At 41.8% G+C, this 60,948-nt stretch overlaps 5 long non-coding RNA genes across 9 annotated transcripts in view; 3 read left to right on the top strand and 2 right to left on the bottom strand.

Annotated features, from left to right (window-relative positions):
* Nucleotides 1-817: 817 nt before the first annotated feature.
* Nucleotides 818-7,008, bottom strand: LOC145423739 (uncharacterized). Of its 3 annotated transcripts, none has more exons than XR_013904778.1 (3): nucleotides 6,830-7,008; nucleotides 1,087-2,590; nucleotides 818-993 (listed from the first exon to the last, which is right to left on the bottom strand). It is a non-coding gene; the product is annotated as an uncharacterized LOC145423739 (long non-coding RNA). The 3 variants fall into 3 exon arrangements; XR_013904777.1 differs by lacking the exon at nucleotides 6,830-7,008 and adding an exon at nucleotides 4,548-5,912; XR_013904776.1 differs by lacking the exon at nucleotides 6,830-7,008 and having other exon boundaries at nucleotides 1,087-5,891.
* A 128-nt stretch (nucleotides 7,009-7,136) lies between these two features.
* Nucleotides 7,137-13,247, top strand: LOC145423741 (uncharacterized). Of its 2 annotated transcripts, XR_013904782.1 has the most exons (3): nucleotides 7,137-7,286; nucleotides 9,924-11,425; nucleotides 11,519-13,247. It is a non-coding gene; the product is annotated as an uncharacterized LOC145423741 (long non-coding RNA). The 2 variants fall into 2 exon arrangements; XR_013904781.1 differs by lacking the exon at nucleotides 7,137-7,286 and having other exon boundaries at nucleotides 8,613-11,425.
* On the bottom strand, nucleotides 8,302-9,431 carry LOC145423742 (uncharacterized). Its single transcript, XR_013904783.1, has 2 exons — nucleotides 9,305-9,431; nucleotides 8,302-8,657 (listed from the first exon to the last, which is right to left on the bottom strand). It is a non-coding gene; the product is annotated as an uncharacterized LOC145423742 (long non-coding RNA).
* A 16,976-nt stretch (nucleotides 13,248-30,223) lies between the features above and the next one.
* Nucleotides 30,224-30,632, top strand: LOC145423738 (uncharacterized). The gene is made up of 2 exons (XR_013904775.1): nucleotides 30,224-30,363; nucleotides 30,457-30,632. It is a non-coding gene; the product is annotated as an uncharacterized LOC145423738 (long non-coding RNA).
* A 28,637-nt stretch (nucleotides 30,633-59,269) lies between these two features.
* LOC145423737 (uncharacterized) overlaps nucleotides 59,270-60,948 on the top strand; it is a 3,872-nt gene continuing 2,193 nt past the window's right edge. The window contains exon 1 of one of the 2 annotated variants that reach the window (XR_013904774.1): nucleotides 59,270-59,411. This is a non-coding gene — a long non-coding RNA (uncharacterized LOC145423737). Of the gene's footprint in view, nucleotides 59,412-59,477 lie in introns of those variants that run through there. The other variant, XR_013904773.1, reaches the window with a different exon arrangement.

Genomic DNA, 60,948 nt, shown 5'->3' with positions numbered 1-60,948 from the left:
TCTGTCCTTTTTTCCGGATCCTTGTAGTACTTTGGTAGTAGTATTGTGGTCTTAGGAGCTGATGTGTCAGTGGAAATGAAAACAGCTAAACTGTGACAGCAAAATGTTAAGAATGCATATTCTCATCCAAGGTGGCATGCTGTGGCTTTTACAGAAATGCAAGCGGAGATGACCACCTCAATTTTTAGAAGCACTCCTTTAATAAAAGTAGCAATGAAACCACCTTACTACACATGAATCTGTATTATTGGCAAATTGCTCTTAAAGTATCAAGAGTATTCTGCAGAACACATTGTTCCCCATCGGTGTTATACGGTTATAAGGTTGGTCTGAATTTAAATGCTTCATATGCTGTTTGAGCTACAGCAGGGGTCCCCAATCCCAGTCCGCGAGGGCTGGTTTCCTGCAGGTTTTAGATGTGTCCTTGATCCACCACAGCTGATTTAAATGGATAAATTACCTTCTCAACACGTCTTGAAGTTCTCCAGAGGCCTGGTAACAAACTAATCATGTGATTCAGGTGTGTTGACCCAGGGTGAGATCTGAAACCTGCAGGGACACCGGCCCTCGCGGACTGGGATTGGGGACCCCTGATCTACAGTAATGTATTATATTCTAAAATGATGCTAAATGATAAAAATGAAGGTGTTGGCAAAACAGCTGGTTAAACTATCTTCAGCTAGAAACCTTCTGCTAAAGTAGACAGTGAATAATTTCTGTTCCATTTCTGTATTAAAGAGCTGTAAACCATATCACTGTCACGGTTTGGCATGGCAAACCGTGGGGGGTGTGGGGAAGGAGGACCCAGGCGCGGTGCTCTATGTACAAGCAGTACGTTTATTTACAGTGTGTGGAAATAACAACAATAAATCCCCGTGGTTTCCCCTGACTCCCGTGTCGTGTCTCTCCGTGACCAGTCCGTGTCTCAGTGCTCTCCGCTCCCGTGTCTCAGCACTCCTCGTGCTGGCTGCTGTCTGGCGCTCCACACTTCTCCTGGGGACACAATAGACGCAGCCGTCAGGACACATAACCGCGGGCATACATACACTAACTCAGTTCAAATGGATGACTAACGTGGAGACTCACGCAATGATCCCACGTCGGTGGGAGCTCCAAGACTCTCCTAAGTAGCACCCCCGACGAGGCCTGACCAGCAGCAGGTGTGTGGCTTCGGGTGTGGCCAGACCATCAGCAGGGCCACACCCACCAGGCCTGAAGGCACCCACTGAAACACATATACACACACACGCAAACAGGGAGAAGGACAGCAACACCAAATATACATACAATAATAATAATAATATAATTCATAACTGCTCAGGGACCCTGACAATCACTGATGAATATCACATTATCAACTTTGATCTTTTTAAGTCTAGGCCAGAGTTTTATGAACAGCCGTTGGGTGATGGCATCAACTTTTTCAGTAGAGGAAGGTGAACTGGCATTTTTATTGACACGTGTCACCACCTTCTTGATGCAGGCTTCCACAGATAACCTGTAATTTTCAGCCTCTTCAGCATCACACAGGGCTGGATTCTGCATAGTGTCGATCAGGTGATTTTTAATGATATCGACCGTCAGTTTTCTCAACACTGGGTCCTCGTTGTTCAGTAACATCAGTAAATGTTTTTCTTTACAGAATGTTTTCTGACGTAGCTCTTGGTAAATGGCCCGGTCGAGATCTTTCAGTTTATATACATGTATATGCAGATCTTTGATCCTGTTGTCAGACAACATGTGTTTTTTTGTGTGTCCCGTTTGGATCTTTAGCCATAAGAATTGTTGTCTTAAGGCCAAGAAAGATGCCAAGCGGATTTATTTTACCAAGTGGATCATCATGGCCTTGCCATATTGGTCCATTTGATTGACCTTTATTATAATTACAACACGTGTTTTAACAGGTACCTGTGGAGTTTTTTAGAAGGTCTGTAGTGCGAATTATTTTCAACACGTGTGAGCACAGCATCAATGAGTGCGCTCACATGTTCCTCTTCATCATCATCATAATCGCTGACACTAATGCCAGATGATGATTTTTTCCTCCACTATTGGAAATATATTACTTTTAAATTCTTCTAAACGTGTTTCAGACATGGCTTTAGTTTCTTTGTCCTCGTCATCCTCGGCTCTAACGCACCACGAGAAGAACCTTGCCAGCAGGTTTTTAACGGAAGTGGTGATCTTCAAATATGGAAATGATCACCTCTAGGTACGGCTGACCTACGGCTAGCGCAATGATCACGAGATCAGGGCTAATGTCCAGCCGCTTTGTTATGTCTTTAAAAATCACCTTTTCAAGTTTTTTAATCCCCCTGTGTGTGATTTTGAGAGGCTTTTGCTCAACTTGTGCCCACAGAGCTGTGAAGAGGCGCTGCTGAATCATGTCAGATGGCGACACCTTTGCGTCTTTGGAGGCACGTGAAAAATCTTAATTGCCCATTGTTTTTGGAAAAATCTAAATTGCCCATAGGTATGAGTGAATGTGAGTACGAATGTTTAGCCCTGTGACAGACTAGCGACCTGTCCAGGGCGTACCCTGCCTCTCGCCCTGAGATAGCTGCCATAGGCTCCAGCACCCCCTGCGACCCTGAAAAGGAAAAGCGGAAGTTAGGGGTGGGCAACTCCAGGCCTCGAGGGCCGGTGTCCCTGCAGGTTTTAGATGTGTCCTTGAACCAACACAGCTGATATAAATGGCTAAATTAGCTCCTGAAAATGTCCTGAAGTTCTCCAGAGGCCTGGTAACGAACTAATCATGCAATTCAGGTGTGTTGACCCAAGGCGAGATCTAAAACCTGCAGGACACCGGCCCTCGGGGCCTGGATTTGCCCACCCCTGGCGTAAGTGAATCGATGGATAGATACATACACATATACACTGTGCTAACAATTCAAGAAACATTTGGAATATTTTATATCCCTCCCCTCTTTGTCCCTTTTCCCTATGTCCTTGTAGTACTTCTATTTTGTGCCCACAGAGCTGTGAAGAGGCGCTGCTTAATCTGCAACAGCATCCTGCCATGCGATTGAATTCGTCCCTAACCTTTGGGAACCCTCACATAAATTTTATCGAATGGAAAAAGGTTAGCTTTCATCCTCCAGCTTCACTGTGTTTATGTTATGCTAACATAGCTGTATCGCTAGTGATCTCGTAGTACATCATTATGTACCAGCTAGTCCAACCTCAGTAACCCTAAAAAAAAAAAAAAAAAAAGTCACTGCTGTTTAGTTTTCTGTCTTCATTTATGTTGGAAGTGATAGCAGAGCTGTACGTTTAAATTTTTTCAAAACGTCTCTCAGTCAGAACATTATATATTATGTTTAGGTGGCCCTTTCGAGATTTTTTTCCATTGATGTGCAGATCTTTGATTGTGTCGTCAGACAACAGGTGTTTCGTCAAAGATACCTGTGGAGTTTTTTTTTTAGAAGGTTTGTAGTGCGATTTCTTTGTAGCCCGTGTGAGCACAGCATCAACACTGTAAAATTAATAAATACAAAAATAAAAAATTGTTGCGAAAACTTAAACTCAAGGCAACCCACTGCATTTAGATTTTTAGGTTCTGATGGATAACTTAGTTGAAGCAACTTTTCTCCTAAACTTGAAACCTAACATTTTGTTTTAAAAACGCATTTAGTGTTGCTAAAAAAAATTTTTTTTATATCAATTTGGGAACTTCAGGTTCATGCACAAGTTTTGCAAACAAAGTTATATGGTACTATTTACCTAAAAATGCAGCCAAGGCCTCAGGCATTTTTTATATAACCATCTAAATCTATTTACAGAACAATCAGGTGTTCTGCAGCAAATAAGAAGGCACACAAATTATTTGTGCCGGTCCAAAAAAAAAAAAGAAAAAAAAAGAAAAAAAAGTTTGTGTTCAGTATAAGACAGAAGAGAACAGCACAGGCCTAAACCCTGCAGGTCTGACAACAGGAGGTGTATCAGTCCTGTTTTCCCTGTGGGAACAGCGTTTACACTAGAATCTGCTTTTGATGGCTTTTTTGGAGCAAATGTGACATTCAGCAGTATAACTGACACAATACAAAACAATAACTACACTACACACTAACTCTAGCCTCCAAAAACGCTAAACATCACTAATGTCTCACATATGAAAACTTGCGTTCTCTTTCTTTTGCTCGCCGCTTTCCGTCGCGGGTGTCACTCCTAAAACTGCACCTTCTCCCTAAACAACCAAGTGCCGCATGTTGCCATATCATTTTTTTGATTGGCTGACATGGTAAATTCTAACACCAATCCGGTTGTTCAGTCTGACGTCACTAGCCGTGTCTGGACCTAAACTTCATACATAAGGCGCACCGGATTATAAGGCGCACTGTCAGTTTTTGAGAAAATTAAAGGATTTTGAGTGCGCCTTATGGTCTGAAAATTACAGTACAAATATCCTGTCACATTTGATCTCTGTGAGGTCAGAGGTCAAATTTACAAATTAGTACCTCTTATCTGTGACCTACTCCTACATGAAGTTTGTGTAATCAGAGTAAAACGCCTGTGCAATGTTTTTGTTGACTAACGTGGAGACTCACGAAATGATCCCGCGTCGGTGGGAGCTCCAAGACTCTCCCAAGTAGCTCCCCCGACGAGGCCTGACCAGCAGCAAGTGTGTGGCTTCGGGTGTGGCCAGACCATCAGCAGGGCCACACCCACCAGGCCTGAAGGCACCCACTGAAACACATATACACACACACACACACACACACACACACACACACACACACGCAAACAGGGAGAAGGACAGCAACACCAAATATACATACAATAATAATAATATAATTCATAACTGCTCAGGGACCCTGACAATCACCGATGAACATCACATTATCAACTTTGATCTTTTTAAGTCTAGGCCAGAGTTTTATGAACAGCCGTTGGGTGATGGCATCAACTTTTTCAGTAGAGGAAGGTGAACTGGCATTTTTATTGACACGTGTCACCACCTTCTTGATACAGGCTTCCACAGATAACCTGTAATTTTCAGCCTCTTCAGCATCACACAGGGCTGGATTCTGCATAGTGTCGATCAGGTGATTTTTAATGATATCGACCGTCAGTTTTCTCAACACTGGGTCCTCGTTGTTCAGTAACATCAGTAAATGTTTTTCTTTACAGAATGTTTTCTGACGTAGCTCTTTGTAAATGGCCCGGTCCAGATCTTTCAGGTTTTTTTTATGTATATGCAAATCTTTGATACTGTTGTCAGACAACACGTGTTTTGTTTTTGTTTTTTTCTTGTGTCCCGTTTGGATCTTTAGCCATCAGAATTGTTGTCTTAAGGCCAAGAAAGATGCCAAACGGATTTATTTTACCAAGTGGATCATCATGGCCTTGCCATATTGGTCCATTTGATTGACCTTTATTATAATTACTTAAATAAATTGAAACTGAAAATCCTGCGTCCAGATAAACAAAATCTACTTTTAGGGACTTACACAACAGTAACCAAGTATTTTCTGCCTGCGATCCATACAGCATGAAGAAAGAAGCTTGTGATGAAATGTTCACTTTCCAATACAGTGATGGCATGCTCCTTGAAAACCTTTACAATTACATCATCTGCATATTCATGGTCTAATTCCATGAATATGTATGACATCTGGCTCTTTCCATTTCTGTATTAAGGAGCTATAAACCATATCACATTATCAACTTTGATCTTTTTAAGTCTAGGCCAGAGTTTTATGAACAGCCGTTGGGTGATGGCATCAACTTTTTCCGTAGAGGAAGGTGAACTGGCATTTTTAATGACAAGTGTCACCACCTTCTTGATGCAGGCTTCCACAGATAACCTGTAATTTTCAGCCTCTTCAGCTTCACACAGGGCTGGATTCTGGGTCCTCCTCGTTCAATCCGGTTGTTCAGTCTGACGTCACTAGCCGTGTCTGGACCTAAACTCCGCTGCAGGTTCACATGTCAAACGATCACTATGGCATTACTGAGAGTTGAAAAACTGTCTAAAGTCTTTCATCTTTAATAAAATGATCAGCGTTCTGTTCTACCAGGTGTAACAATTGAGTTTAACATCCAGGCACCCATGAAAACGAAATTTATGACATTTAACGGAGTTAGAAGTTAGCAGGGAGTTAGCTCGCTAGCTTCTATCTAAATACAATATAGCATGTCCTGACTGCGGGGTTTTGGAAACAAATTAAACCCTACAGCTGTTATCACTTCCAGCATAAATGAAGACAGGAAACTAAACAGCAGTGACGTTTGTAGGGTTACTGAAGTTGGGCTAGCTGGTATATAATGATGTGCTACGTGACCGCTAGCGACACAGCTATGTTAGCATAATATAAACAAGCTAACTTTTTTTCCCCCACTCGATAAAGTTAACGTGAGTGTTCTCGGTGGAGGACTCCACCACCCCGTTCACACAGAAACTAAACCACATTTTTTTGGCTAAATATGATTTGAACAAATTAAACAACATGGCAGCGGGGGCCCCCGAAATTATTTATTTATTTTAAAAAGCGGTGGGGGGTTTGCCATGAGCGAGCTAGCTTATTTTGTCGGGTTTCTTTCGTTCGGTGGTATGGCGAACACCCCCTACATGAAATACACGTAGGGGGTGTCGTGGAGGCTTGTCAGACATGAGCGCGCCTGTTTGGAAGGGATGCTTGTCGGATTTACATTATTTTGTGACATGGCGATTTTTATACGAAAACTTTAAAGCACTATTTCATGATGGAAAACATTAAAGTTGCTCACGAGGGCATTCAAGCAGCACGATTGAGTAAAACAGTCTAGGGGGGATCTTAAATGAGGTAGTAAACACATATAAATGCACATTAAAAGAAACAGTACTTGCCTTCAGAAAGTTGAGATGAACACCTTAGCTGCATCCAGCTCCTGGCGTAAAAAGCCTCGTGTTCGCATTAAGGCAGACGGCCAGGTGGCTTTCAGTCCTTGCAAAAGTGCATCGTAGACCCCGTAGTATCCAAAAATATGACATGCGCATGCGTGCTCAGGCACAGAAAGGCGCCAACAGCTTCAACTCATATAAAACTTGAATGGACTACTTGCACTAACACTTCCGCGTTCTATGCTGGCAAAATGAATGAATTCAAGTTTTACATGAGTTGAAGCTGTTGGCGCCTTTCTGTGCCTGAGCACGCATGCGCATGTCATATTTTTGGATACTACGGGGTCTACGATGCACTTTTGCAAGGACTGAAAGCCACCTGGCCGTCTGCCTTAATGCGAACACGAGGCTTTTTACGCCAGGAGCTGGATGCAGCTAAGGTGTTCATCTCAACTTTCTGAAGGCAAGTACTGTTTCTTTTAATGTGCATTTATATGTGTTTACTACCTCATTTAAGATCCCCCCTAGACTGTTTTACTCAATCGTGCTGCTTGAATGCCCTCGTGAGCAACTTTAATGTTTTCCATCATGAAATAGTGCTTTAAAGTTTTCGTATAAAAATCGCCATGTCACAAAATAATGTAAATCCGACAAGCATCCCTTCCAAACAGGCGCGTTCATGTCTGACAAGCCTCCACGACACCCCCTACGTGTATTTCATGTAGGGGGTGTTCGCCATACCACCGAACGAAAGAAACCCGACAAAATAAGCTAGCTCGCTCATGGCAAACCCCCCACCGCTTTTTAAAATAAATAAATAATTTCGGGGGCCCCCGCTGCCATGTTGTTTAATTTGTTCAAATCATATTTAGCCAAAAAAATGTGGTTTAGTTTCTGTGTGAACGGGGTGGTGGAGTCCTCCACCGAGAACACTCACGTTAACTTTATCGAGTGGGGGGAAAAAAGTTAGCTTGTTTATATTATGCTAACATAGCTGTGTCGCTAGCGGTCACGTAGCACATCATTATATACCAGCTAGCCCAACTTCAGTAACCCTACAAACGTCACTGCTTTTTAGTTTCCTGTCTTCATTTATGCTGGAAGTGATAACAGAGCTGTAGGTTTTAATTTGTTTCCAAAACCCCGCAGTCAGGACATGCTATATTGTATTTAGATAGAAGTTAGCAGGGAGTTAGCTCGCTAGCTTCTAACTCCGTTAAATGTCATAAATTCCGTTTTCATGGGTGCCTGGATGTTAAACTCAATTGTTACACCTGGTAGAACAGAACGCTGATCATTTTATTAAAGATGAAAGACTTTAGACAGTTTTTCAACTCTCAGTAATGCCATAGTGATCGTTTGATATGTGAACCTGCAGCGGAGTTTAGGTCCAGACACGGCTAGTGACGTCAGACTGAACAACCGGATTGGTGTTAGAATTTACCATGTCAGCCAATCAAAAAAATGATATGGCAACATGCGGCACTTGGTTGTTTAGGGAGAAGGTGCAGTTTTAGGAGTGACACCCGCGACGGAAAGCGGCGAGCAAAAGAAAGAGAGCGCAAGTTTTCATATGTGAGACATTAGTGATGTTTAGCGTTTTTGGAGGCTAGAGTTGGTGTGTAGTGTAGTTATTGTTTTGTATTGTGTCAGTTATACTGCTGAATGTCACATTTGCTCCAAAAAAGCCATCAAAAGCAGATTCTAGTGTAAACGCTGTTCCCACAGGGAAAACAGGACTGATACACCTCCTGTTGTCAGACCTGCAGGGTTTAGGCCTGTGCTGTTCTCTTCTGTCTTATACTGAACACAAACTTTTTTTTTTCTTTTTTTTCTTTCTTTTTTTTTTTTTGGACCGGCACAAATAATTTGTGTGCCTTCTTATTTGCTGCAGAACACCTGATTGTTCTGTAAATAGATTTAGATGGTTATATAAAAAATGCCTGAGGCCTTGGCTGCATTTTTAGGTAAATAGTACCATATAACTTTGTTTGCAAAACTTGTGCATGAACCTGAAGTTCCCAAATTGATATAAAAATAATTTTTTTTTTAGCAACAACACTAAATGCGTTTTTAAAACAAAATGTTAGGTTTCAAGTTTAGGAGAAAAGTTGCTTCAACTAAGTTATCCATCAGAACCTAAAAATCTAAATGCAGTGGGTTGCCTTGAGTTTAAGTTTTCGCAACAATTTTTTATTTTTGTATTTATTAATTTTACAGTGTTGATGCTGTGCTCACACGGGCTACAAAGAAATCGCACTACAAACCTTCTAAAAAAAACTCCACAGGTATCTTTGAAGAAACACCTGTTGTCTGACGACACAATCAAAGATCTGCACATCAATGGAAAAAAAATCTCGAAAGGGCCACCTAAACATAATATATAATGTTCTGACTGAGAGACGTTTTGAAAAAATTTAAACGTACAGCTCTGCTATCACTTCCAACATAAATGAAGACAGAAAACTAAACAGCAGTGACTTTTTTTTTTTTTTTAGGGTTACTGAGGTTGGACTAGCTGGTACATAATGATGTACTACGAGATCACTAGCGATACAGCTATGTTAGCATAACATAAACACAGTGAAGCTGGAGGATGAAAGCTAACCTTTTTCCATTCGATAAAATTTATGTGAGGGTTCCCAAAGGTTAGGGACGAATTCAATCGCATGGCAGGATGCTGTTGCAGATTAAACAGCGCCTCTTCACAGCTCTGTGGGCACAAAATAGAAGTACTACAGGGACATAGGGAAAAGGGACAAAGAGGGGAGGGATATAAAATATTCCAAATGTTTCTTGAATTGTTAGCACAGTGTATATGTGTATGTATCTATCCATCGATTCACTTACGCCAGGGGTGGGCAAATCCAGGCCCCGAGGGCCGGTGTCCTGCAGGTTTTAGATCTCGCCTTGGGTCAACACACCTGAATCGCATGATTAGTTCGTTACCAGGCCTCTGGAGAACTTCAGGACATTTTCAGGAGCTAATTTAGCCATTTATATCAGCTGTGTTGGTTCAAGGACACATCTAAAACCTGCAGGGACACCGGCCCTCGAGGCCTGGAGTTGCCCACCCCTAACTTCCGCTTTTCCTTTTCAGGGTCGCAGGGGGTGCTGGAGCCTATGGCAGCTATCTCAGGGCGAGAGGCAGGGTACGCCCTGGACAGGTCGCTAGTCTGTCACAGGGCTAAACATTCGTACTCACATTCACTCATACCTATGGGCAATTTAGATTTTTCCAAAAACAATGGGCAATTAAGATTTTTCACGTGCCTCCAAAGACGCAAAGGTGTCGCCATCTGACATGATTCAGCAGCGCCTCTTCACAGCTCTGTGGGCACAAGTTGAGCAAAAACCTCTCAAAATCACACACAGGGGGATTAAAAAACTTGAAAAGGTGATTTTTAAAGACATCAAAGCGGCTGGACATTAGCCCTGATCTCGTGATCATTGCGCTAGCCGTAGGTCAGCCGTACCTAGAGGTGATCATTTCCATATTTGAAGATCACCACTTCGGTAAAAACCTGCTGGCAAGGTTCTTCTCGTGGTGCGTTAGAGCCGAGGATGACGAGGACAAAGAAACTAAAGCCATGTCTGAAACACGTTTAGAAGAATTTAAAAGTAATATATTTCGGATACTGGAGAAAAAATCATCATCTGGCATTAGTGTCAGCGATTATGATGATGATGGAGAGGAACATGTGAGCGCACTCATTGATGCTGTGCTCACACGTGTTGAAAATAATTCGCACTACAGACCTTCTAAAAAAAACTCCACAGGTACCTGTTAAAACACGTGTTGTAATTATAATAAAGGTCAATCAAATGGACCAATATGGCAAGGCCATGATGATCCACTTGGTAAAATAAATCCGCTTGGCATCTTTCTTGGCCTTAAGACAACAATTCTTATGGCTAAAGATCCAAACGGGACACACAAAAAAACACATGTTGTCTGACAACAGGATCAAAGATCTGCATATACATGAAAAAAAACTGAAAGATCTGGACAGGGCCATTTACCAAGAGCTACGTCAGAAAACATTCTGTAAAGAAAAACATTTACTGATGTTACTGAACGACGAGGACCCAGTGTTGAGAAAACTGACGGTCGATATCATTAAAAATCACCTGATCGACACTATGCAGAATCCAGCCCTGTGTGATGCTGAAGAGGCTGAAAATTACAGGTTATCTGTGGAAGCCTGTATCAAGAAGGTGGTGACACGTGTCAATAAAAATGCCAGTTCACCTTCCTCTACTGAAAAAGTTGATGCCATCACCCAACGGCTGTTCATAAAACTCTGGCCTAGACTTAAAAAGATCAAAGTTGATAATGTGATATTCATCAGTGATTGTCAGGGTCCCTGAGCAGTTATGAATTATATTATTATTATTATTGTATGTATATTTGGTGTTGCTTTCCTTCTCCCTGTTTGCGTGTGTGTGTATATGTGTTTCAGTGGGCGCCTTCAGGCCTGGTGGGTGTGGCCCTGCTGATGGTCTGGCCACACCCGAAGCCACACACCTGCTGCTGGTCAGGCCTCGTCGGGGGTGCTACTTAGGAGAGTCTTGGAGCTCCCACCGACGCGGGATCATTGCGTGAGTCTCCACGTTAGTCATCCATTTGAACTGAGTTAGTGTATGTATGCCCGCGGTTATGTGTCCTGACGGCTGCGTCTATTGTGTCCCCAGGAGAAGTGTGGAGCGCCAGACAGCAGCCAGCACGAGGAGTGCTGAGACACGGGAGCGGAGAGCACTGAGACACGGACTGGTCACGGAGAGACACGACACGGGAGTCAGGGGAAACCACGGGGATTTATTGTTGTTATTTCCACACACTGTAAATAAACGTACTGCTTGTACATAGAGCACCGCGCCTGGGTCCTCCTTCCCCACACCCCCCACGGTTTGCCATGCCAAACCGTGACAGTGATATGGTTTACAGCTCTTTAATACAGAAATGGAACAGAAATTATTCACTGTCTACTTTAGCAGAAGGTTTTTAGCTGAAGATAGTTTAACCAGCTGTACCTATCCGCTGGAACGTTAAAGACAATACAATTACACTGCAAAGCAAGACAAGTAGGCAAAGTTCTTCATGTTACTCGTGCACGGGAGAGACCGGACAGAGCGCCGTTCCTTCGTCTGACCCCAGTTGCTCTCGTCTGTCCTCCCGTACCACTGTCCTTTTATTGAGGTTACATGAATATGCATAGGTTCATTAACATACGACGTCTACATACAAACAAAGAGTACCTTGCCTGTGTGTGTGTGGTGTGTGTGTTGCTGATCAAAGGGTCAAACATCCTTGGTCAGGAAGAGGGTAGACTAGACCCCCCCCCGGTGAGGAAGTCCAGAAGTTCATCTAAACAGAAAAGCACTTAGACTAGAACAGACGTAGCTACGTTAATCCTACCATAAAACAATTAAGACAAGATGCAACCTCTTCCCATGCTCCCAGGATGTAGGTGTGGAATACACACCAAGCCTTTTGTAGCCTGCTAGAGATCACACCTCCTGTCACTACACAATTGATTATACACCTCTAAGAATATATGGTTAAATATTTCTAAGCATAAATGACAATCAACAATACAAACTCTAACACCTTCATTTTTATCATTTAGCATCATTTTAGAATATAATACATTACTGTAGATCAGGGGTCCCCAATCCCAGTCCGCGAGGGCCGGTGTCCCTGCAGGTTTCAGATCTCACCCTGGGTCAACACACCTGAATCACATGATTAGTTTGTTACCAGGCCTCTGGAGAACTTCAAGACGTGTTGAGAAGGTAATTTATCCATTTAAATCAGCTGTGGTGGATCAAGGACACATCTAAAACCTGCAGGAAACCAGCCCTCGCGGACTGGGATTGGGGACCCCTGCTGTAGCTCAAACAGCATATGAAGCATTTAAATTCAGACCAACCTTGTAACCGTATAACACCGATGGGGAACAATGTGTTCTGCAGAATACTCTTGATACTTTAAGAGCAATTTGCCAATAATACAGATTCATGTGTAGTAAGGTGGTTTCATTGCTACTTTTATTAAAGGAGTGCTTCTAAAAATTGAGGTGGTCATCTCCGCTTGCATTTCTGTAAAAGCCACAGCATGCCACCTTGGATGAGAATATGCATTCTTAACATTTTGCTGTCACAGTTTAGCTGTTTTCATTTCCACTGACACATCAGCTCCTAAGACCACAATACTACTACCAAAGTACTACAAGGATCCGGAAACAAGGACAGAGGGGGGATATAAAATATACCAAATGTTTCTTGAATTGTTAGCACAAGTGTATATGTGTATGTATCTAGTCGAGTTTATATGCAGTAGTGCTCACTTGTTTTCTTTCATTTTATTACTTAACTGTATTTCATGTAAGTCATTGATATTAAATATTGATTTTACAGAGGGGTGGTAAGAGTTTGGTTTGAGATTTTCCTGTTAATATTTGGATATTTTTCTTGCATTAACAATTTTTTGATTAGAAAAGCAGAATAAAATGTGCAAATTAGCTTCATTTATAGTTTGTTATACTCCTTCCCTCTAATACAAATATTTCATTTCTAACTCTGAGTGTAAGTGCATAATTTAATAATAAGTGTTTCTGCTCACAAATGTCCACGAGCACAGACATGCACGCAAAAACTGCGTGACTCCTCGCTGGCTGTAACTCACCGCGCGTGTTCACCTGGAACGTCCTCTAAGAAGACGTGTGACCATTCTGATAGCCGTCTGTGTCTGCAGGTGAATGAGTGAAGCTACATAAACAGTTAAATTAGCATAGCTTACCAGCCGTAAACCCGACAACAACACAGTGGGTGAGGGTCGGAGGGGGGGTCGCTTGACATTCTAACTTTAAAGGAAGGATTTTAACAGTATTTGCTGTGGGTTAAAGCAGTGGACCAGCAGGCTACATGTTTGAATCCAAACAAGTTTCACTCAATCCCAACAACTGAGGATCGCCATTGTATAGCGGTCGCTAGGGTAACGTCACGTCGCCGTCATATCGGATGTGGGCGGGGCTTAGCGCTAGAATCCCTTTGATCCTTTCATGTCTTGTGTGACATCACCTTGGTAAAAGTCTATAAATAGAACCATTTGCACAGGGTTAGTCACAAGGTAAGTTTAGTAAGAGGGAGTAAGAGGCATTAATGTCTGAGACACAAACTCAGCAACTTACACAAAATTCAGAATCAAGTCCAGATTGTAAAAAAGTTATATCATTTGAAAATATGAATTCTGCCATTGAAACAACCGATGCGATTCAAAGCTGCGCCACTGAAGACGACTCTGAATGTAGTGTCGTCCCTGGCGTAAACATTTTACGGAGCGACGAGGGGAAATCGAAGCACTGTGTGTGCTACCCTCAGTCATGCAACCAGCAACAGAATCCGGGGGATCCAGAGTCAGTTGATCTCCAGGAACCTCCGGTGTCAGAAGAACAGCTGCTCGTTAAAGAGCTAATAAATGCTGTTATTACACGTGCCTCCAAAGAGGCAAAGGTGTCGCCATCGGAAATGATTCAGCAGCGCCTCTTCACAGCTCTGTGGGCACAAGTTGAGCAAAAGCCTCTCAAAATCACACACAGGGGGATTAAAAAACTTGAAAAGGTGATTTTTAAAGACATAACAAAGCGGCTGGACATTAGCCCTGATCTCGTGATCATTGCGCTAGCCGTAGGTCAGCCGTACCTAGAGGTGATCATTTCCATATTTGAAGATCACCTCTTCCGTAAAAGCCTGCTGGCAAGGTTCTTCTCGTGGTGCGTTAGAGCCGAGGATGACGAGGACGAACAAACTAAAGCCATGTCTGAAACACGTTTAGAAGAATTTAGAAGTAATATATTTCGGATACTGGAGAAAAAATCATCATCTGGCATTAGTGTCAGCGATTATGATGATGATGAAGAAGAACATGTGAGCGCACTCATTGATGCTGTGCTCACACGAGCTGCAAATAAATCGCACTACAGACCTTCTAAAAAACTCCACAGGTATCTGTTAAAACACGTGTTGTCTGACAACAGGATCAAAGATCTGCATATACATGAAAAAAAACTGAAAGATCTGGACAGGGCCATTTACAAAGAGCTACGTCAGAAAACATTCTGTAAAGAAAAACATTTACTGATGTTACTGAACGACGAGGACCCAGTGTTGAGAAAACTGACGGTCGATATCATTAAAAATCACCTGATCGACACTATGCAGAATCCAGCCCTGTGTGATGCTGAAGAGGCTGAAAATTACAGGTTATCTGTAGAAGCCTGCATCAAGAAGGTGGTGACACGTGTCAATAAAAATGCCAGTTCACCTTCCTCTACTGAAAAAGTTGATGCCATCACCCAACGGCTGTTCATAAAACTCTGGCCTAGACTTAAAAAGATCAAAGTTGATAATGTGATGTTCATCAGTGATATGGTTTACAGCTCTTTAATACAGAAATGGAAAGAGCCAGATGTCATACTGACATTCATGGAATTAGACCATGAATATGCAGATGATATAATTATAAAGGTTTTCAAGGAGCATGCCATCACTGTATTGGAAAGTGAACATTTCATGACAAGCTTCTTTCTCTGTGCGGGTCATGCTGTATGGATCGCAGGCAGAAAATACTTGGTTACTGTTATGTAAGATCCTAAAAGTAGATTCTGTTCATCTGGACGTAGCATTTTCAGTTTCAATTTATTTAACATCTAATCGAGTCATTTTAAAAACCCTTGACCGGTCGAGGCAGATGGCCGTTCCTCACTGAGCCTGGTTCTGCCGGAGTTTTCTCCCTGTTAAAAGGAAGTTTTTACTCCCCACCGTCGCCTAGTGCTTGCTCAGAGGGAATTGTCAAATTATTGGGGTTTTGTTTTGTGCCATCTAATACACAACTTATCGTATTGGGCACTCTAAATGTATTTTTAATCAATAAAAAGATCCAAAAAAGATTATATTGTGAATTCTGCGTGTTTTCATTGTCACACAAATGTATACATTTTCAGCTTAGACTGAACGTGTTTGTTTGTCATTCCTTTCAAATCAAAGATTTTAGTAGCAATTATTGTATTAAAACATTGCACAGGCGTTTTACTCTGATTACACAAACCTTATGTAGGAGTAGGTCACAGATAAGAGGTACTAATTTGTAAATTTGACCTCTGACCTCACAGAGATCAAATGTGACAGGATATTTGTGCTGTAATTTTCAGACTGTAAGGATTATTTGTATGTAAACTATAATTTCATATTAAGAATCCACATCAACACATTCTCACTCTCAAAGTGTAAAATGTTACACTATAGGTGACAAATCGTCAGTATGTTACGCTTTTGGCCACCCAACATGTCCCTGTGTTACTTGTTCGGAAAAATGAGGAAACATGAGAACCATTTCGAATCAATCTACACGTGTATGTTTATTTTACTGTAATTGCTTTGGAAAACACTATCTAACACGATTAGGTTATGATACGGGTTAGGATTAAGGTTAGGGTTATGGCTGGAATACACAGCTGGAACGTGTATTACACCGGGAGCGTCATTCTATTGGATGTCATCCACAATCCGGCGCGTATCAAATAGATGCGGAAGGTTACCTTTCACGTGTCTATGGGACACCTCGGAGCGCGACTAATGGTCGGTATGTTACACGTCGGGAATGAGAACGGGCTGTCCACATATATTGGTATGTCATCTACTAAATTTTGCCAATACAAACAATGGCAGTAATGAATTAATTCATCAATATAATAATTAATATATATAAATATAAAAACACATTTACAAAAAAAAATTATTCACTGTCTACTTTAGCAGAAGGTTTCTAGCTGAAGATAGTTTAACCAGCTGTTTTGCCAACACCTTCATTTTTATCATTTAGCATCATTTTAGAATATAATACATTACTGTAGATCAGGGGTCCCCAATCCCAGTCCGCGAGGGCCGGTGTCCCTGCAGGTTTCAGATCTCACCCTGGGTCAACACACCTGAATCACATGATTAGTTTGTTACCAGGCCTCTGGAGAACTTCAAGACGTGTTGAGAAGGTAATTTATCCATTTAAATCAGCTGTGGTGGATCAAGGACACATCTAAAACCTGCAGGAAACCAGCCCTCGCGGACTGGGATTGGGGACCCCTGCTGTAGCTCAAACAGCATATGAAGCATTTAAATTCAGACCAACCTTGTAACCGTATAACACCGATGGGGAACAATGTGTTCTGCAGAATACTCTTGATACTTTAAGAGCAATTTGCCAATAATACAGATTCATGTGTAGTAAGGTGGTTTCATTGCTACTTTTATTAAAGGAGTGCTTCTAAAAATTGAGGTGGTCATCTCCGCTTGCATTTCTGTAAAAGCCACAGCATGCCACCTTGGATGAGAATATGCATTCTTAACATTTTGCTGTCACAGTTTAGCTGTTTTCATTTCCACTGACACATCAGCTCCTAAGACCACAATACTACTACCAAAGTACTACAAGGATCCGGAAAAAAGGACAGAGGGGGGATATAAAATATACCAAATGTTTCTTGAATTGTTAGCACAAGTGTATATGTGTATGTATCTAGTCGAGTTTATATGCAGTAGTGCTCACTTGTTTTCTTTCATTTTATTACTTAACTGTATTTCATGTAAGTCATTGATATTAAATATTGATTTTACAGAGGGGTGGTAAGAGTTTGGTTTGAGATTTTCCTGTTAATATTTGGATATTTTTCTTGCATTAACAATTTTTTGATTAGAAAAGCAGAATAAAATGTGCAAATTAGCTTCATTTATAGTTTGTTATACTCCTTCCCTCTAATACAAATATTTCATTTCTAACTCTGAGTGTAAGTGCATAATTTAATAATAAGTGTTTCTGCTCACAAATGTCCACGAGCACAGACATGCACGCAAAAACTGCGTGACTCCTCGCTGGCTGTAACTCACCGCGCGTGTTCACCTGGAACGTCCTCTAAGAAGACGTGTGACCATTCTGATAGCCGTCTGTGTCTGCAGGTGAATGAGTGAAGCTACATAAACAGTTAAATTAGCATAGCTTACCAGCCGTAAACCCGACAACAACACAGTGGGTGAGGGTCGGAGGGGGGGTCGCTTGACATTCTAACTTTAAAGGAAGGATTTTAACAGTATTTGCTGTGGGTTAAAGCAGTGGACCAGCAGGCTACATGTTTGAATCCAAACAAGTTTCACTCAATCCCAACAACTGAGGATCGCCATTGTATAGCGGTCGCTAGGGTAACGTCACGTCGCCGTCATATCGGATGTGGGCGGGGCTTAGCGCTAGAATCCCTTTGATCCTTTCATGTCTTGTGTGACATCACCTTGGTAAAAGTCTATAAATAGAACCATTTGCACAGGGTTAGTCACAAGGTAAGTTTAGTAAGAGGGAGTAAGAGGCATTAATGTCTGAGACACAAACTCAGCAACTTACACAAAATTCAGAATCAAGTCCAGATTGTAAAAAAGTTATATCATTTGAAAATATGAATTCTGCCATTGAAACAACCGATGCGATTCAAAGCTGCGCCACTGAAGACGACTCTGAATGTAGTGTCGTCCCTGGCGTAAACATTTTACGGAGCGACGAGGGGAAATCGAAGCACTGTGTGTGCTACCCTCAGTCATGCAACCAGCAACAGAATCCGGGGGATCCAGAGTCAGTTGATCTCCAGGAACCTCCGGTGTCAGAAGAACAGCTGCTCGTTAAAGAGCTAATAAATGCTGTTATTACACGTGCCTCCAAAGAGGCAAAGGTGTCGCCATCGGAAATGATTCAGCAGCGCCTCTTCACAGCTCTGTGGGCACAAGTTGAGCAAAAGCCTCTCAAAATCACACACAGGGGGATTAAAAAACTTGAAAAGGTGATTTTTAAAGACATAACAAAGCGGCTGGACATTAGCCCTGATCTCGTGATCATTGCGCTAGCCGTAGGTCAGCCGTACCTAGAGGTGATCATTTCCATATTTGAAGATCACCTCTTCCGTAAAAGCCTGCTGGCAAGGTTCTTCTCGTGGTGCGTTAGAGCCGAGGATGACGAGGACGAACAAACTAAAGCCATGTCTGAAACACGTTTAGAAGAATTTAGAAGTAATATATTTCGGATACTGGAGAAAAAATCATCATCTGGCATTAGTGTCAGCGATTATGATGATGATGAAGAAGAACATGTGAGCGCACTCATTGATGCTGTGCTCACACGAGCTGCAAATAAATCGCACTACAGACCTTCTAAAAAACTCCACAGGTATCTGTTAAAACACGTGTTGTCTGACAACAGGATCAAAGATCTGCATATACATGAAAAAAAACTGAAAGATCTGGACAGGGCCATTTACCAAGAGCTACGTCAGAAAACATTCTGTAAAGAAAAACATTTACTGATGTTACTGAACGACAAGGACCCAGTGTTGAGAAAACTGACGGTCGATATCATTAAAAATCACCTGATCGACACTATGCAGAATCCAGCCCTGTGTGATGCTGAAGAGGCTGAAAATTACAGGTTATCTGTAGAAGCCTGCATCAAGAAGGTGGTGACACGTGTCAATAAAAATGCCAGTTCACCTTCCTCTACTGAAAAAGTTGATGCCATCACCCAACGGCTGTTCATAAAACTCTGGCCTAGACTTAAAAAGATCAAAGTTGATAATGTGATGTTCATCAGTGATATGGTTTACAGCTCTTTAATACAGAAATGGAAAGAGCCAGATGTCATACTGACATTCATGGAATTAGACCATGAATATGCAGATGATATAATTATAAAGGTTTTCAAGGAGCATGCCATCACTGTATTGGAAAGTGAACATTTCATGACAAGCTTCTTTCTCTGTGCGGGTCATGCTGTATGGATCGCAGGCAGAAAATACTTGGTTACTGTTATGTAAGATCCTAAAAGTAGATTCTGTTCATCTGGACGTAGCATTTTCAGTTTCAATTTATTTAACATCTAATCGAGTCATTTTAAAAACCCTTGACCGGTCGAGGCAGATGGCCGTTCCTCACTGAGCCTGGTTCTGCCGGAGTTTTCTCCCTGTTAAAAGGAAGTTTTTACTCCCCACCGTCGCCCAGTGCTTGCTCAGAGGGAATTGTCAAATTATTGGGGTTTTGTTTTGTGCCATCTAATACACAACTTATCGTATTGGGCACTCTAAATGTATTTTTAATCAATAAAAAGATCCAAAAAAGATTATATTGTGAATTCTGCGTGTTTTCATTGTCACACAAATGTATACATTTTCAGCTTAGACTGAACGTGTTTGTTTGTCATTCCTTTCAAATCAAAGATTTTAGTAGCAATTATTGTATTAAAACATTGCACAGGCGTTTTACTCTGATTACACAAACCTTATGTAGGAGTAGGTCACAGATAAGAGGTACTAATTTGTAAATTTGACCTCTGACCTCACAGAGATCAAATGTGACAGGATATTTGTGCTGTAATTTTCAGACTGTAAGGATTATTTGTATGTAAACTATAATTTCATATTAAGAATCCACATCAACACATTCTCACTCTCAAAGTGTAAAATGTTACACTATAGGTGACAAATCGTCAGTATGTTACGCTTTTGGCCACCCAACATGTCCCTGTGTTACTTGTTCGGAAAAATGAGGAAACATGAGAACCATTTCGAATCAATCTACACGTGTATGTTTATTTTACTGTAATTGCTTTGGAAAACACTATCTAACACGATTAGGTTATGATACGGGTTAGGATTAAGGTTAGGGTTATGGCTGGAATACACAGCTGGAACGTGTATTACACCGGGAGCGTCATTCTATTGGATGTCATCCACAATCCGGCGTGTATCAAATAGATGCGGAAGGTTACCTTTCACGTGTCTATGGGACACCTCGGAGCGCGACTAATGGTCGGTATGTTACACGTCGGGAATGAGAACGGGCTGTCCACATATATTGGTATGTCATCTACTAAATTTTGCCAATACAAACAATGGCAGTAATGAATTAATTCATCAATATAATAATTAATATATATAAATATAAAAACACATTTACAAAAAAAAATTATTCACTGTCTACTTTAGCAGAAGGTTTCTAGCTGAAGATAGTTTAACCAGCTGTTTTGCCAACACCTTCATTTTTATCATTTAGCATCATTTTAGAATATAATACATTACTGTAGATCAGGGGTCCCCAATCCCAGTCCGCGAGGGCCGGTGTCCCTGCAGGTTTCAGATCTCACCCTGGGTCAACACACCTGAATCACATGATTAGTTTGTTACCAGGCCTCTGGAGAACTTCAAGACGTGTTGAGAAGGTAATTTATCCATTTAAATCAGCTGTGGTGGATCAAGGACACATCTAAAACCTGCAGGAAACCAGCCCTCGCGGACTGGGATTGGGGACCCCTGCTGTAGCTCAAACAGCATATGAAGCATTTAAATTCAGACCAACCTTGTAACCGTATAACACCGATGGGGAACAATGTGTTCTGCAGAATACTCTTGATACTTTAAGAGCAATTTGCCAATAATACAGATTCATGTGTAGTAAGGTGGTTTCATTGCTACTTTTATTAAAGGAGTGCTTCTAAAAATTGAGGTGGTCATCTCCGCTTGCATTTCTGTAAAAGCCACAGCATGCCACCTTGGATGAGAATATGCATTCTTAACATTTTGCTGTCACAGTTTAGCTGTTTTCATTTCCACTGACACATCAGCTCCTAAGACCACAATACTACTACCAAAGTACTACAAGGATCCGGAAAAAAGGACAGAGGGGGGATATAAAATATACCAAATGTTTCTTGAATTGTTAGCACAAGTGTATATGTGTATGTATCTAGTCGAGTTTATATGCAGTAGTGCTCACTTGTTTTCTTTCATTTTATTACTTAACTGTATTTCATGTAAGTCATTGATATTAAATATTGATTTTACAGAGGGGTGGTAAGAGTTTGGTTTGAGATTTTCCTGTTAATATTTGGATATTTTTCTTGCATTAACAATTTTTTGATTAGAAAAGCAGAATAAAATGTGCAAATTAGCTTCATTTATAGTTTGTTATACTCCTTCCCTCTAATACAAATATTTCATTTCTAACTCTGAGTGTAAGTGCATAATTTAATAATAAGTGTTTCTGCTCACAAATGTCCACGAGCACAGACATGCACGCAAAAACTGCGTGACTCCTCGCTGGCTGTAACTCACCGCGCGTGTTCACCTGGAACGTCCTCTAAGAAGACGTGTGACCATTCTGATAGCCGTCTGTGTCTGCAGGTGAATGAGTGAAGCTACATAAACAGTTAAATTAGCATAGCTTACCAGCCGTAAACCCGACAACAACACAGTGGGTGAGGGTCGGAGGGGGGGTCGCTTGACATTCTAACTTTAAAGGAAGGATTTTAACAGTATTTGCTGTGGGTTAAAGCAGTGGACCAGCAGGCTACATGTTTGAATCCAAACAAGTTTCACTCAATCCCAACAACTGAGGATCGCCATTGTATAGCGGTCGCTAGGGTAACGTCACGTCGCCGTCATATCGGATGTGGGCGGGGCTTAGCGCTAGAATCCCTTTGATCCTTTCATGTCTTGTGTGACATCACCTTGGTAAAAGTCTATAAATAGAACCATTTGCACAGGGTTAGTCACAAGGTAAGTTTAGTAAGAGGGAGTAAGAGGCATTAATGTCTGAGACACAAACTCAGCAACTTACACAAAATTCAGAATCAAGTCCAGATTGTAAAAAAGTTATATCATTTGAAAATATGAATTCTGCCATTGAAACAACCGATGCGATTCAAAGCTGCGCCACTGAAGACGACTCTGAATGTAGTGTCGTCCCTGGCGTAAACATTTTACGGAGCGACGAGGGGAAATCGAAGCACTGTGTGTGCTACCCTCAGTCATGCAACCAGCAACAGAATCCGGGGGATCCAGAGTCAGTTGATCTCCAGGAACCTCCGGTGTCAGAAGAACAGCTGCTCGTTAAAGAGCTAATAAATGCTGTTATTACACGTGCCTCCAAAGAGGCAAAGGTGTCGCCATCGGAAATGATTCAGCAGCGCCTCTTCACAGCTCTGTGGGCACAAGTTGAGCAAAAGCCTCTCAAAATCACACACAGGGGGATTAAAAAACTTGAAAAGGTGATTTTTAAAGACATAACAAAGCGGCTGGACATTAGCCCTGATCTCGTGATCATTGCGCTAGCCGTAGGTCAGCCGTACCTAGAGGTGATCATTTCCATATTTGAAGATCACCTCTTCCGTAAAAGCCTGCTGGCAAGGTTCTTCTCGTGGTGCGTTAGAGCCGAGGATGACGAGGACGAACAAACTAAAGCCATGTCTGAAACACGTTTAGAAGAATTTAGAAGTAATATATTTCGGATACTGGAGAAAAAATCATCATCTGGCATTAGTGTCAGCGATTATGATGATGATGAAGAAGAACATGTGAGCGCACTCATTGATGCTGTGCTCACACGAGCTGCAAATAAATCGCACTACAGACCTTCTAAAAAACTCCACAGGTATCTGTTAAAACACGTGTTGTCTGACAACAGGATCAAAGATCTGCATATACATGAAAAAAAACTGAAAGATCTGGACAGGGCCATTTACCAAGAGCTACGTCAGAAAACATTCTGTAAAGAAAAACATTTACTGATGTTACTGAACGACGAGGACCCAGTGTTGAGAAAACTGACGGTCGATATCATTAAAAATCACCTGATCGACACTATGCAGAATCCAGCCCTGTGTGATGCTGAAGAGGCTGAAAATTACAGGTTATCTGTAGAAGCCTGCATCAAGAAGGTGGTGACACGTGTCAATAAAAATGCCAGTTCACCTTCCTCTACTGAAAAAGTTGATGCCATCACCCAACGGCTGTTCATAAAACTCTGGCCTAGACTTAAAAAGATCAAAGTTGATAATGTGATGTTCATCAGTGATATGGTTTACAGCTCTTTAATACAGAAATGGAAAGAGCCAGATGTCATACTGACATTCATGGAATTAGACCATGAATATGCAGATGATATAATTATAAAGGTTTTCAAGGAGCATGCCATCACTGTATTGGAAAGTGAACATTTCATGACAAGCTTCTTTCTCTGTGCGGGTCATGCTGTATGGATCGCAGGCAGAAAATACTTGGTTACTGTTATGTAAGATCCTAAAAGTAGATTCTGTTCATCTGGACGTAGCATTTTCAGTTTCAATTTATTTAACATCTAATCGAGTCATTTTAAAAACCCTTGACCGGTCGAGGCAGATGGCCGTTCCTCACTGAGCCTGGTTCTGCCGGAGTTTTCTCCCTGTTAAAAGGAAGTTTTTACTCCCCACCGTCGCCCAGTGCTTGCTCAGAGGGAATTGTCAAATTATTGGGGTTTTGTTTTGTGCCATCTAATACACAACTTATCGTATTGGGCACTCTAAATGTATTTTTAATCAATAAAAAGATCCAAAAAAGATTATATTGTGAATTCTGCGTGTTTTCATTGTCACACAAATGTATACATTTTCAGCTTAGACTGAACGTGTTTGTTTGTCATTCCTTTCAAATCAAAGATTTTAGTAGCAATTATTGTATTAAAACATTGCACAGGCGTTTTACTCTGATTACACAAACCTTATGTAGGAGTAGGTCACAGATAAGAGGTACTAATTTGTAAATTTGACCTCTGACCTCACAGAGATCAAATGTGACAGGATATTTGTGCTGTAATTTTCAGACTGTAAGGATTATTTGTATGTAAACTATAATTTCATATTAAGAATCCACATCAACACATTCTCACTCTCAAAGTGTAAAATGTTACACTATAGGTGACAAATCGTCAGTATGTTACGCTTTTGGCCACCCAACATGTCCCTGTGTTACTTGTTCGGAAAAATGAGGAAACATGAGAACCATTTCGAATCAATCTACACGTGTATGTTTATTTTACTGTAATTGCTTTGGAAAACACTATCTAACACGATTAGGTTATGATACGGGTTAGGATTAAGGTTAGGGTTATGGCTGGAATACACAGCTGGAACGTGTATTACACCGGGAGCGTCATTCTATTGGATGTCATCCACAATCCGGCGCGTATCAAATAGATGCGGAAGGTTACCTTTCACGTGTCTATGGGACACCTCGGAGCGCGACTAATGGTCGGTATGTTACACGTCGGGAATGAGAACGGGCTGTCCACATATATTGGTATGTCATCTACTAAATTTTGCCAATACAAACAATGGCAGTAATGAATTAATTCATCAATATAATAATTAATATATATAAATATAAAAACACATTTACAAAAAAAAATTATTCACTGTCTACTTTAGCAGAAGGTTTCTAGCTGAAGATAGTTTAACCAGCTGTTTTGCCAACACCTTCATTTTTATCATTTAGCATCATTTTAGAATATAATACATTACTGTAGATCAGGGGTCCCCAATCCCAGTCCGCGAGGGCCGGTGTCCCTGCAGGTTTCAGATCTCACCCTGGGTCAACACACCTGAATCACATGATTAGTTTGTTACCAGGCCTCTGGAGAACTTCAAGACGTGTTGAGAAGGTAATTTATCCATTTAAATCAGCTGTGGTGGATCAAGGACACATCTAAAACCTGCAGGAAACCAGCCCTCGCGGACTGGGATTGGGGACCCCTGCTGTAGCTCAAACAGCATATGAAGCATTTAAATTCAGACCAACCTTATAACCGTATAACACCGATGGGGAACAATGTGTTCTGCAGAATACTCTTGATACTTTAAGAGCAATTTGCCAATAATACAGATTCATGTGTAGTAAGGTGGTTTCATTGCTACTTTTATTAAAGGAGTGCTTCTAAAAATTGAGGTGGTCATCTCCGCTTGCATTTCTGTAAAAGCCACAGCATGCCACCTTGGATGAGAATATGCATTCTTAACATTTTGCTGTCACAGTTTAGCTGTTTTCATTTCCACTGACACATCAGCTCCTAAGACCACAATACTACTACCAAAGTACTACAAGGATCCGGAAAAAAGGACAGAGGGGGGATATAAAATATACCAAATGTTTCTTGAATTGTTAGCACAAGTGTATATGTGTATGTATCTAGTCGAGTTTATATGCAGTAGTGCTCACTTGTTTTCTTTCATTTTATTACTTAACTGTATTTCATGTAAGTCATTGATATTAAATATTGATTTTACAGAGGGGTGGTAAGAGTTTGGTTTGAGATTTTCCTGTTAATATTTGGATATTTTTCTTGCATTAACAATTTTTTGATTAGAAAAGCAGAATAAAATGTGCAAATTAGCTTCATTTATAGTTTGTTATACTCCTTCCCTCTAATACAAATATTTCATTTCTAACTCTGAGTGTAAGTGCATAATTTAATAATAAGTGTTTCTGCTCACAAATGTCCACGAGCACAGACATGCACGCAAAAACTGCGTGACTCCTCGCTGGCTGTAACTCACCGCGCGTGTTCACCTGGAACGTCCTCTAAGAAGACGTGTGACCATTCTGATAGCCGTCTGTGTCTGCAGGTGAATGAGTGAAGCTACATAAACAGTTAAATTAGCATAGCTTACCAGCCGTAAACCCGACAACAACACAGTGGGTGAGGGTCGGAGGGGGGGTCGCTTGACATTCTAACTTTAAAGGAAGGATTTTAACAGTATTAGTGTAACACACTTAGAGACAGTGTGCGCACCGCGGATGACGTCAGTGCGCACACTGTGTCTGAGGAGGATGTGCGGAAGTGCTTCAGGAAGGTGAACGCACGCAAAGCTACTGGTCCGGACGGGATTCCCGGCCGCGTCCTCAAGTCATGCGCGGCTCAGCTGGCTGGAGTGTTCACGCACATCTTCAACCTTTCCCTCTCTCTGTCTGTAGTCCCAGCCTGCTTCAAAATGGCCACCATCGTCCCTGTACCCAAATCCTCCACCATCTCCTCATTGAACGACTGGCGACCTGTAGCCCTGACCCCCATCGTAAGCAAATGCTTCGAGAAGCTGGTCAGGGACTTCATCTGCTCTGCACTACCCGACTCACTGGACCCTCTACAGTTTGCATACCGCCACAACAGGTCCACTGATGATGCCATAGCCCTGACACTACACACTGCCCTGTCACACCTGGAGAAGAGAGACACGTATGTGAGGATGCTGTTTGTAGATTACAGCTCAGCATTCAATACCATCGTTCCCTCGAAGCTGGACAGGAAACTGCAGGATCTAGGACTGAGCAGCTCCCTCTGCAGCTGGATCCTTAGCTTCCTGTCTGACAGACGCCAGGTGGTCAGACTGGGCAGCATCACCTCATCCCCCATCACACTGAACACTGGTGCTCCACAGGGGTGTGTACTGAGCCCTCTCCTGTACTCACTCTACACCTACGACTGCACAGCCACTAACAGCTCCAACATCATTGTGAAGTTTGTGGACGACACTACAGTGGTGGGTCTTATCACCAACGGTGATGAGACGGCTTACAGGGAGGAGGTCAGCGCCCTGACCCACTGGTGTCAAGACAACCATCTCACCCTCAACGTCGCAAAGACAAAGGAGTTGATAGTGGACTTCCGGAGGTGCAGAGAAGTACACACCCCCATCACCATCAACGGCGCTGCTGTGGAGAGAGTGAGCAGCTTCCGGTTCCTTGGTGTACATCTGGCTGAGGATCTTACGTGGTCAGTACACACAAACAAAACAGTGAAGAAGGCGCAGCAGCGCCTCTTCTTTCTCAGGAGACTGAAAAGATTCGGCATGAGCCCCCGCATCCTCAGGACCTTCTATCACTGTGCCATTGAGAGCATCCTCACTGGATGCATCACCACCTGGTATGGCAACAGCACCGCCTACAACTGCAAAGCTCTCCAGCGAGTAGTGCGGTGCTCTGAACGGATAATTGGAGGTGAGCTTCCCTCCCTCCAAGACATCTACAGGAAGCGCTGCCTGAGGAAAGCGGGGAGGATCATCAAGGACTCCAGTCACCCCAGCCATAAACTGTTCAGACTGCTTCCATCAGGAAGGAGGTTCTGCAGCATCCGGTCCCGTACCAGCAGACTGAGAGACAGCTTTTTCCATCAGGCCATCAGACTGCTGAACACGTCATAGACACCTCAGCTTCACTACTGGAACTTCAACATTATGCACTCCACACTGTATATAAATGCCACTTGTTTTGCACATATTCAACTCTGTATATTTTATATATTTTATTATTATTATTATTATTATTATTATTATTATTATTATTTTACTATTTAATTTGTAAAAATGTGTATACACACACACACACACACACACACACACACACACACGTAGGAAAATATTTAGTATACACATCCAGAAATGCATACACTATTATATATTGTACATATATTTATTAGTGTCAGGTTGGCCATTCTTGTATTTTGCTCGTTTGTGTTGTTGTGTTTGCACATCTCTGTTGCTTGTGGGGCTCGCACACAAGAATTTCACTCGCATGTGCTGTGCCAGTGTGCCTGCACATGTGATGTGACAATAAAAGTGATTTGATTTGATTTGATGATCATTTCCATATTTGAAGATCACCTCTTCCCTAAAAAAAAGAAATCTACTGCCAAGGTTCTTCTCGTGGTGCGTTAGAGCCGAGGATGATGAAGACGCAGAAGCTAAAGCAATTTCTGAAACACGTTTAGAAGAATTTAAAAGTAATATATTTCCAATACTGGAGAAAAAAATCATCATCTGGCATTAGTGTCAGCGCACTCATTCACTGTAAAAAATCAAACTTGCTTACAGTCATTTCTTTCACAATTCAACAATAAAAGCTGAGTTGCCCCATAAACTCAAATACATTAAGGGCTTCAACTAATCCTTTAACGTTTTGGAGCAAAAGTTGGTCTCAGATGAACTTTATTGCTGGCAAAATGAATGAATTCAAGTTTTACATGAGTTGAAGCTGTTGGCGCCTTTCTGTGCCTGAGCACGCATGCGCATGTCATATTTTTGGATACTACGGGGTCTACGATGCACTTTTGCAAGGACTGAAAGCCACCTGGCCGTCTGCCTTAATGCGAACACGAGGCTTTTTACGCCAGGAGCTGGATGCAGCTAAGGTGTTCATCTCAACTTTCTGAAGGCAAGTACTGTTTCTTTTAATGTGCATTTATATGTGTTTACTACCTCATTTAAGATCCCCCCTAGACTGTTTTACTCAATCGTGCTGCTTGAATGCCCTCGTGAGCAACTTTAATGTTTTCCATCATGAAATAGTGCTTTAAAGTTTTCGTATAAAAATCGCCATGTCACAAAATAATGTAAATCCGACAAGCATCCCTTCCAAACAGGCGCGCTCATGTCTGACAAGCCTCCACGACACCCCCTACGTGTATTTCATGTAGGGGGTGTTCGCCATACCACCGAACGAAAGAAACCCGACAAAATAAGCTAGCTCGCTCATGGCAAACCCCCCACCGCTTTTTAAAATAAATAAATAATTTCGGGGGCCCCCGCTGCCATGTTGTTTAATTTGTTCAAATCATATTTAGCCAAAAAAATGTGGTTTAGTTTCTGTGTGAACGGGGTGGTGGAGTCCTCCACCGAGAACACTCACGTTAACTTTATCGAGTGGGGGAAAAAAAGTTAGCTTGTTTATATTATGCTAACATAGCTGTGTCGCTAGCGGTCACGTAGCACATCATTATATACCAGCTAGCCCAACTTCAGTAACCCTACAAACGTCACTGCTGTTTAGTTTCCTGTCTTCATTTATGCTGGAAGTGATAACAGCTGTAGGGTTTAATTTGTTTCCAAAACCCCGCAGTCAGGACATGCTATATTGTATTTAGATAGAAGCTAGCGAGCTAACTCCCTGCTAACTTCTAACTCCGTTAAATGTCATAAATTTCGTTTTCATGGGTGCCTGGATGTTAAACTCAATTGTTACACCTGGTAGAACAGAACGCTGATCATTTTATTAAAGATGAAAGACTTTAGACAGTTTTTCAACTCTCAGTAATGCCATAGTGATCGTTTGACATGTGAACCTGCAGCGGAGTTTAGGTCCAGACACGGCTAGTGACGTCAGACTGAACAACCGGATTGAACGAGGAGGACCCAGAATCCAGCCCTGTGTGAAGCTGAAGAGGCTGAAAATTACAGGTTATCTGTGGAAGCCTGCATCAAGAAGGTGGTGACACTTGTCATTAAAAATGCCAGTTCACCTTCCTCTACGGAAAAAGTTGATGCCATCACCCAACGGCTGTTCATAAAACTCTGGCCTAGACTTAAAAAGATCAAAGTTGATAATGTGATATTCATCAGTGATTGTCAGGGTCCCTGAGCAGTTATGAATTATATTATTATTATTATTATTATTATTGTATGTATATTTGGTGTTGCTGTCCTTCTCCCTGTTTGCGTGTGTGTGTATATGTGTTTCAGTGGGTGCCTTCAGGCCTGGTGGGTGTGGCCCTGCTGATGGTCTGGCCACACCCAAAGCCACACACCTGCTGCTGGTCAGGCCTCGTCGGGGGTGCTACTTAGGAGAGTCTTGGAGCTCCCACCGACGTGGGATCATTGCGTGAGTCTCCACGTTAGTCATCCATTTGAACTGAGTTAGTGTATGTATGCCCGCGGTTATGTGTCCTGACGGCTGCGTCTATTGTGTCCCCAGGAGAAGTGTGGAGCGCCAGACAGCAGCCAGCACGAGGAGTGCTGAGACACGGGAGCGGAGAGCACTGAGACACGGACTGGTCACGGAGAGACACGACACGGGAGTCAGGGGAAACCACGGGGATTTATTGTTGTTATTTCCACACACTGTAAATAAACGTACTGCTTGTACATAGAGCACCGCGCCTGGGTCCTCCTTCCCCACACCCCCCACGGTTTGCCATGCCAAACCGTGACAGTGATATGGTTTACAGCTCTTTAATACAGAAATGGAACAGAAATTATTCACTGTCTACTTTAGCAGAAGGTTTTTAGCTGAAGATAGTTTAACCAGCTGTTTTGCCAACACCTTCATTTTTATCATTTAGCATCATTTTAGAATATAATACATTACTGTAGATCAGGGGTCCCCAATCCCAGTCCGCGAGGGCCGGTGTCCCTGCAGGTTTCAGATCTCACCCTGGGTCAACACACCTGAATCACATGATTAGTTTGTTACCAGGCCTCTGGAGAACTTCAAGACGTGTTGAGAAGGTAATTTATCCATTTAAATCAGCTGTGGTGGATCAAGGACACATCTAAAACCTGCAGGAAACCAGCCCTCGCGGACTGGGATTGGGGACCCCTGCTGTAGCTCAAACAGCATATGAAGCATTTAAATTCAGACCAACCTTGTAACCGTATAACACCGATGGGGAACAATGTGTTCTGCAGAATACTCTTGATACTTTAAGAGCAATTTGCCAATAATACAGATTCATGTGTAGTAAGGTGGTTTCATTGCTACTTTTATTAAAGGAGTGCTGTCACAGTTTAGCTGTTTTCATTTCCACTGACACATCAGCTCCTAAGACCACAATACTACTACCAAAGTACTACAAGGATCCGGAAAAAAGGACAGAGGGGGGATATAAAATATACCAAATGTTTCTTGAATTGTTAGCACAAGTGTATATGTGTATGTATCTAGTCGAGTTTATATGCAGTAGTGCTCACTTGTTTTCTTTCATTTTATTACTTAACTGTATTTCATGTAAGTCATTGATATTAAATATTGATTTTACAGAGGGGTGGTAAGAGTTTGGTTTGAGATTTTCCTGTTAATATTTGGATATTTTTCTTGCATTAACAATTTTTTGATTAGAAAAGCAGAATAAAATGTGCAAATTAGCTTCATTTATAGTTTGTTATACTCCTTCCCTCTAATACAAATATTTCATTTCTAACTCTGAGTGTAAGTGCATAATTTAATAATAAGTGTTTCTGCTCACAAATGTCCACGAGCACAGACATGCACGCAAAAACTGCGTGACTCCTCGCTGGCTGTAACTCACCGCGCGTGTTCACCTGGAACGTCCTCTAAGAAGACGTGTGACCATTCTGATAGCCGTCTGTGTCTGCAGGTGAATGAGTGAAGCTACATAAACAGTTAAATTAGCATAGCTTACCAGCCGTAAACCCGACAACAACACAGTGGGTGAGGGTCGGAGGGGGGGTCGCTTGACATTCTAACTTTAAAGGAAGGATTTTAACAGTATTTGCTGTGGGTTAAAGCAGTGGACCAGCAGGCTACATGTTTGAATCCAAACAAGTTTCACTCAATCCCAACAACTGAGGATCGCCATTGTATAGCGGTCGCTAGGGTAACGTCACGTCGCCGTCATATCGGATGTGGGCGGGGCTTAGCGCTAGAATCCCTTTGATCCTTTCATGTCTTGTGTGACATCACCTTGGTAAAAGTCTATAAATAGAACCATTTGCACAGGGTTAGTCACAAGGTAAGTTTAGTAAGAGGGAGTAAGAGGCATTAATGTCTGAGACACAAACTCAGCAACTTACACAAAATTCAGAATCAAGTCCAGATTGTAAAAAAGTTATATCATTTGAAAATATGAATTCTGCCATTGAAACAACCGATGCGATTCAAAGCTGCGCCACTGAAGACGACTCTGAATGTAGTGTCGTCCCTGGCGTAAACATTTTACGGAGCGACGAGGGGAAATCGAAGCACTGTGTGTGCTACCCTCAGTCATGCAACCAGCAACAGAATCCGGGGGATCCAGAGTCAGTTGATCTCCAGGAACCTCCGGTGTCAGAAGAACAGCTGCTCGTTAAAGAGCTAATAAATGCTGTTATTACACGTGCCTCCAAAGAGGCAAAGGTGTCGCCATCGGAAATGATTCAGCAGCGCCTCTTCACAGCTCTGTGGGCACAAGTTGAGCAAAAGCCTCTCAAAATCACACACAGGGGGATTAAAAAACTTGAAAAGGTGATTTTTAAAGACATAACAAAGCGGCTGGACATTAGCCCTGATCTCGTGATCATTGCGCTAGCCGTAGGTCAGCCGTACCTAGAGGTGATCATTTCCATATTTGAAGATCACCTCTTCCGTAAAAGCCTGCTGGCAAGGTTCTTCTCGTGGTGCGTTAGAGCCGAGGATGACGAGGACGAACAAACTAAAGCCATGTCTGAAACACGTTTAGAAGAATTTAGAAGTAATATATTTCGGATACTGGAGAAAAAATCATCATCTGGCATTAGTGTCAGCGATTATGATGATGATGAAGAAGAACATGTGAGCGCACTCATTGATGCTGTGCTCACACGAGCTGCAAATAAATCGCACTACAGACCTTCTAAAAAACTCCACAGGTATCTGTTAAAACACGTGTTGTCTGACAACAGGATCAAAGATCTGCATATACATGAAAAAAAACTGAAAGATCTGGACAGGGCCATTTACAAAGAGCTACGTCAGAAAACATTCTGTAAAGAAAAACATTTACTGATGTTACTGAACGACGAGGACCCAGTGTTGAGAAAACTGACGGTCGATATCATTAAAAATCACCTGATCGACACTATGCAGAATCCAGCCCTGTGTGATGCTGAAGAGGCTGAAAATTACAGGTTATCTGTAGAAGCCTGCATCAAGAAGGTGGTGACACGTGTCAATAAAAATGCCAGTTCACCTTCCTCTACTGAAAAAGTTGATGCCATCACCCAACGGCTGTTCATAAAACTCTGGCCTAGACTTAAAAAGATCAAAGTTGATAATGTGATGTTCATCAGTGATATGGTTTACAGCTCTTTAATACAGAAATGGAAAGAGCCAGATGTCATACTGACATTCATGGAATTAGACCATGAATATGCAGATGATATAATTATAAAGGTTTTCAAGGAGCATGCCATCACTGTATTGGAAAGTGAACATTTCATGACAAGCTTCTTTCTCTGTGCGGGTCATGCTGTATGGATCGCAGGCAGAAAATACTTGGTTACTGTTATGTAAGATCCTAAAAGTAGATTCTGTTCATCTGGACGTAGCATTTTCAGTTTCAATTTATTTAACATCTAATCGAGTCATTTTAAAAACCCTTGACCGGTCGAGGCAGATGGCCGTTCCTCACTGAGCCTGGTTCTGCCGGAGTTTTCTCCCTGTTAAAAGGAAGTTTTTACTCCCCACCGTCGCCTAGTGCTTGCTCAGAGGGAATTGTCAAATTATTGGGGTTTTGTTTTGTGCCATCTAATACACAACTTATCGTATTGGGCACTCTAAATGTATTTTTAATCAATAAAAAGATCCAAAAAAGATTATATTGTGAATTCTGCGTGTTTTCATTGTCACACAAATGTATACATTTTCAGCTTAGACTGAACGTGTTTGTTTGTCATTCCTTTCAAATCAAAGATTTTAGTAGCAATTATTGTATTAAAACATTGCACAGGCGTTTTACTCTGATTACACAAACCTTATGTAGGAGTAGGTCACAGATAAGAGGTACTAATTTGTAAATTTGACCTCTGACCTCACAGAGATCAAATGTGACAGGATATTTGTGCTGTAATTTTCAGACTGTAAGGATTATTTGTATGTAAACTATAATTTCATATTAAGAATCCACATCAACACATTCTCACTCTCAAAGTGTAAAATGTTACACTATAGGTGACAAATCGTCAGTATGTTACGCTTTTGGCCACCCAACATGTCCCTGTGTTACTTGTTCGGAAAAATGAGGAAACATGAGAACCATTTCGAATCAATCTACACGTGTATGTTTATTTTACTGTAATTGCTTTGGAAAACACTATCTAACACGATTAGGTTATGATACGGGTTAGGATTAAGGTTAGGGTTATGGCTGGAATACACAGCTGGAACGTGTATTACACCGGGAGCGTCATTCTATTGGATGTCATCCACAATCCGGCGCGTATCAAATAGATGCGGAAGGTTACCTTTCACGTGTCTATGGGACACCTCGGAGCGCGACTAATGGTCGGTATGTTACACGTCGGGAATGAGAACGGGCTGTCCACATATATTGGTATGTCATCTACTAAATTTTGCCAATACAAACAATGGCAGTAATGAATTAATTCATCAATATAATAATTAATATATATAAATATAAAAACACATTTACAAAAAAAAATTATTCACTGTCTACTTTAGCAGAAGGTTTCTAGCTGAAGATAGTTTAACCAGCTGTTTTGCCAACACCTTCATTTTTATCATTTAGCATCATTTTAGAATATAATACATTACTGTAGATCAGGGGTCCCCAATCCCAGTCCGCGAGGGCCGGTGTCCCTGCAGGTTTCAGATCTCACCCTGGGTCAACACACCTGAATCACATGATTAGTTTGTTACCAGGCCTCTGGAGAACTTCAAGACGTGTTGAGAAGGTAATTTATCCATTTAAATCAGCTGTGGTGGATCAAGGACACATCTAAAACCTGCAGGAAACCAGCCCTCGCGGACTGGGATTGGGGACCCCTGCTGTAGCTCAAACAGCATATGAAGCATTTAAATTCAGACCAACCTTGTAACCGTATAACACCGATGGGGAACAATGTGTTCTGCAGAATACTCTTGATACTTTAAGAGCAATTTGCCAATAATACAGATTCATGTGTAGTAAGGTGGTTTCATTGCTACTTTTATTAAAGGAGTGCTTCTAAAAATTGAGGTGGTCATCTCCGCTTGCATTTCTGTAAAAGCCACAGCATGCCACCTTGGATGAGAATATGCATTCTTAACATTTTGCTGTCACAGTTTAGCTGTTTTCATTTCCACTGACACATCAGCTCCTAAGACCACAATACTACTACCAAAGTACTACAAGGATCCGGAAAAAAGGACAGAGGGGGGATATAAAATATACCAAATGTTTCTTGAATTGTTAGCACAAGTGTATATGTGTATGTATCTAGTCGAGTTTATATGCAGTAGTGCTCACTTGTTTTCTTTCATTTTATTACTTAACTGTATTTCATGTAAGTCATTGATATTAAATATTGATTTTACAGAGGGGTGGTAAGAGTTTGGTTTGAGATTTTCCTGTTAATATTTGGATATTTTTCTTGCATTAACAATTTTTTGATTAGAAAAGCAGAATAAAATGTGCAAATTAGCTTCATTTATAGTTTGTTATACTCCTTCCCTCTAATACAAATATTTCATTTCTAACTCTGAGTGTAAGTGCATAATTTAATAATAAGTGTTTCTGCTCACAAATGTCCACGAGCACAGACATGCACGCAAAAACTGCGTGACTCCTCGCTGGCTGTAACTCACCGCGCGTGTTCACCTGGAACGTCCTCTAAGAAGACGTGTGACCATTCTGATAGCCGTCTGTGTCTGCAGGTGAATGAGTGAAGCTACATAAACAGTTAAATTAGCATAGCTTACCAGCCGTAAACCCGACAACAACACAGTGGGTGAGGGTCGGAGGGGGGGTCGCTTGACATTCTAACTTTAAAGGAAGGATTTTAACAGTATTTGCTGTGGGTTAAAGCAGTGGACCAGCAGGCTACATGTTTGAATCCAAACAAGTTTCACTCAATCCCAACAACTGAGGATCGCCATTGTATAGCGGTCGCTAGGGTAACGTCACGTCGCCGTCATATCGGATGTGGGCGGGGCTTAGCGCTAGAATCCCTTTGATCCTTTCATGTCTTGTGTGACATCACCTTGGTAAAAGTCTATAAATAGAACCATTTGCACAGGGTTAGTCACAAGGTAAGTTTAGTAAGAGGGAGTAAGAGGCATTAATGTCTGAGACACAAACTCAGCAACTTACACAAAATTCAGAATCAAGTCCAGATTGTAAAAAAGTTATATCATTTGAAAATATGAATTCTGCCATTGAAACAACCGATGCGATTCAAAGCTGCGCCACTGAAGACGACTCTGAATGTAGTGTCGTCCCTGGCGTAAACATTTTACGGAGCGACGAGGGGAAATCGAAGCACTGTGTGTGCTACCCTCAGTCATGCAACCAGCAACAGAATCCGGGGGATCCAGAGTCAGTTGATCTCCAGGAACCTCCGGTGTCAGAAGAACAGCTGCTCGTTAAAGAGCTAATAAATGCTGTTATTACACGTGCCTCCAAAGAGGCAAAGGTGTCGCCATCGGAAATGATTCAGCAGCGCCTCTTCACAGCTCTGTGGGCACAAGTTGAGCAAAAGCCTCTCAAAATCACACACAGGGGGATTAAAAAACTTGAAAAGGTGATTTTTAAAGACATAACAAAGCGGCTGGACATTAGCCCTGATCTCGTGATCATTGCGCTAGCCGTAGGTCAGCCGTACCTAGAGGTGATCATTTCCATATTTGAAGATCACCTCTTCCGTAAAAGCCTGCTGGCAAGGTTCTTCTCGTGGTGCGTTAGAGCCGAGGATGACGAGGACGAACAAACTAAAGCCATGTCTGAAACACGTTTAGAAGAATTTAGAAGTAATATATTTCGGATACTGGAGAAAAAATCATCATCTGGCATTAGTGTCAGCGATTATGATGATGATGAAGAAGAACATGTGAGCGCACTCATTGATGCTGTGCTCACACGAGCTGCAAATAAATCGCACTACAGACCTTCTAAAAAACTCCACAGGTATCTGTTAAAACACGTGTTGTCTGACAACAGGATCAAAGATCTGCATATACATGAAAAAAAACTGAAAGATCTGGACAGGGCCATTTACCAAGAGCTACGTCAGAAAACATTCTGTAAAGAAAAACATTTACTGATGTTACTGAACGACAAGGACCCAGTGTTGAGAAAACTGACGGTCGATATCATTAAAAATCACCTGATCGACACTATGCAGAATCCAGCCCTGTGTGATGCTGAAGAGGCTGAAAATTACAGGTTATCTGTAGAAGCCTGTATCAAGAAGGTGGTGACACGTGTCAATAAAAATGCCAGTTCACCTTCCTCTACTGAAAAAGTTGATGCCATCACCCAACGGCTGTTCATAAAACTCTGGCCTAGACTTAAAAAGATCAAAGTTGATAATGTGATGTTCATCAGTGATATGGTTTACAGCTCTTTAATACAGAAATGGAAAGAGCCAGATGTCATACTGACATTCATGGAATTAGACCATGAATATGCAGATGATATAATTATAAAGGTTTTCAAGGAGCATGCCATCACTGTATTGGAAAGTGAACATTTCATGACAAGCTTCTTTCTCTGTGCGGGTCATGCTGTATGGATCGCAGGCAGAAAATACTTGGTTACTGTTATGTAAGATCCTAAAAGTAGATTCTGTTCATCTGGACGTAGCATTTTCAGTTTCAATTTATTTAACATCTAATCGAGTCATTTTAAAAACCCTTGACCGGTCGAGGCAGATGGCCGTTCCTCACTGAGCCTGGTTCTGCCGGAGTTTTCTCCCTGTTAAAAGGAAGTTTTTACTCCCCACCGTCGCCCAGTGCTTGCTCAGAGGGAATTGTCAAATTATTGGGGTTTTGTTTTGTGCCATCTAATACACAACTTATCGTATTGGGCACTCTAAATGTATTTTTAATCAATAAAAAGATCCAAAAAAGATTATATTGTGAATTCTGCGTGTTTTCATTGTCACACAAATGTATACATTTTCAGCTTAGACTGAACGTGTTTGTTTGTCATTCCTTTCAAATCAAAGATTTTAGTAGCAATTATTGTATTAAAACATTGCACAGGCGTTTTACTCTGATTACACAAACCTTATGTAGGAGTAGGTCACAGATAAGAGGTACTAATTTGTAAATTTGACCTCTGACCTCACAGAGATCAAATGTGACAGGATATTTGTGCTGTAATTTTCAGACTGTAAGGATTATTTGTATGTAAACTATAATTTCATATTAAGAATCCACATCAACACATTCTCACTCTCAAAGTGTAAAATGTTACACTATAGGTGACAAATCGTCAGTATGTTACGCTTTTGGCCACCCAACATGTCCCTGTGTTACTTGTTCGGAAAAATGAGGAAACATGAGAACCATTTCGAATCAATCTACACGTGTATGTTTATTTTACTGTAATTGCTTTGGAAAACACTATCTAACACGATTAGGTTATGATACGGGTTAGGATTAAGGTTAGGGTTATGGCTGGAATACACAGCTGGAACGTGTATTACACCGGGAGCGTCATTCTATTGGATGTCATCCACAATCCGGCGCGTATCAAATAGATGCGGAAGGTTACCTTTCACGTGTCTATGGGACACCTCGGAGCGCGACTAATGGTCGGTATGTTACACGTCGGGAATGAGAACGGGCTGTCCACATATATTGGTATGTCATCTACTAAATTTTGCCAATACAAACAATGGCAGTAATGAATTAATTCATCAATATAATAATTAATATATATAAATATAAAAACACATTTACAAAAAAAAATTATTCACTGTCTACTTTAGCAGAAGGTTTCTAGCTGAAGATAGTTTAACCAGCTGTTTTGCCAACACCTTCATTTTTATCATTTAGCATCATTTTAGAATATAATACATTACTGTAGATCAGGGGTCCCCAATCCCAGTCCGCGAGGGCCGGTGTCCCTGCAGGTTTCAGATCTCACCCTGGGTCAACACACCTGAATCACATGATTAGTTTGTTACCAGGCCTCTGGAGAACTTCAAGACGTGTTGAGAAGGTAATTTATCCATTTAAATCAGCTGTGGTGGATCAAGGACACATCTAAAACCTGCAGGAAACCAGCCCTCGCGGACTGGGATTGGGGACCCCTGCTGTAGCTCAAACAGCATATGAAGCATTTAAATTCAGACCAACCTTGTAACCGTATAACACCGATGGGGAACAATGTGTTCTGCAGAATACTCTTGATACTTTAAGAGCAATTTGCCAATAATACAGATTCATGTGTAGTAAGGTGGTTTCATTGCTACTTTTATTAAAGGAGTGCTTCTAAAAATTGAGGTGGTCATCTCCGCTTGCATTTCTGTAAAAGCCACAGCATGCCACCTTGGATGAGAATATGCATTCTTAACATTTTGCTGTCACAGTTTAGCTGTTTTCATTTCCACTGACACATCAGCTCCTAAGACCACAATACTACTACCAAAGTACTACAAGGATCCGGAAAAAAGGACAGAGGGGGGATATAAAATATACCAAATGTTTCTTGAATTGTTAGCACAAGTGTATATGTGTATGTATCTAGTCGAGTTTATATGCAGTAGTGCTCACTTGTTTTCTTTCATTTTATTACTTAACTGTATTTCATGTAAGTCATTGATATTAAATATTGATTTTACAGAGGGGTGGTAAGAGTTTGGTTTGAGATTTTCCTGTTAATATTTGGATATTTTTCTTGCATTAACAATTTTTTGATTAGAAAAGCAGAATAAAATGTGCAAATTAGCTTCATTTATAGTTTGTTATACTCCTTCCCTCTAATACAAATATTTCATTTCTAACTCTGAGTGTAAGTGCATAATTTAATAATAAGTGTTTCTGCTCACAAATGTCCACGAGCACAGACATGCACGCAAAAACTGCGTGACTCCTCGCTGGCTGTAACTCACCGCGCGTGTTCACCTGGAACGTCCTCTAAGAAGACGTGTGACCATTCTGATAGCCGTCTGTGTCTGCAGGTGAATGAGTGAAGCTACATAAACAGTTAAATTAGCATAGCTTACCAGCCGTAAACCCGACAACAACACAGTGGGTGAGGGTCGGAGGGGGGGTCGCTTGACATTCTAACTTTAAAGGAAGGATTTTAACAGTATTTGCTGTGGGTTAAAGCAGTGGACCAGCAGGCTACATGTTTGAATCCAAACAAGTTTCACTCAATCCCAACAACTGAGGATCGCCATTGTATAGCGGTCGCTAGGGTAACGTCACGTCGCCGTCATATCGGATGTGGGCGGGGCTTAGCGCTAGAATCCCTTTGATCCTTTCATGTCTTGTGTGACATCACCTTGGTAAAAGTCTATAAATAGAACCATTTGCACAGGGTTAGTCACAAGGTAAGTTTAGTAAGAGGGAGTAAGAGGCATTAATGTCTGAGACACAAACTCAGCAACTTACACAAAATTCAGAATCAAGTCCAGATTGTAAAAAAGTTATATCATTTGAAAATATGAATTCTGCCATTGAAACAACCGATGCGATTCAAAGCTGCGCCACTGAAGACGACTCTGAATGTAGTGTCGTCCCTGGCGTAAACATTTTACGGAGCGACGAGGGGAAATCGAAGCACTGTGTGTGCTACCCTCAGTCATGCAACCAGCAACAGAATCCGGGGGATCCAGAGTCAGTTGATCTCCAGGAACCTCCGGTGTCAGAAGAACAGCTGCTCGTTAAAGAGCTAATAAATGCTGTTATTACACGTGCCTCCAAAGAGGCAAAGGTGTCGCCATCGGAAATGATTCAGCAGCGCCTCTTCACAGCTCTGTGGGCACAAGTTGAGCAAAAGCCTCTCAAAATCACACACAGGGGGATTAAAAAACTTGAAAAGGTGATTTTTAAAGACATAACAAAGCGGCTGGACATTAGCCCTGATCTCGTGATCATTGCGCTAGCCGTAGGTCAGCCGTACCTAGAGGTGATCATTTCCATATTTGAAGATCACCTCTTCCGTAAAAGCCTGCTGGCAAGGTTCTTCTCGTGGTGCGTTAGAGCCGAGGATGACGAGGACGAACAAACTAAAGCCATGTCTGAAACACGTTTAGAAGAATTTAGAAGTAATATATTTCGGATACTGGAGAAAAAATCATCATCTGGCATTAGTGTCAGCGATTATGATGATGATGAAGAAGAACATGTGAGCGCACTCATTGATGCTGTGCTCACACGAGCTGCAAATAAATCGCACTACAGACCTTCTAAAAAACTCCACAGGTATCTGTTAAAACACGTGTTGTCTGACAACAGGATCAAAGATCTGCATATACATGAAAAAAAACTGAAAGATCTGGACAGGGCCATTTACCAAGAGCTACGTCAGAAAACATTCTGTAAAGAAAAACATTTACTGATGTTACTGAACGACGAGGACCCAGTGTTGAGAAAACTGACGGTCGATATCATTAAAAATCACCTGATCGACACTATGCAGAATCCAGCCCTGTGTGATGCTGAAGAGGCTGAAAATTACAGGTTATCTGTAGAAGCCTGTATCAAGAAGGTGGTGACACGTGTCAATAAAAATGCCAGTTCACCTTCCTCTACTGAAAAAGTTGATGCCATCACCCAACGGCTGTTCATAAAACTCTGGCCTAGACTTAAAAAGATCAAAGTTGATAATGTGATGTTCATCAGTGATATGGTTTACAGCTCTTTAATACAGAAATGGAAAGAGCCAGATGTCATACTGACATTCATGGAATTAGACCATGAATATGCAGATGATATAATTATAAAGGTTTTCAAGGAGCATGCCATCACTGTATTGGAAAGTGAACATTTCATGACAAGCTTCTTTCTCTGTGCGGGTCATGCTGTATGGATCGCAGGCAGAAAATACTTGGTTACTGTTATGTAAGATCCTAAAAGTAGATTCTGTTCATCTGGACGTAGCATTTTCAGTTTCAATTTATTTAACATCTAATCGAGTCATTTTAAAAACCCTTGACCGGTCGAGGCAGATGGCCGTTCCTCACTGAGCCTGGTTCTGCCGGAGTTTTCTCCCTGTTAAAAGGAAGTTTTTACTCCCCACCGTCGCCCAGTGCTTGCTCAGAGGGAATTGTCAAATTATTGGGGTTTTGTTTTGTGCCATCTAATACACAACTTATCGTATTGGGCACTCTAAATGTATTTTTAATCAATAAAAAGATCCAAAAAAGATTATATTGTGAATTCTGCGTGTTTTCATTGTCACACAAATGTATACATTTTCAGCTTAGACTGAACGTGTTTGTTTGTCATTCCTTTCAAATCAAAGATTTTAGTAGCAATTATTGTATTAAAACATTGCACAGGCGTTTTACTCTGATTACACAAACCTTATGTAGGAGTAGGTCACAGATAAGAGGTACTAATTTGTAAATTTGACCTCTGACCTCACAGAGATCAAATGTGACAGGATATTTGTGCTGTAATTTTCAGACTGTAAGGATTATTTGTATGTAAACTATAATTTCATATTAAGAATCCACATCAACACATTCTCACTCTCAAAGTGTAAAATGTTACACTATAGGTGACAAATCGTCAGTATGTTACGCTTTTGGCCACCCAACATGTCCCTGTGTTACTTGTTCGGAAAAATGAGGAAACATGAGAACCATTTCGAATCAATCTACACGTGTATGTTTATTTTACTGTAATTGCTTTGGAAAACACTATCTAACACGATTAGGTTATGATACGGGTTAGGATTAAGGTTAGGGTTATGGCTGGAATACACAGCTGGAACGTGTATTACACCGGGAGCGTCATTCTATTGGATGTCATCCACAATCCGGCGCGTATCAAATAGATGCGGAAGGTTACCTTTCACGTGTCTATGGGACACCTCGGAGCGCGACTAATGGTCGGTATGTTACACGTCGGGAATGAGAACGGGCTGTCCACATATATTGGTATGTCATCTACTAAATTTTGCCAATACAAACAATGGCAGTAATGAATTAATTCATCAATATAATAATTAATATATATAAATATAAAAACACATTTACAAAAAAAAATTATTCACTGTCTACTTTAGCAGAAGGTTTCTAGCTGAAGATAGTTTAACCAGCTGTTTTGCCAACACCTTCATTTTTATCATTTAGCATCATTTTAGAATATAATACATTACTGTAGATCAGGGGTCCCCAATCCCAGTCCGCGAGGGCCGGTGTCCCTGCAGGTTTCAGATCTCACCCTGGGTCAACACACCTGAATCACATGATTAGTTTGTTACCAGGCCTCTGGAGAACTTCAAGACGTGTTGAGAAGGTAATTTATCCATTTAAATCAGCTGTGGTGGATCAAGGACACATCTAAAACCTGCAGGAAACCAGCCCTCGCGGACTGGGATTGGGGACCCCTGCTGTAGCTCAAACAGCATATGAAGCATTTAAATTCAGACCAACCTTGTAACCGTATAACACCGATGGGGAACAATGTGTTCTGCAGAATACTCTTGATACTTTAAGAGCAATTTGCCAATAATACAGATTCATGTGTAGTAAGGTGGTTTCATTGCTACTTTTATTAAAGGAGTGCTTCTAAAAATTGAGGTGGTCATCTCCGCTTGCATTTCTGTAAAAGCCACAGCATGCCACCTTGGATGAGAATATGCATTCTTAACATTTTGCTGTCACAGTTTAGCTGTTTTCATTTCCACTGACACATCAGCTCCTAAGACCACAATACTACTACCAAAGTACTACAAGGATCCGGAAAAAAGGACAGAGGGGGGATATAAAATATACCAAATGTTTCTTGAATTGTTAGCACAAGTGTATATGTGTATGTATCTAGTCGAGTTTATATGCAGTAGTGCTCACTTGTTTTCTTTCATTTTATTACTTAACTGTATTTCATGTAAGTCATTGATATTAAATATTGATTTTACAGAGGGGTGGTAAGAGTTTGGTTTGAGATTTTCCTGTTAATATTTGGATATTTTTCTTGCATTAACAATTTTTTGATTAGAAAAGCAGAATAAAATGTGCAAATTAGCTTCATTTATAGTTTGTTATACTCCTTCCCTCTAATACAAATATTTCATTTCTAACTCTGAGTGTAAGTGCATAATTTAATAATAAGTGTTTCTGCTCACAAATGTCCACGAGCACAGACATGCACGCAAAAACTGCGTGACTCCTCGCTGGCTGTAACTCACCGCGCGTGTTCACCTGGAACGTCCTCTAAGAAGACGTGTGACCATTCTGATAGCCGTCTGTGTCTGCAGGTGAATGAGTGAAGCTACATAAACAGTTAAATTAGCATAGCTTACCAGCCGTAAACCCGACAACAACACAGTGGGTGAGGGTCGGAGGGGGGGTCGCTTGACATTCTAACTTTAAAGGAAGGATTTTAACAGTATTAGTGTAACACACTTAGAGACAGTGTGCGCACCGCGGATGACGTCAGTGCGCACACTGTGTCTGAGGAGGATGTGCGGAAGTGCTTCAGGAAGGTGAACGCACGCAAAGCTACTGGTCCGGACGGGATTCCCGGCCGCGTCCTCAAGTCATGCGCGGCTCAGCTGGCTGGAGTGTTCACGCACATCTTCAACCTTTCCCTCTCTCTGTCTGTAGTCCCAGCCTGCTTCAAAATGGCCACCATCGTCCCTGTACCCAAATCCTCCACCATCTCCTCATTGAACGACTGGCGACCTGTAGCCCTGACCCCCATCGTAAGCAAATGCTTCGAGAAGCTGGTCAGGGACTTCATCTGCTCTGCACTACCCGACTCACTGGACCCTCTACAGTTTGCATACCGCCACAACAGGTCCACTGATGATGCCATAGCCCTGACACTACACACTGCCCTGTCACACCTGGAGAAGAGAGACACGTATGTGAGGATGCTGTTTGTAGATTACAGCTCAGCATTCAATACCATCGTTCCCTCGAAGCTGGACAGGAAACTGCAGGATCTAGGACTGAGCAGCTCCCTCTGCAGCTGGATCCTTAGCTTCCTGTCTGACAGACGCCAGGTGGTCAGACTGGGCAGCATCACCTCATCCCCCATCACACTGAACACTGGTGCTCCACAGGGGTGTGTACTGAGCCCTCTCCTGTACTCACTCTACACCTACGACTGCACAGCCACTAACAGCTCCAACATCATTGTGAAGTTTGTGGACGACACTACAGTGGTGGGTCTTATCACCAACGGTGATGAGACGGCTTACAGGGAGGAGGTCAGCGCCCTGACCCACTGGTGTCAAGACAACCATCTCACCCTCAACGTCGCAAAGACAAAGGAGTTGATAGTGGACTTCCGGAGGTGCAGAGAAGTACACACCCCCATCACCATCAACGGCGCTGCTGTGGAGAGAGTGAGCAGCTTCCGGTTCCTTGGTGTACATCTGGCTGAGGATCTTACGTGGTCAGTACACACAAACAAAACAGTGAAGAAAGCGCAGCAGCGCCTCTTCTTTCTCAGGAGACTGAAAAGATTCGGCATGAGCCCCCGCATCCTCAGGACCTTCTATCACTGTGCCATTGAGAGCATCCTCACTGGATGCATCACCACCTGGTATGGCAACAGCACCGCCTACAACTGCAAAGCTCTCCAGCGAGTAGTGCGGTGCTCTGAACGGATAATTGGAGGTGAGCTTCCCTCCCTCCAAGACATCTACAGGAAGCGCTGCCTGAGGAAAGCGGGGAGGATCATCAAGGACTCCAGTCACCCCAGCCATAAACTGTTCAGACTGCTTCCATCAGGAAGGAGGTTCTGCAGCATCCGGTCCCGTACCAGCAGACTGAGAGACAGCTTTTTCCATCAGGCCATCAGACTGCTGAACACGTCATAGACACCTCAGCTTCACTACTGGAACTTCAACATTATGCACTCCACACTGTATATAAATGCCACTTGTTTTGCACATATTCAACTCTGTATATTTTATATATTTTATTATTATTATTATTATTATTATTATTTTACTATTTAATTTGTAAAAATGTGTATACACACACACACACACACACACACACACACACACACGTAGGAAAATATTTAGTATACACATCCAGAAATGCATACACTATTATATATTGTACATATATTTATTAGTGTCAGGTTGGCCATTCTTGTATTTTGCTCGTTTGTGTTGTTGTGTTTGCACATCTCTGTTGCTTGTGGGGCTCGCACACAAGAATTTCACTCGCATGTGCTGTGCCAGTGTGCCTGCACATGTGATGTGACAATAAAAGTGATTTGATTTGATTTGATGATCATTTCCATATTTGAAGATCACCTCTTCCCTAAAAAAAAGAAATCTACTGCCAAGGTTCTTCTCGTGGTGCGTTAGAGCCGAGGATGATGAAGACGCAGAAGCTAAAGCAATTTCTGAAACACGTTTAGAAGAATTTAAAAGTAATATATTTCCAATACTGGAGAAAAAAATCATCATCTGGCATTAGTGTCAGCGCACTCATTCACTGTAAAAAATCAAACTTGCTTACAGTCATTTCTTTCACAATTCAACAATAAAAGCTGAGTTGCCCCATAAACTCAAATACATTAAGGGCTTCAACTAATCCTTTAACGTTTTGGAGCAAAAGTTGGTCTCAGATGAACTTTATTGCTGGCAAAATGAATGAATTCAAGTTTTACATGAGTTGAAGCTGTTGGCGCCTTTCTGTGCCTGAGCACGCATGCGCATGTCATATTTTTGGATACTACGGGGTCTACGATGCACTTTTGCAAGGACTGAAAGCCACCTGGCCGTCTGCCTTAATGCGAACACGAGGCTTTTTACGCCAGGAGCTGGATGCAGCTAAGGTGTTCATCTCAACTTTCTGAAGGCAAGTACTGTTTCTTTTAATGTGCATTTATATGTGTTTACTACCTCATTTAAGATCCCCCCTAGACTGTTTTACTCAATCGTGCTGCTTGAATGCCCTCGTGAGCAACTTTAATGTTTTCCATCATGAAATAGTGCTTTAAAGTTTTCGTATAAAAATCGCCATGTCACAAAATAATGTAAATCCGACAAGCATCCCTTCCAAACAGGCGCGCTCATGTCTGACAAGCCTCCACGACACCCCCTACGTGTATTTCATGTAGGGGGTGTTCGCCATACCACCGAACGAAAGAAACCCGACAAAATAAGCTAGCTCGCTCATGGCAAACCCCCCACCGCTTTTTAAAATAAATAAATAATTTCGGGGGCCCCCGCTGCCATGTTGTTTAATTTGTTCAAATCATATTTAGCCAAAAAAATGTGGTTTAGTTTCTGTGTGAACGGGGTGGTGGAGTCCTCCACCGAGAACACTCACGTTAACTTTATCGAGTGGGGGAAAAAAAGTTAGCTTGTTTATATTATGCTAACATAGCTGTGTCGCTAGCGGTCACGTAGCACATCATTATATACCAGCTAGCCCAACTTCAGTAACCCTACAAACGTCACTGCTGTTTAGTTTCCTGTCTTCATTTATGCTGGAAGTGATAACAGCTGTAGGGTTTAATTTGTTTCCAAAACCCCGCAGTCAGGACATGCTATATTGTATTTAGATAGAAGCTAGCGAGCTAACTCCCTGCTAACTTCTAACTCCGTTAAATGTCATAAATTTCGTTTTCATGGGTGCCTGGATGTTAAACTCAATTGTTACACCTGGTAGAACAGAACGCTGATCATTTTATTAAAGATGAAAGACTTTAGACAGTTTTTCAACTCTCAGTAATGCCATAGTGATCGTTTGACATGTGAACCTGCAGCGGAGTTTAGGTCCAGACACGGCTAGTGACGTCAGACTGAACAACCGGATTGAACGAGGAGGACCCAGAATCCAGCCCTGTGTGAAGCTGAAGAGGCTGAAAATTACAGGTTATCTGTGGAAGCCTGCATCAAGAAGGTGGTGACACTTGTCATTAAAAATGCCAGTTCACCTTCCTCTACGGAAAAAGTTGATGCCATCACCCAACGGCTGTTCATAAAACTCTGGCCTAGACTTAAAAAGATCAAAGTTGATAATGTGATATGGTTTATAGCTCCTTAATACAGAAATGGAAAGAGCCAGATGTCATACATATTCATGGAATTAGACCATGAATATGCAGATGATGTAATTGTAAAGGTTTTCAAGGAGCATGCCATCACTGTATTGGAAAGTGAACATTTCATCACAAGCTTCTTTCTTCATGCTGTATGGATCGCAGGCAGAAAATACTTGGTTACTGTTGTGTAAGTCCCTAAAAGTAGATTTTGTTTATCTGGACGCAGGATTTTCAGTTTCAATTTATTTAAGTAATTATAATAAAGGTCAATCAAATGGACCAATATGGCAAGGCCATGATGATCCACTTGGTAAAATAAATCCGTTTGGCATCTTTCTTGGCCTTAAGACAACAATTCTGATGGCTAAAGATCCAAACGGGACACAAGAAAAAAACAAAAACAAAACACGTGTTGTCTGACAACAGTATCAAAGATTTGCATATACATAAAAAAAACCTGAAAGATCTGGACCGGGCCATTTACAAAGAGCTACGTCAGAAAACATTCTGTAAAGAAAAACATTTACTGATGTTACTGAACAACGAGGACCCAGTGTTGAGAAAACTGACGGTCGATATCATTAAAAATCACCTGATCGACACTATGCAGAATCCAGCCCTGTGTGATGCTGAAGAGGCTGAAAATTACAGGTTATCTGTGGAAGCCTGTATCAAGAAGGTGGTGACACGTGTCAATAAAAATGCCAGTTCACCTTCCTCTACTGAAAAAGTTGATGCCATCACCCAACGGCTGTTCATAAAACTCTGGCCTAGACTTAAAAAGATCAAAGTTGATAATGTGATGTTCATCGGTGATTGTCAGGGTCCCTGAGCAGTTATGAATTATATTATTATTATTGTTATTGTATGTATATTTGGTGTTGCTTTCCTTCTCCCTGTGTGTGTGTGTGTGAGTGTGTGTGTGTGTGTGTGTGAGAGTGTGTGTGTATGTATATGTGTTTCAGTGGGTGCCTTCAGGCCTGGTGGGTGTGGCCCTGCTGATGGTCTGGCCACACCCGAAGCCACACACTTGCTGCTGGTCAGGCCTCGTCGGGGGAGCTACTTGGGAGAGTCTTGGAGCTCCCACCGACGCGGGATCATTTCGTGAGTCTCCACGTTAGTCAACAAAAACATTGCACAGGCGTTTTACTCTGATTACACAAACTTCATGTAGGAGTAGGTCACAGATAAGAGGTACTAATTTGTAAATTTGACCTCTGACCTCACAGAGATCAAATGTGACAGGATATTTGTACTGTAATTTTCAGACCATAAGGCGCACTCAAAATCCTTTAATTTTCTCAAAAACTGACAGTGCGCCTTATAATCCGGTGCGCCTTATGTATGAAGTTTAGGTCCAGACACGGCTAGTGACGTCAGACTGAACAACCGGATTGGTGTTAGAATTTACCATGTCAGCCAATCAAAAAAATGATATGGCAACATGCGGCACTTGGTTGTTTAGGGAGAAGGTGCAGTTTTAGGAGTGACACCCGCGACGGAAAGCGGCGAGCAAAAGAAAGAGAACGCAAGTTTTCATATGTGAGACATTAGTGATGTTTAGCGTTTTTGGAGGCTAGAGTTAGTGTGTAGTGTAGTTATTGTTTTGTATTGTGTCAGTTATACTGCTGAATGTCACATTTGCTCCAAAAAAGCCATCAAAAGCAGATTCTAGTGTAAACGCTGTTCCCACAGGGAAAACAGGACTGATACACCTCCTGTTGTCAGACCTGCAGGGTTTAGGCCTGTGCTGTTCTCTTCTGTCTTATACTGAACACAAACTTTTTTTTCTTTTTTTTTCTTTTTTTTTTTTGGACCGGCACAAATAATTTGTGTGCCTTCTTATTTGCTGCAGAACACCTGATTGTTCTGTAAATAGATTTAGATGGTTATATAAAAAATGCCTGAGGCCTTGGCTGCATTTTTAGGTAAATAGTACCATATAACTTTGTTTGCAAAACTTGTGCATGAACCTGAAGTTCCCAAATTGATATAAAAAATTTTTTTTTTAGCAACACTAAATGCGTTTTTAAAACAAAATGTTAGGTTTCAAGTTTAGGAGAAAAGTTGCTTCAACTAAGTTATCCATCAGAACCTAAAAATCTAAATGCAGTGGGTTGCCTTGAGTTTAAGTTTTCGCAACAATTTTTTATTTTTGTATTTATTAATTTTACAGTGTTGATGCTGTGCTCACACGGGCTACAAAGAAATCGCACTACAAACCTTCTAAAAAAAACTCCACAGGTATCTTTGACGAAACACCTGTTGTCTGACGACACAATCAAAGATCTGCACATCAATGGAAAAAAATCTCGAAAGGGCCACCTAAACATAATATATAATGTTCTGACTGAGAGACGTTTTGAAAAAATTTAAACGTACAGCTCTGCTATCACTTCCAACATAAATGAAGACAGAAAACTAAACAGCAGTGACTTTTTTTTTTTTTTTTTTAGGGTTACTGAGGTTGGACTAGCTGGTACATAATGATGTACTACGAGATCACTAGCGATACAGCTATGTTAGCATAACATAAACACAGTGAAGCTGGAGGATGAAAGCTAACCTTTTTCCATTCGATAAAATTTATGTGAGGGTTCCCAAAGGTTAGGGACGAATTCAATCGCATGGCAGGATGCTGTTGCAGATTAAACAGCGCCTCTTCACAGCTCTGTGGGCACAAAATAGAAGTACTACAAGGACATAGGGAAAAGGGACAAAGAGGGGAGGGATATAAAATATTCCAAATGTTTCTTGAATTGTTAGCACAGTGTATATGTGTATGTATCTATCCATCGATTCACTTACGCCAGGGGTGGGCAAATCCAGGCCCCGAGGGCCGGTGTCCTGCAGGTTTTAGATCTCGCCTTGGGTCAACACACCTGAATCGCATGATTAGTTCGTTACCAGGCCTCTGGAGAACTTCAGGACATTTTCAGGAGCTAATTTAGCCATTTATATCAGCTGTGTTGGTTCAAGGACACATCTAAAACCTGCAGGGACACCGGCCCTCGAGGCCTGGAGTTGCCCACCCCTAACTTCCGCTTTTCCTTTTCAGGGTCGCAGGGGGTGCTGGAGCCTATGGCAGCTATCTCAGGGCGAGAGGCAGGGTACGCCCTGGACAGGTCGCTAGTCTGTCACAGGGCTAAACATTCGTACTCACATTCACTCATACCTATGGGCAATTTAGATTTTTCCAAAAACAATGGGCAATTAAGATTTTTCACGTGCCTCCAAAGACGCAAAGGTGTCGCCATCTGACATGATTCAGCAGCGCCTCTTCACAGCTCTGTGGTCACAAGTTGAGCAAAAGCCTCTCAAAATCACACACAGGGGGATTAAAAAACTTGAAAAGGTGATTTTTAAAGACATCAAAGCGGCTGGACATTAGCCCTGATCTCGTGATCATTGCGCTAGCCTTAGGTCAGCCGTACCTAGAGGTGATCATTTCCATATTTGAAGATCACCACTTCCGTTAAAAACCTGCTGGCAAGGTTCTTCTCGTGGTGCGTTAGAGCCGAGGATGACGAGGACAAAGAAACTAAAGCCATGTCTGAAACACGTTTAGAAGAATTTAAAAGTAATATATTTCCAATAGTGGAGGAAAAAATCATCATCTGGCATTAGTGTCAGCGATTATGATGATGATGAAGAGGAACATGTGAGCGCACTCATTGATGCTGTGCTCACACGTGTTGAAAATAATTCGCACTACAGACCTTCTAAAAAACTCCACAGGTACCTGTTAAAACACGTGTTGTAATTATAATAAAGGTCAATCAAATGGACCAATATGGCAAGGCCATGATGATCCACTTGGTAAAATAAATCCGCTTGGCATCTTTCTTGGCCTTAAGACAACAATTCTTATGGCTAAAGATCCAAACGGGACACACAAAAAAACACATGTTGTCTGACAACAGGATCAAAGATCTGCATATACATGTATATAAACTGAAAGATCTCGACCGGGCCATTTACCAAGAGCTACGTCAGAAAACATTCTGTAAAGAAAAACATTTACTGATGTTACTGAACGACGAGGACCCAGTGTTGAGAAAACTGACGGTCGATATCATTAAAAATCACCTGATCGACACTATGCAGAATCCAGCCCTGTGTGATGCTGAAGAGGCTGAAAATTACAGGTTATCTGTGGAAGCCTGCATCAAGAAGGTGGTGACACGTGTCAATAAAAATGCCAGTTCACCTTCCTCTACTGAAAAAGTTGATGCCATCACCCAACGGCTGTTCATAAAACTCTGGCCTAGACTTAAAAAGATCAAAGTTGATAATGTGATATTCATCAGTGATTGTCAGGGTCCCTGAGCAGTTATGAATTATATTATTATTATTATTATTATTGTATGTATATTTGGTGTTGCTGTCCTTCTCCCTGTTTGCGTGTGTGTGTATATGTGTTTCAGTGGGTGCCTTCAGGCCTGGTGGGTGTGGCCCTGCTGATGGTCTGGCCACACCCGAAGCCACACACCTGCTGCTGGTCAGGCCTCGTCGGGGGTGCTACTTAGGAGAGTCTTGGAGCTCCCACCGACGTGGGATCATTGCGTGAGTCTCCACGTTAGTCATCCATTTGAACTGAGTTAGTGTATGTATGCCCGCGGTTATGTGTCCTGACGGCTGCGTCTATTGTGTCCCCAGGAGAAGTGTGGAGCGCCAGACAGCAGCCAGCACGAGGAGTGCTGAGACACGGGAGCGGAGAGCACTGAGACACGGACTGGTCACGGAGAGACACGACACGGGAGTCAGGGGAAACCACGGGGATTTATTGTTGTTATTTCCACACACTGTAAATAAACGTACTGCTTGTACATAGAGCACCGCGCCTGGGTCCTCCTTCCCCACATCCCCCACGGTTTGCCATGCCAAACCGTGACAGTGATATGGTTTACAGCTCTTTAATACAGAAATGGAACAGAAATTATTCACTGTCTACTTTAGCAGAAGGTTTCTAGCTGAAGATAGTTTAACCAGCTGTTTTGCCAACACCTTCATTTTTATCATTTAGCATCATTTTAGAATATAATACATTACTGTAGATCAGGGGTCCCCAATCCCAGTCCGCGAGGGCCGGTGTCCCTGCAGGTTTCAGATCTCACCCTGGGTCAACACACCTGAATCACATGATTAGTTTGTTACCAGGCCTCTGGAGAACTTCAAGACGTGTTGAGAAGGTAATTTATCCATTTAAATCAGCTGTGGTGGATCAAGGACACATCTAAAACCTGCAGGAAACCAGCCCTCGCGGACTGGGATTGGGGACCCCTGCTGTAGCTCAAACAGCATATGAAGCATTTAAATTCAGACCAACCTTGTAACCGTATAACACCGATGGGGAACAATGTGTTCTGCAGAATACTCTTGATACTTTAAGAGCAATTTGCCAATAATACAGATTCATGTGTAGTAAGGTGGTTTCATTGCTACTTTTATTAAAGGAGTGCTTCTAAAAATTGAGGTGGTCATCTCCGCTTGCATTTCTGTAAAAGCCACAGCATGCCACCTTGGATGAGAATATGCATTCTTAACATTTTGCTGTCACAGTTTAGCTGTTTTCATTTCCACTGACACATCAGCTCCTAAGACCACAATACTACTACCAAAGTACTACAAGGATCCGGAAAAAAGGACAGAGGGGGGATATAAAATATACCAAATGTTTCTTGAATTGTTAGCACAAGTGTATATGTGTATGTATCTAGTCGAGTTTATATGCAGTAGTGCTCACTTGTTTTCTTTCATTTTATTACTTAACTGTATTTCATGTAAGTCATTGATATTAAATATTGATTTTACAGAGGGGTGGTAAGAGTTTGGTTTGAGATTTTCCTGTTAATATTTGGATATTTTTCTTGCATTAACAATTTTTTGATTAGAAAAGCAGAATAAAATGTGCAAATTAGCTTCATTTATAGTTTGTTATACTCCTTCCCTCTAATACAAATATTTCATTTCTAACTCTGAGTGTAAGTGCATAATTTAATAATAAGTGTTTCTGCTCACAAATGTCCACGAGCACAGACATGCACGCAAAAACTGCGTGACTCCTCGCTGGCTGTAACTCACCGCGCGTGTTCACCTGGAACGTCCTCTAAGAAGACGTGTGACCATTCTGATAGCCGTCTGTGTCTGCAGGTGAATGAGTGAAGCTACATAAACAGTTAAATTAGCATAGCTTACCAGCCGTAAACCCGACAACAACACAGTGGGTGAGGGTCGGAGGGGGGGTCGCTTGACATTCTAACTTTAAAGGAAGGATTTTAACAGTATTAGTGTAACACACTTAGAGACAGTGTGCGCACCGCGGATGACGTCAGTGCGCACACTGTGTCTGAGGAGGATGTGCGGAAGTGCTTCAGGAAGGTGAACGCACGCAAAGCTACTGGTCCGGACGGGATTCCCGGCCGCGTCCTCAAGTCATGCGCGGCTCAGCTGGCTGGAGTGTTCACGCACATCTTCAACCTTTCCCTCTCTCTGTCTGTAGTCCCAGCCTGCTTCAAAATGGCCACCATCGTCCCTGTACCCAAATCCTCCACCATCTCCTCATTGAACGACTGGCGACCTGTAGCCCTGACCCCCATCGTAAGCAAATGCTTCGAGAAGCTGGTCAGGGACTTCATCTGCTCTGCACTACCCGACTCACTGGACCCTCTACAGTTTGCATACCGCCACAACAGGTCCACTGATGATGCCATAGCCCTGACACTACACACTGCCCTGTCACACCTGGAGAAGAGAGACACGTATGTGAGGATGCTGTTTGTAGATTACAGCTCAGCATTCAATACCATCGTTCCCTCGAAGCTGGACAGGAAACTGCAGGATCTAGGACTGAGCAGCTCCCTCTGCAGCTGGATCCTTAGCTTCCTGTCTGACAGACGCCAGGTGGTCAGACTGGGCAGCATCACCTCATCCCCCATCACACTGAACACTGGTGCTCCACAGGGGTGTGTACTGAGCCCTCTCCTGTACTCACTCTACACCTACGACTGCACAGCCACTAACAGCTCCAACATCATTGTGAAGTTTGTGGACGACACTACAGTGGTGGGTCTTATCACCAACGGTGATGAGACGGCTTACAGGGAGGAGGTCAGCGCCCTGACCCACTGGTGTCAAGACAACCATCTCACCCTCAACGTCGCAAAGACAAAGGAGTTGATAGTGGACTTCCGGAGGTGCAGAGAAGTACACACCCCCATCACCATCAACGGCGCTGCTGTGGAGAGAGTGAGCAGCTTCCGGTTCCTTGGTGTACATCTGGCTGAGGATCTTACGTGGTCAGTACACACAAACAAAACAGTGAAGAAGGCGCAGCAGCGCCTCTTCTTTCTCAGGAGACTGAAAAGATTCGGCATGAGCCCCCGCATCCTCAGGACCTTCTATCACTGTGCCATTGAGAGCATCCTCACTGGATGCATCACCACCTGGTATGGCAACAGCACCGCCTACAACTGCAAAGCTCTCCAGCGAGTAGTGCGGTGCTCTGAACGGATAATTGGAGGTGAGCTTCCCTCCCTCCAAGACATCTACAGGAAGCGCTGCCTGAGGAAAGCGGGGAGGATCATCAAGGACTCCAGTCACCCCAGCCATAAACTGTTCAGACTGCTTCCATCAGGAAGGAGGTTCTGCAGCATCCGGTCCCGTACCAGCAGACTGAGAGACAGCTTTTTCCATCAGGCCATCAGACTGCTGAACACGTCATAGACACCTCAGCTTCACTACTGGAACTTCAACATTATGCACTCCACACTGTATATAAATGCCACTTGTTTTGCACATATTCAACTCTGTATATTTTATATATTTTATTATTATTATTATTATTATTATTATTATTATTATTTTACTATTTAATTTGTAAAAATGTGTATACACACACACACACACACACACACACACACACACACACACGTAGGAAAATATTTAGTATACACATCCAGAAATGCATACACTATTATATATTGTACATATATTTATTAGTGTCAGGTTGGCCATTCTTGTATTTTGCTCGTTTGTGTTGTTGTGTTTGCACATCTCTGTTGCTTGTGGGGCTCGCACACAAGAATTTCACTCGCATGTGCTGTGCCAGTGTGCCTGCACATGTGATGTGACAATAAAAGTGATTTGATTTGATTTGATGATCATTTCCATATTTGAAGATCACCTCTTCCCTAAAAAAAAGAAATCTACTGCCAAGGTTCTTCTCGTGGTGCGTTAGAGCCGAGGATGATGAAGACGCAGAAGCTAAAGCAATTTCTGAAACACGTTTAGAAGAATTTAAAAGTAATATATTTCCAATACTGGAGAAAAAAATCATCATCTGGCATTAGTGTCAGCGCACTCATTCACTGTAAAAAATCAAACTTGCTTACAGTCATTTCTTTCACAATTCAACAATAAAAGCTGAGTTGCCCCATAAACTCAAATACATTAAGGGCTTCAACTAATCCTTTAACGTTTTGGAGCAAAAGTTGGTCTCAGATGAACTTTATTGCTGGCAAAATGAATGAATTCAAGTTTTACATGAGTTGAAGCTGTTGGCGCCTTTCTGTGCCTGAGCACGCATGCGCATGTCATATTTTTGGATACTACGGGGTCTACGATGCACTTTTGCAAGGACTGAAAGCCACCTGGCCGTCTGCCTTAATGCGAACACGAGGCTTTTTACGCCAGGAGCTGGATGCAGCTAAGGTGTTCATCTCAACTTTCTGAAGGCAAGTACTGTTTCTTTTAATGTGCATTTATATGTGTTTACTACCTCATTTAAGATCCCCCCTAGACTGTTTTACTCAATCGTGCTGCTTGAATGCCCTCGTGAGCAACTTTAATGTTTTCCATCATGAAATAGTGCTTTAAAGTTTTCGTATAAAAATCGCCATGTCACAAAATAATGTAAATCCGACAAGCATCCCTTCCAAACAGGCGCGCTCATGTCTGACAAGCCTCCACGACACCCCCTACGTGTATTTCATGTAGGGGGTGTTCGCCATACCACCGAACGAAAGAAACCCGACAAAATAAGCTAGCTCGCTCATGGCAAACCCCCCACCGCTTTTTAAAATAAATAAATAATTTCGGGGGCCCCCGCTGCCATGTTGTTTAATTTGTTCAAATCATATTTAGCCAAAAAAATGTGGTTTAGTTTCTGTGTGAACGGGGTGGTGGAGTCCTCCACCGAGAACACTCACGTTAACTTTATCGAGTGGGGGAAAAAAAGTTAGCTTGTTTATATTATGCTAACATAGCTGTGTCGCTAGCGGTCACGTAGCACATCATTATATACCAGCTAGCCCAACTTCAGTAACCCTACAAACGTCACTGCTGTTTAGTTTCCTGTCTTCATTTATGCTGGAAGTGATAACAGCTGTAGGGTTTAATTTGTTTCCAAAACCCCGCAGTCAGGACATGCTATATTGTATTTAGATAGAAGCTAGCGAGCTAACTCCCTGCTAACTTCTAACTCCGTTAAATGTCATAAATTTCGTTTTCATGGGTGCCTGGATGTTAAACTCAATTGTTACACCTGGTAGAACAGAACGCTGATCATTTTATTAAAGATGAAAGACTTTAGACAGTTTTTCAACTCTCAGTAATGCCATAGTGATCGTTTGACATGTGAACCTGCAGCGGAGTTTAGGTCCAGACACGGCTAGTGACGTCAGACTGAACAACCGGATTGAACGAGGAGGACCCAGAATCCAGCCCTGTGTGAAGCTGAAGAGGCTGAAAATTACAGGTTATCTGTGGAAGCCTGCATCAAGAAGGTGGTGACACTTGTCATTAAAAATGCCAGTTCACCTTCCTCTACGGAAAAAGTTGATGCCATCACCCAACGGCTGTTCATAAAACTCTGGCCTAGACTTAAAAAGATCAAAGTTGATAATGTGATATGGTTTATAGCTCCTTAATACAGAAATGGAAAGAGCCAGATGTCATACATATTCATGGAATTAGACCATGAATATGCAGATGATGTAATTGTAAAGGTTTTCAAGGAGCATGCCATCACTGTATTGGAAAGTGAACATTTCATCACAAGCTTCTTTCTTCATGCTGTATGGATCGCAGGCAGAAAATACTTGGTTACTGTTGTGTAAGTCCCTAAAAGTAGATTTTGTTTATCTGGACGCAGGATTTTCAGTTTCAATTTATTTAAGTAATTATAATAAAGGTCAATCAAATGGACCAATATGGCAAGGCCATGATGATCCACTTGGTAAAATAAATCCGTTTGGCATCTTTCTTGGCCTTAAGACAACAATTCTGATGGCTAAAGATCCAAACGGGACACAAGAAAAAAACAAAAACAAAACACGTGTTGTCTGACAACAGTATCAAAGATTTGCATATACATAAAAAAAACCTGAAAGATCTGGACCGGGCCATTTACAAAGAGCTACGTCAGAAAACATTCTGTAAAGAAAAACATTTACTGATGTTACTGAACAACGAGGACCCAGTGTTGAGAAAACTGACGGTCGATATCATTAAAAATCACCTGATCGACACTATGCAGAATCCAGCCCTGTGTGATGCTGAAGAGGCTGAAAATTACAGGTTATCTGTGGAAGCCTGTATCAAGAAGGTGGTGACACGTGTCAATAAAAATGCCAGTTCACCTTCCTCTACTGAAAAAGTTGATGCCATCACCCAACGGCTGTTCATAAAACTCTGGCCTAGACTTAAAAAGATCAAAGTTGATAATGTGATGTTCATCGGTGATTGTCAGGGTCCCTGAGCAGTTATGAATTATATTATTATTATTGTTATTGTATGTATATTTGGTGTTGCTTTCCTTCTCCCTGTGTGTGTGTGTGTGTGTGTGAGTGTGTGTGTGTGTGTGAGAGTGTGTGTGTATGTATATGTGTTTCAGTGGGTGCCTTCAGGCCTGGTGGGTGTGGCCCTGCTGATGGTCTGGCCACACCCGAAGCCACACACCTGCTGCTGGTCAGGCCTCGTCGGGGGAGCTACTTGGGAGAGTCTTGGAGCTCCCACCGACGCGGGATCATTTCGTGAGTCTCCACGTTAGTCAACAAAAACATTGCACAGGCGTTTTACTCTGATTACACAAACTTCATGTAGGAGTAGGTCACAGATAAGAGGTACTAATTTGTAAATTTGACCTCTGACCTCACAGAGATCAAATGTGACAGGATATTTGTACTGTAATTTTCAGACCATAAGGCGCACTCAAAATCCTTTAATTTTCTCAAAAACTGACAGTGCGCCTTATAATCCGGTGCGCCTTATGTATGAAGTTTAGGTCCAGACACGGCTAGTGACGTCAGACTGAACAACCGGATTGGTGTTAGAATTTACCATGTCAGCCAATCAAAAAAATGATATGGCAACATGCGGCACTTGGTTGTTTAGGGAGAAGGTGCAGTTTTAGGAGTGACACCCGCGACGGAAAGCGGCGAGCAAAAGAAAGAGAACGCAAGTTTTCATATGTGAGACATTAGTGATGTTTAGCGTTTTTGGAGGCTAGAGTTAGTGTGTAGTGTAGTTATTGTTTTGTATTGTGTCAGTTATACTGCTGAATGTCACATTTGCTCCAAAAAAGCCATCAAAAGCAGATTCTAGTGTAAACGCTGTTCCCACAGGGAAAACAGGACTGATACACCTCCTGTTGTCAGACCTGCAGGGTTTAGGCCTGTGCTGTTCTCTTCTGTCTTATACTGAACACAAACTTTTTTTTCTTTTTTTTTCTTTTTTTTTTTTTGGACCGGCACAAATAATTTGTGTGCCTTCTTATTTGCTGCAGAACACCTGATTGTTCTGTAAATAGATTTAGATGGTTATATAAAAAATGCCTGAGGCCTTGGCTGCATTTTTAGGTAAATAGTACCATATAACTTTGTTTGCAAAACTTGTGCATGAACCTGAAGTTCCCAAATTGATATAAAAAAAATTTTTTTTAGCAACACTAAATGCGTTTTTAAAACAAAATGTTAGGTTTCAAGTTTAGGAGAAAAGTTGCTTCAACTAAGTTATCCATCAGAACCTAAAAATCTAAATGCAGTGGGTTGCCTTGAGTTTAAGTTTTCGCAACAATTTTTTATTTTTGTATTTATTAATTTTACAGTGTTGATGCTGTGCTCACACGGGCTACAAAGAAATCGCACTACAAACCTTCTAAAAAAAACTCCACAGGTATCTTTGACGAAACACCTGTTGTCTGACGACACAATCAAAGATCTGCACATCAATGGAAAAAAATCTCGAAAGGGCCACCTAAACATAATATATAATGTTCTGACTGAGAGACGTTTTGAAAAAATTTAAACGTACAGCTCTGCTATCACTTCCAACATAAATGAAGACAGAAAACTAAACAGCAGTGACTTTTTTTTTTTTTTTTAGGGTTACTGAGGTTGGACTAGCTGGTACATAATGATGTACTACGAGATCACTAGCGATACAGCTATGTTAGCATAACATAAACACAGTGAAGCTGGAGGATGAAAGCTAACCTTTTTCCATTCGATAAAATTTATGTGAGGGTTCCCAAAGGTTAGGGACGAATTCAATCGCATGGCAGGATGCTGT

This window comes from Astatotilapia calliptera, chromosome 22 (genome assembly GCF_964374335.1).
Source record: "Astatotilapia calliptera chromosome 22, fAstCal68.1, whole genome shotgun sequence".
Lineage (NCBI taxonomy): Eukaryota > Metazoa > Chordata > Actinopteri > Cichliformes > Cichlidae > Astatotilapia > Astatotilapia calliptera.
Note: the sequence above shows the minus strand (reverse complement) of the source record. Positions and strands in the feature narration are given on the sequence as shown.